Source organism: Gymnoscopelus braueri (assembly GCF_963280865.1).
Source record: "Gymnoscopelus braueri genome assembly, chromosome: 6".
Lineage (NCBI taxonomy): Eukaryota > Metazoa > Chordata > Actinopteri > Myctophiformes > Myctophidae > Gymnoscopelus > Gymnoscopelus braueri.
The window spans coordinates 50679475-50740422 of record NC_137607.1 but is presented as its reverse complement, the minus strand read 5'-3'; the positions used below and the strand labels follow the sequence as shown (position 1 = coordinate 50740422).

Sequence of the window (60948 nt, the reverse complement as noted above, 5' to 3'; positions counted from 1 at the left end):
TTTTGGTAGTCGCGGCCCGCGGGTTGCGTTTTTTTGGGCTTTTTTTTTTTAAGTGCAGTTGCTTATTTTGGTCTTGTTTCCTAATGTTGTTTAAACAGTGATTCATGTTCATGTCAAGGCCCCCCAAATTCATATGTAAATTAATTATCCAAGAACCACCCATCTGAAAATACTTGTGCCAGCTGGAACCCCCGGTCCATACAAGATTTGTGTTGTTAAAATGTTTTTAAAATATTCTACATTTTCCGCTTTTTGCCTATGATTTTTACAAGCTCACAGCGCATTGTTGTGAACTTGTAGATCTGCTATTTTCAATGTATACATTAGGTTTAAACTTTAAAGTGCTCATAATGCCCTAGTTGCTTCTTTTGGGCTTGTTTTCATAGACCTGGTTGCTTGTTTCTCTCACAAAACCTGGCAACACTGCACACAGCCAGTGGCTCCCCTGAGTAACATAATGAAGCGGAAAGGAAACCTGACTTGTGTGCGTTGTGTTGTCAGCTGAGTGCGAGATAGCAATATGTTGTTAGCTTAGCATAAAGGCTGGATAATGATAACACAATAACGTAGGCTTTCAGAAGACAGACCCCACACTTATTTGGACAAATGATAGCCAGTTTTACTCGGACACAACGTCTTGCTAAAATGACAAAGCGAACGAACACGAGGTGAGCCAGACGCCTTTATTATGTGATTTTATGGACACCAGCTGTGTTGGCTAGCCTAGCACGCTAGCCCATTGTGGCTAGTTGCTAGCTCAAAAACACACAGCTGTGACAACAACTATCTATGGCATGCATGCTATTTGCTGATGGTTATGAGAATTAACTTGGGTAGCTTGCTTTCAGTGCTATGGTAATCTCACATTATCGTATGATATTATGATTTTACGTAATTAATTTAAACCCAGAAAGCTTCGTGTTAGTTATGTGTAGTATTATTATGGTACAGTGTATGTATTTGTGCCAGTCAGACAATAGTCTGAGTTCAAGCTTAATAACAGCTGACTGGCACGTTAATGAAATGGACCCACAATGGCATGCATGTCCCTTCAGCTGGTGTCTTTGGTTTTTAACACTGTGCTACAATGATTTTCACATGTCTCTTTGAAAGTAAAAGCAGAAAATCCTCATTAACCAATTTAATTTGTTTTGATTTTTTTCTCAGAATTATCATTATCGTATATGATTTTACGTCACCACACAAATTAACTTAAACCCAGAAAGCTTCGTATTAGTTTTGTGTGTTATTATTATGTGTAGTATTATGGCACAGTGTATGTGCCAGACAATGGTCTGAGTTCAAGCTTAATATCAGCTGACTGGCACGTTAATAAAATGGACCCGTGGCATACATTACATGTCTCTTCAGCTGGTGTCTTTATTTTCTAACACTGTGCTGCAATGATTTGCACATGTGTCTCTTTGGAAGTAAAGGCAGAAAATACTCATTAACTATTAGTAATCACCAATTTAATTGTTGATTATAGCATAATAGAATAATAATAACACCTATTCAAAGTCGCTTTACATACTCTGTGTGTGTGAGAGAGGGGGGGGGCAGGGGAAACTAATAGATAAAATAGACTAGCTCCCTTTTTATATTAGAAAGTAATTAGTTAACTTTGCTGGGTTTTTCAAAGACTCCAAGGTGCTGCATTAAGTATCTTTTCCCTTTTAAAGACAGGCAAATAGCTTACATGCATAGATAATGTACATTTGCTTGTTAAGAGCCTGTCATGTCATTTTTATTGTATCATCTTGTATTGCACTAGCTGTAAATACACTTTTTTACTCAAAGGACATTGTTTAACTCTGCTATATAATTCTGATTGGTTTACATTATTGTGTGTGGCTACAAGTAAACAAAATTCAGAAAGTTGACACATTTGCTGTGTGTCAATGGCTTTATCTTGATGATGTGTTATCTGAGGGGAGACAGCTGTTTATCAGTTGGCTGTGCTCTGCTGTGCATTACTTGGACTGCCACAGACACTGACTTATTTTGAGGAAGAGAAAGTTGCCTCATCAGCAAACGGACACTTTCCATGCTAATGACAACAGTGCACCTCATCCTTTCCTTGTAAATTACCCAATTCAGTTAAAATTGTGAAATGGTTTTTATTTGACAATGAATTTAGAGCAAAAAGCTCTTCTCTAGACTTCTGGTAGCCTCAGTCTTCTCTTGAAGTCTGAGTAAGAGCCTTGCGCTCGAAATGTCACAGCAGAAAGTAAAAATCCTATAAACGTTAGCTGTTAAGGTTTGGTGTGTGGATCTTTCTGTTCAGCTATATGTTCTGTCAGAACTTTTTCTGGTCTACCTATTGTATGCTTACTTACTTGCTTATCATATATTATTACCTATGCTGCTGATTTGTCTGAAGGAAGGAAGCCAAACTAAAATAAGTTTTACTCTTAGGCACCTGTACACAAGATGTAACAACAAAGCACAACCTTGAATCTCTCTTTCTTCCTCTCAGTTGGGCCTAACCGTTCCAACCTGTGGGAGGGCAGAGCTTGTACATTCTGCTCACCCATTCATCCCTCGCCCTTGAACCTCAACACCATCAGCCTCACCCCCACGGCCACTCTCTGGACATTGTAACCATGACAACAGGAGAGTGTTGCCACCTGCCTGGCTCACTGTGTGACTGTGCTGGCAATGCAGCCCTGTCAAAGAGTGTGGAGGAAGCGGGCAGTGATGGGTGCCAGGCGCAGTATGTCACCCAGGTCACAGCCAAAGATGGACGGCTGTTGTCCTCTGTCCTCAAACCAGTTGGCACACAGAGGTAAGTCCTATTTTCTTTCGGGCATCTGGATTTCAGGATTTCTGCTTAGGCGAGGGCATTAATATTAATATATCTGTTGGCCAGAAAGGCATAGTATTGACCTTGTTGATAAAGGGCACAATATTCACTGACATCTACTGACATCTTTCATCAGAGAGGGTGTTGTCTTGTGACTGAGAATACAATCTGATCTTTGTGGTAGAGGCCCAATACATTGTCCTATGCACTCCTTAGCTGCTGGACAACGCTAAACTTGCAATAGCTTCACTGTCGACTGTGGCTGTTAAGTGCTTTGCGTATAAGGACAGTTGATGATGACAGTTAACCCACCCTACTATTATATTTGCATGTTCCTCTTTATCCTAGCAAATGTTGATGGAGGTATTTGACGTGCCTTAGTCACAACCATGTCTAATTAACAGTTATTATAAAATGGTGTGATAGTTCAGTCAGTGGGTGTAAAGTTTATATCCTTGTATTATTGTCCTTCTTCAGTTAGAGTACATTTCTAAGTTATGACCATAGAAGGGGAAGATTTACACTAAAGTATGGCTGAATGATTTGGGGAAAATATGAATGAGATTTTTCTGACAAACAGTGGCAGTGCGATTAATTAAACTAGAAAAAAGCCCCATTCTGGGGCTTGGCTCCTTACTATGTGAAAGGCCCCTGTGTAGCAGATTCATTAAGTTAAGTAAAGTAAAGTAAATTAGAAATGTATGCTGTGGGAAGTGGTTGTAAATAGGTCTAATGTAAAGTGTACATTATTTTAAGATTATATTTATATATTGCATGTCTTTCAGCAGGGCTGGACTGGGACAAAAATGCGGGCGTGGCATTTAATGGCTTGACCAGGCCACTGATGTGATAAAATAAAAGTCTGACCTAACATTATGTTCATCCCTTCAGTTCATTCATTAACAGGGTTTACAAACTCAACTGGGTCTGAAGCCCTTGGCAGTGACCAGTTTTTCATCTGTTTTGTGCTCCTGTATGTACAGCATAGCAAGAAAATGCTGTCCAATATAGTTTGTTTATGTTGTCACTGCCGGGGTATATAATGGTACACTATTACACCACATGTATTCATCCGATTCTGTGACCTGTCGTCATGGCAGTGGTGACGGGACAGAACATAATTTGATAGGTAACCAAATGCGGTGCAACACCGCGATATGCAGAGCATTGCGACAAATTACTGATACCTTTGTATGTCCCACGGCTGTGACGGGCTCGGAAACGGGAGGGTCACAAAGTCCAATAAAAATGTCCATACAGAGCGCACACACACACATCGTGGTGCATGTGTAACCCTAGTCTGGTCCGCGTCCCTGCTTCTTGAGTGGTAGTCCTGCTTGTCAAACCTCCCTCGCTCCCTCTCATTCAGTTCCCCCAGAGGTAGTTGTTGAGTGCACGCAACGTCCTGTCAGGCTATTGGGAACAACTTTGGGCACTTGGCAGCATTTTACTATCCGTGGAAATGTGTGTCAGTTAAGTAATGTAAACATGTTTATTTGATTGATGAAAGGCCCAAACTACACAGTTTACCCGCCTCCCGATGATGTCAGCGGTCGATACAAAAGTTAAATTATTAAATTACATTATTAGATTAATGAACTCTGCAGCCGCACAAATTAGATTAAATTGAGTAAATGTCTGAAAAACAGTGTTCAAAGGAGTTGAATATGTTAATTAATTCAGCAGTTTTTATTAACTCATTGACTGCCATTGACGAGTCACTCGTCATTTGGTGTTTTCAGTGGTTTACGGCACAAAGCGATCGGTGGATGGATTGTTTGAAGAATGATATTCTATGATTTTTCAAAGGTTAGTAAAAGCGTATCTATCGTTTCATGAAATTAGTGTATCGGCACACCCTAGATCAGATAGAAAAGTTAAGCGTCCAATATTTGACATTACGAATCTTACGATATAACCAGTTAGATACTGTCAACATAAAGTATCAGGGATCCAGGCTGCAACCATGATGGTAGCATATGTGCAACCATTTTTTGAGAGTGAGTTAAAATTTCACCTTATCTCATTCGTACGAGTGCATGGGATTCACATTACCCGAAGTGGAGGAGGACACAATAATTTTGCTGCCCCAAACCTTGCATAACGACCTGCAACATTCCCGACCACAAAAGGGCAGTCTTACGTGCCCTTCAAAAGTAACAGACAAGCAAAACGTGAGGCATTACTTAACTGAAACCACCAACTGAAACAGACAATGACGGCAACAGATGTTTGGTCACATTGTGCACCTTTTTTTACAGACGTGTCAATGAATTTCCTTAAGGTCGCACTGGTGTGCTTTTCAAATATGTGAAAATGTGTGTTTGGTTCAAGCGTCTCTCCCCAACCCTGTGTCTCTCCACCTCTGTCTCACAGCGTGCAGTATGCTAAAGTACAGATGACAAACCGTTTTTGAAACAAAGCACCCCTAGTCATATTCCAAGAAAAATATGCCTGTAACCCCCTGACTTTATTATTCTTTTACTTTTGTGACTTCTAGTGTTTCCGCTATGCTTGGTTCTAGTCTAAGTGATATTCTTTACATGTTATAGTATTATTCTTTTTGTCATAGACTGTCAAATCCAGTTGGATGCGACTGTGACTTTGCGAGTCACGTGCAAGCAACCTTTACCAAACAAAAACAGACCCGCTCCATCTAATTCTGTTACCCAAAATCAGGATAAGGAGGCGAGGTTCAAGAGTTGGAGCATGCTTAATGGAGAAATGTGAGCACATCAGGAATAGATTTAAACCCTACCTCCCATCTGTAGTCATGGGGAATGTTTGGTCGCTGATCAAAAGGACAGACAAACTCTTCGCGCTGGTGAAGGAGCAACATGAATGCAACAAAGGACTCCAGTTTGTTGTGCTTCACGAAAACATGGCTACAAGATAATATTCCAGGTTGAATTGTTGAATCAGACGGCTTCACAGTGGTGTGGTCCGACAGGGACAAACACAGTGGTAAGGCTAAGCGGGGCAGGATTGCTGTTTTCGTTAACTTCAGATAGTGTAAACCTGCACATGTAACTGCTAAAGAAAGGATCTGTAACTCGGGTATAGAACTGTTGTCTGTGGAATTGAGGCCATTTTACAGTATTTGCAGTGAGAATTCTCATATGCCTTCGCCCTTACTGTGTACATTCCACCTAGCACCAAAGCGGCACATGCAAGTGATGTAATCTACTCCACTGTCGCAGCATTAAAGAGAAGGAACCCCAGCGCATTCATCATGATCAACAGAGACTTGAGCTATATGTTAAGGTCTCCAAAACTCTGACAAGATTCTCCCAGTCACAGTGTGTGTGTGTCCTGTAAAACGAGAGGAAATAACACCCTGGTCCATCAGACCATAACCTAATCAGGCTTGTAACCACATCCATGCCTGTGGTTAGGAGACAACCAGTCACCACCAGGGAGGGTCAACACTGGTCAGAGGAGGTGGAGGAGGAGCAGGAGCTGAGGGAGTGTTTCTGCAAAACAGAATGGCAGACTCCATCGATTTCATCACCATGGTCTCTAATGCTCCAGTCTGTCACAGACTGCATGTTGACTGATGTTTCTCTCTCTGAACATTCCTGTGTTTACTTTGAGAGTGCTACCTCCGTGCTCACAAATGTTTAGAGGTAATCAGAAAACAGTATATCACTGAAAACACCAGTGTAATATTTATTCAGGCTTTCTCATCCATTCTTTGGGTCTCAGTCAGTGATGTAATTGCAACCACTGAGGTGACGGTGGTCTCTGGTAAGGAGTATTGTCAAAACTGACCTGAATTAATTCCTATAACATAACACAATTTTATCCCATCAACCATGAAAACAAATTGCGTGGCCTCAGACCTTATACAAATTGTCAACCCGTTTCTTTTATCAGGTTTCTTCCCACAGGCCCTGAAAATTGCCATTATCAAGCCACACTTAGAAAAAGGATGATCTAGACACCTCACTAGTAGACACCTCACTAATGAACAAATCACAGGCTCATATCAAGCCTCCCATTTTTAAACAAAAGCATTGAAAATACTGTCTTCTTGGCACAAAACAACTGCTTTAATGGCTTCCAGTCAGGAATTCGACCAGACCAGAGCACAAATACTGCTCTTAAGGTCTTGAATGACATCCACTAACTTTAACTTACACTGGCAGAGTTTAAGTTTTACTATTACTGGATCTCAGAGCTACATTATACACAGTGAGTGAACCATAGCATATTAGTAGGCGGACTGGAAAACTTGACATTGTCCCATTATTTTCACCATGTACTGTATGTCATGTTTCTTTCGTTACTCTTTCCTGGACAGGAAATGTACTTTTTCACACATTTTATGTGGCAGTGTCACATGGTGCTCGCTATGACATCGTTGTCGGGCAGCACATGTAAGGTGGTTGTTTTTTTCCCAGGAAATGAACCCGGTCACACAACGATGCTTAACTATTAAGAAGGGCATGTGCCTATGTAGGCAATTCATGTTAATTTATTTACCAGCTATGTAACAGTAAGTGTAAACACAGCTTCTGATTCTGTCTTTCTCTCAGTGATGGTCCCATCTGCAGAATTTGCCATGAAGGAGCTAATGGAGAGGGACTCCTATCCCCCTGCGACTGCACAGGTACCCTGGGAAAAGTTCACAAGAGCTGCCTGGAGAAGTGGCTCTCCTCCTCCAACACCAGCTACTGTGAGCTCTGCCACACAGAGTTCACTATTGAGCGCCGACCAAGGCCTCTCACAGAGGTAACAAAGTTCAATGCCTTTCGCCTTGTCTGTACTTTTCTCTTTCCTTTCTTTTCCTTAGCTACATCATCTTATGTTCTTTTTCTGTTGCTTGCTGATTCTCAGAAGAGTGCCTCATATGCTGTGTGGTGACATTTTACAGTGACCTTTTGCTCTTTCCGTCTCTTCCTTGTTTTCCCCGCATCTGTGTCTTGGCTTACACATTCACCTTCTGTCCCTTGCAATGTCTCTCTCATCCTTCCACAGTGGCTACGAGACCCAGGCCCTCGTAATGAGAAGAGGACACTGTTCTGCGACATGGTGTGTTTCCTGTTCATCACACCCTTAGCAGCAATCTCAGGCTGGCTGTGTCTGAGGGGCGCCCAGGACCATCTTCAGTTGAAGAGCAGGCTGGAGGCTGTGGGCCTCATTGCCCTTACCATTGCCCTTTTCACTATCTACGTCCTCTGGACCCTGGTATTTTAAAACATTTAAATTTTGTTTTTAAGTAGTTACAAGGTCAATATTGACTTTCTATCTGATGTAATATGAGGGTTACTTGATCAGTCAATCAGAGCTTTTATAATGACGGTCAGGAAAAAACACCACACACTGGGTGAAAATGATAATTTCTGTCTATTCACACATTTTTGGCAGGAAAAATACAACATTGCTGTTATACCACACTGTTCTGTATCAGAAGTGAAACTAAAAGGACTAGCCATAATAGCATGACAGCAGCCCTTGCTTCAGAAAGCCATAAGTGTCCTTTGTGCTTGTTTAGTTTTATATTGACCATGGCAGACTAGATTTCAGCACTTGGAAAAAGTTGCATTGACCCGTCTCCCTCTTTCATCTACAGGTATCGTTCCGTTACCACTGTCAGCTTTACTCTGAATGGAGAAGAACCAATCAGAAAGTACGTCTGCTCATTCCTGATGCCAAGGGGGCTCACTCTACCCAGCATTCCTTGCTAGCCACCAAACTGATGAAGAAGTCTGCAGATGAAAGTATAGTATGAGGTGAGATGAAGATGGTCACGGTGGAGAGAGTTCATAATGATGATGAACGGTATCATTAATGGACAGGGGCTTTCTTCATTCAACCTTGCCTCCCAGTTAGACTTGAAAGAAGCGCTTGTGGATGAATTTTCTCCCCTTATCCCATCAGCACTTATTTATTCACGTTTTGTTTTGACATCTTCAGCGTTGCCAGCATACTGGTGCAGAAATGATTCAATTTAGATGAAGTCTCTCTGGCCTCTGATGTTTGTCAAACGGGAAGGGAACAGCGTATGGTAATGCCAAAAGATCTGGGGAAGGTGTCTAAAGACCGTAATGATGATGAAAAGAAGACCAAACCCTGAAGTGTCAAGTGGATTATTGTCGTCTACATATTATCATCCTACTTTGGTTCAGAAAGCGGTCCTGCCATTGGTCGTTCACAATAGAATACAAAGTCTAGCAGCAGCATCAGTCTTGGAATTTTAACAGAAATCCAAGTATTACATTTTTTATTCCATGTTAGTTTTCCATCAGGCCTATATTAAAGCTGCAATCTGTACCTTTTATGTCTGCTGTCTTTCTCCCAACAGAGAGGGCTAATTGCAACAAACTATAACAAACAAATAACTTTGACATAGTCAACCAGTAGATGTCCTGCCTGACACCAGGTAGAAGAATGTCTCAATTAGCACTTAAGATTTGGTTAGAATACAATTGTAATCATTAATTTTTGTTCTGGATTGTAGCTTTAAGCCATGAAGGAAAAAATTGACATGGATCTTTGATATCTTTGGACTGGTTGATACTTGTCTGATCGTTTAAGACACAAGTCATGGCTGGGAGTGTAAAAACTCCCAGCACTATAATGTACTCCATCATATTTTCTTTTGACATTCTTTTGCATTCATTTTCCCCTCTTATCATCCAAGCAACGATGGTGGTGCGATAATGGTAACGCCTGAGATTGTGCAATAAAATACTATGGACAGTGTGCGTCACGATACATGAAAGAACTGCTAACAACATGCACAATTTTGCATGCATGCACTGTTTAAAACTACTCTGGAAAGAAAGTTTATTTTCTTGTCCCCCTTTTGTGATGTAAAGCGGTTTTATTTTTTGGTTTTCTATTTTGTTTTTTAAACCACTGAAGAATGAACAAACAATATACAACTCCCTGTGAACTAGTGTTATACAGCATCCTCATGTATATGTATTATCAGCACTTAGGTCGTGTTTCCACCGAAAATCCAGGTGAGCAGTTGAAGCGCTTTATTCCTGCCTCTGCTTCACTCCTATTGGTTGGTAGAGCTCTCAAGTGACATTGATGGGCACTGTACTTCAGACAAAGTTGATATTGTTTCAACTTAACAGGTTGCCACTAGCTACTAAAAAAGAGGAGTGCTGAAACCGTAATGTTTCCATAGGAAATGAATGACAAAACAACACCTGTGCTTTTCTTTCTTTTTTTCTTTTTCTTTTTTTTTACAGGTATTCGGTTGACACACAGCCTTAATGAGCAGATGTGTGTATGTATAGGGTCAAGTTTAAAAGAAAGTACAATTGTACATGCCTTTAAGGGAACAGTTTACACAAGCATTAGATGTAATTTGGTGGCTGATGCGAAGAAGTAAAAACATACTTTTAATCGGAAAATGAAGTGAATAACCGTAGGGTGATTTATTAAATTCTTTGTTTCCTTTTCTATAATGAGGTGACGTCTGTGTGAATGTGTGTGCATGTGGTTTGTGTGTGGTTCAGTGATGAAGGAGCATACAGGAGATTCATCAAGCCTGTCCAGATTTTGTAGTAACAGTTGCTCCTATCTTGACAATACACTCAGCTACTTTTAATGTGTGTTCTGTTTTGTTGTCGTGTTTTGACCAATCAAAGCCAGCTCTCTGTTTCAGCTATGACCATCAAGTCATAAGTATTCTAATAGAAGTCGAGGTGATTTTAGATTATTTTAGTACCAGTGTTTGGTGCCAGACTATTCTGAACTTAAGCCACTATTAATTCATTTCATGGTGGATACCTTATGGAAATGCAAAAACCTCCACCAAGGCCAAATCTTTTTTCTTTTTTAAATCACATTTATTTTGTCACATCACAGGTTTACAGGTGTAAAGAAGTGGGTGAAATACGTTTTTGTGCCGGCTCATTAATAGTTTTCAGGAAAGAAAAGGGTGCAGAGAGAGGTAGAGCAAGTAGAAAAACGTAGGAAAGAAACGGGTCAGTTTTTACAATTTCAGTTCCTTGATATGTGTTATGGCTGTTGGGTTTCAGTTCCTCTCAAAAGAGGTGCCACTCTTGTTTTCCTTCTAGATGTGTGACCCGCCCTTACACTGCAAAATATAGGTACATTTTTACACTCTAGATTTTGCAGTGTACTCACTCCTCTCTTTGTCTTCATTGTACTTTCAAATTAGATTGATCAATTTTCTGCAGGTCCATATTAATTGTGAATTGAAATATTCAGTTGGGAACCTTAACTGTGGTGTACAGAGGCCAAAGGTCTGGATTTTATGCACACTTTTCTATGATTGTATGTTTTATTTTGAATTTTCATTTTATTTTATAGAAATCATGCTTGAACAATATTTTAATTGTGGATAAATAGGCTGTGTGTGTGTGTGTGTGTGTGTGTGTGTGTAAGTAATAGTACTAACTGATAACTTATGCTTGTAGTAAAACGTTGGGAAATGTGTCAGTGATATATGTAACTGTGGCTCTGCAGAAATAACGAGTATACCAGCCAGACCAGTTCACTGAGTTGTTGACTCAATCTTCTGATTATTTTGTTGACTTGTCAACACATTATCCCCGCCTACTGCAAGTGTTGATTTTCACTCTAAATAAATCCTGTGGTCTAAAATGTTTTTTATTTTGCAAGAATAGGTCAAATTATGTACATACATACTTGGTATGGTGAAGCCAGTTATTATCATGTTCATGTCACTGCTTTGACCCAGTGTGGTGTGGTAGGAATTTGGTCAGTCATGGAAGCAGGGTTCATATTCAATTGTGTTCTTCCGGGTGGGAAATTAACAATCACCTGCGAGTCAATTATTTTTATCCCCACAAGTGACAGGGCTCTAAGGATAGCCGTTTTGGGCTGTTCACCTCTTTGGTCCCAAACAAGATATTATAAACTACTGGCTTCATTAACATGTATTTTGTTGTGCACGTTCATTTTCTCCAAAGGATGACCTTTCCTGTAGCACCACCAATAGGCCAAAATGTGCACACAAGATAATCTCAAAATTGAATCATCTAATGGGTAGATTGCCATAAAACTTGCAACCTAACGAATTTGGTGATGCCATGACCTTTGCTTTGGCGCCACCCTTGGGCAACACTTTCTACTTGTCTAGTAGGCATTGCCAAGGAAACTTGCTGAAAATATTCATGCTCCCTGGAAGATGAACCCCAACTATTTGAGTGACCCTATGACGCCACCCTCAGTCCAAAATATCAACTTCCACAATGAACCCAACTGATTTTGGTGACCCCATGCCCTTTACTCTATTGCCACCCTCCAGACAATTTACATTTGGGTGTAAGGAGCAGTATGGACTATAGGGGCTGCTAGTGTGGTTTTTAGTCTCTTAGTCTTGTTTTTATTGCTATTTAGCTGGTGAACGTAAATAGAGAAGTCTTGGATCCATCAGCCACTGTGACCAATTAGTGGAAAAGCTAGTTAGCATCTATTGCTTTAACCAATAATGTCCTGAAATCATCTGAAAAGAAAGACAAACGAAAGGATGACAATATTGAGATGCACCCAGAGGGCTTGTCTGCATTGTAAGCTTATGAGTCATCTCTGACTGACCATGTGTTTGCCATTTGTAACTGGCTCTTACCCGCAGAATTGTTGCGCGACCGCAGTGTGACAGTATAACTACAGTAGTTAGTGTGCAGTTAAATAACAAATTTTAAACCTTAAAAAAAAAAAAAATTGTAATTAAATATAGGAGATTGTATGGACCAGGAAATTGTCTCTCAACTAATACAAGCTGAGAGAGCTGTGACAGTAGTTTTTCTATTTATATTGGAAGTCTGTACAAGTTGCCTACAAAATATGCAACACTGCTCTGTGAGTGGACAACAGACCTGCTTACTCCTTTCAGTGTTATTGCAGCTATCTAAAACCGTAACAGGTCCTGTTTTCTCCAAAGAAGCATTAAGTCTTTGTTTTTAAGCATCATGTGGCACTTTGATCATAATATAATGGGATTAGTTTGTTTATATAGCTTCCTCATCATGCTAATCCAGAAAGGGATTTTAAATCTTTTTTTCTTATTTCATGAAATAAAAAGCATCATGGTGTGCAGACCTGTTTTGTTGGTAAAATGTTTTTTTAATCAGAACTTTACCACTGTTTTGATGTGTGTTTGTGTGGACATATTAATGTATATTATTTGTAATTTATGTTTTCAATTCCTTTAGTTTTTAAATATTATGATGTTTATGTTGTGCAGTGGAAAAAGAAAGATGTCTTCACCAAAATATTGGTATTTGCAAATCAGCCAAGAAATGTTTGCAAAGCAAATAAAACATGAAGCAACTGTGTGGGTAAACACATTGGCGTATTGGTTTCCTTGCTTAAATTGTTGTAACTTTGATGTATTACTATGTACACCTGAGCGATGTTAATATTTCCACTACAGCACGTTCTATTGTATAATTCAAGGATTATTCTCTTTGACAAACGAACATGAGGTGTCATCATTATTAGACTGTTTTTCACCACAGCTCTATATGCCCATTATAACACTCACATAAACAACTGATGCAATTCAGGCAAGGATAGCCCTATTTGGAAGCAAATCTGTCAACAGTTTGATACTGTGTGGGTGGGGAGAGTCAAGACAATGTCCTCACCCCACCCATTGCATTGGGCAAACATAAGAAGCTTAGTTGGAATAAACACCATCTTCCATATGTTGCATTAGCAAAGGTTGTGACACCACTGGGTTTACTCTGATAGGGGGCTTTTCTTCCCAGCATGTAGGAGACATGTTTTGGACATTTTGTCAAAGATTAGTCTTTTTTTAAAAGTCTTTTTTTTTTTTTGCCTAATGGAACAGCTAAGAGCCTTAGGGGATCGCACCACATGCCATTCATTATATTTACCAATGTTTCCATATGTATTGAATAAACGTGAGACAATAGTAAATGGTATCATTTGCTGCCTTCAACTTGTTTGTGATAATACAACCCAAGAATAATAGCACAGTTTCAGTTTAGTAAAGCGTACTGAGTACTAGTATCTATTCACTAGCAGTTTGACAAAGATTAATAAACACATATTTTTGCAAGGACTTTATTGTAAATCTTTTTACAGTGCTTATATTTAAAGTAAAACAATGACAGGTCCAGCGGCTCCAGCCAAATATACTTTTAATAAATACACAATTTGGGTATTTTTGGCATAACTTAATGCACAAAAGAAAAAAAATAACACACTTACAAATGCATACCATTGCAATAACTGCTTCATCTGATGGAGCAACTGTCAGTGGTTTATTTACACAGCACCATCTAGTGGTAACCATTGAAATGTTCCAGAACACCAAATACAGTATGTGACAGCAGTTCAAACCGTTTTCATGTTGCCTCGTTCATACATTGCAGGAATGACATTCACATTGAATCCATGACAAACCAAGTGACAAAGGCTTTTTAAAGTTTTGTTTGATGGCTGAAAAGAAGAGCACAAGTGAGTTAAAAGATAACAAAAATGTAGTACTGTACAAGAAAGAATGTAAAAAGGACTGAGACATACTAGAGGGCATTGGCTTTGAGCAGTGTTATGGGAACGAAACATGTTGGGGGGGGGGCAAAAAGGGAGGTGTGGTGTATCGGGGTGGAGCAGGCAGAGAAAGGCAAGGATTTGGTCACAGGCTTTGGCAGCACTGTAGTTTGTTGCCTTTCTGCCCATCAGTGGTGGGAGGGACACTGATGTCCACTACATTGTTGCCTGGAGATTCATCATTTGCAGATCTGTCGGCTATCTGCTTCTGTGATACGATACGGTAGATTTCTGTGGAAGAAAGTGATTCGTTTTTTTCTTGGGTTCAAATGTCATTACCTGATTAATTTATAATACAATGATCTGTACAATACTGTCCCACACCCTTCATACCTGCTAGAATGTTCTTAAATGCTTCCTCTACATTAGTAGAGTCCAAGGCTGATGTTTCAATGAATGATATAGTATTTTTTTCTGAGAAAGAAAAGTCAATTTTAGAGATGATGAGCATGCCTTACATTTTTATGTACGCCACTATGTTGTCCACGATAGTGGTCTGCGGTGGTTTTACCTGAGAAGGCTCGAGCCTCGTCGGTGGGCACTGCCCTGAGGTGGCGCAGGTCACTCTTGTTACCAACCAGCATGATCACAATGTTGTTGTCGGCATGGTCCCTCAACTCTTTCAACCAGCGTGCCACGTTCTCATACGTCAGGTGTTTGGCTATATCATAAACGATGAGAGCACCAACCGCCCCTCGGTAGTACCTGGTTACAAAGGAGTAAGAACAGACATAAGTGCAGGAAGGTACATCCTCTCATTCTAACAGAACAATATGTGCAGGCAGCACCTTACCTTAAAGACAAACACAGAAAGTAAACTTACGCTGAGGTGATGGCTCTGTAGCGCTCCTGTCCAGCTGTGTCCCAGATCTGGGCCTTTATTGTCTTGCCATCTACCTGGATGCTGCGGGTGGCAAACTCCACCCCAATGGTGCTCTTACTCTCCAGATTGAATTCATTCCTCGTGAAACGGGACAGCAAGTTACTCTTCCCCACTCCAGAGTCTCCTATCAGAACAACTAGAGCCAAAACAAGTTTGAGCTTCAATTAAGATCACAGAATTTTTACTGAAATAGTTTCACCCAAAATTTTACTTGAAATGAATATATCCAATAAAGTTTTAAGTCATCCAGTTGTGTTCACGATACACAATACACAATACATGTAAAAGCGTTGTTTTAACAGATGTGAAACTGATGAGTTGTATGGATTGCTTGCTGGTTAATGCTTGTTCATAAAAATCTTATCCAAGTTTGCCCTGCCAGGAGTCATGCAGCAGGAAGCTGCAAACTGGGAAATCTGACTCAACAGTTTCTGAAGCCTCCTTTCCTGTCCCTGAATGGCTTCTCTTCACTTAACGCACACTATCATTTTAAGCAGGTCATCTAGAGTTATCTATGGTTTTGTTTTCTTTCTTTAAAACGAAATATGAAAATATAAAATGACAGTTCAGAAAAGTATAGTCAATAAAAACAAAACAAAAAGCAATGTCATAATGCCAGGAGAAAAACGCAAGGGCAAATTAATGTCCATCCATGTTCTATATAAGTATAGAACCAACATAATAAAAATTGTTTAAAAAAATTAAATCTATTGACATTTATTTTTTAATCTTGTTTTTGAAATGTTAGCTACCAAACAACGCTTGCCTGGTTGCAGGTTAGTTGACTACAGCCATGCAGTTAATAGAAACACGAAAAGGTATATTGTAAACCAGTTGTTCAACCTGTGGGTCGAGACCCCCACAACATTTTTAATAGCTAAAAAACACGTAAGAAAGAAAAAAGACTATTACTGCATCAAAAGTAATCAATAAACTATACTACGGTATTAAAACTGGTCAAACATTGGCCAAATAAATATAAGAGGCAAACGTTGTGAAAATAGCTGATCTATAATATAATAGCTCACAGTAACAAAATGTAATGCCTCTACTCCTACATTCCAAGTGCTTAAATATGATTATTTCGGAGGGTTACGGTCTGAAAAGGTTGAGAACCACACAATAGAGACGATACGTATAGTTGTTGTAATGACCACCAGCAGCTGATAGTGATATCCTGACACTGACAGAGCACTCAATGTTAACAACGCAGGCTAGCTCGGCTAAAAAAGGCTAACTTCGCCTAGTTGAGGTTGTTTTATCAAACGTCATTCTTTTAAATGTGGGGTGATATTCCACTTTACCTTTGAACAAGAAGTCGTACTCGTCGTCTCTGTTTCCCATGGTGGCTTATAACAATGTCGTTTGTTGTCTGTGTCTGTGTGACTGCGGCTACTATGCAAAGGTCCGTTGGGCTGCCTGACACACGTACGCGTACGCACACACGCACACGCACACGCACACACTTGAAATATTTATTTATGTCCACATAAACAGAAGTACAAGAATTGTACAAAGGACATAAACACTGCCAGTGCAGTCAGATAATGGGAAAACAGCCAGTTACAAAGTGCATATAATAAGGCAGAACATTGTTACATACATACATTAATGTTGGCTATACTTGTGCCACACACGCACACGCACACGCACCCGAACCGATACCAAAGGAGGGGGGGGGGCAGTGTTGCCATACGTTGTGAGAGAAATAAGCAGCCACAGCCAGGTCTATGAAAACAAGCTAAAAAAGAAGTCACATGACATGAGGCCACATGAGCACTTTAAACCTTGGAAAATAGCCGATCTACAAGCTCACACCGCGTTGCATGTGAACCTTTAGATCTGCTATTTTTGAAAAAATGGGGGGGGGGGGGGGTGCTGGCACAAAATAGATAGGGGGTGTTTGAAAAATGTTTGAAAACCACTCGTTTAAACAACATTAGGAAGCCCAAATAAGCAACTACACTTTAGAAACAAGCCCGATATATACCAATATTTACAAGCAACCATACAGGAAAGGGAAGCCCAAGGTCGCTTATAATAAGCGGACATGGCAACACTGTAGAGGAGAGGCCGGGTGCTTCCTGGCTCCGCAGAGGGGGAGGAGTCGCAGGGCGCCGTAGCAGTGTGCCAAAAAGAACTGATCTACAGACTCAGAGGCTAACAATGTGACTGAATACGTCGCGAATCGCGATCGTGACACATTGTAAATTGTAGATCGGTTATTTTTGGAAACGCGACACCCTCGTTCTACGGATTATTAATGAATCAATAATCTTATAAAAATCCTTTACTTTCACCAAAGTATTGACTCGGTGCGGTTGAAACGTTTATGAAACGATTATAATTCGTTTCTAAACTAGTACCGTACAATCCAGTACGGACGATGAAAGTACATTATTATTTATTATTGTTGTTGTTAGTAACAACTGTAGTAGTAGTACTGCTGCTACTACTACTACAGTATAGTACTGTAGTAGCACTAGTAGGCCTACTAATAGTAGTAGCAGACAGTAGTAGTTGTAGACGTTGCAGTAGTAGTAGCCTAGTAGCAGCAGAAATGTTATAAATAAGAATTTACTTTTTTTTATCACACAATACTTTGTGGGGTTTGTGTTTCTTCTTTTCAGGAGACTCAATAGTGGAGATTGGAGAAGGCCAGCGTTGCCATATTTTGTGAGAGAAATAAGCAACCAGGTCTAGGAAAACAAGCCCAATAGAAGCAAGCAACTAGGGCATTTATGAGGCTGAGAACTTTAAAGACCACTTTAAACCTATATACATACTGTGCACATTGAAAATAGCCGATATACAAGCGTCACGATGTGAGCTTGTAGATCTGCTTTTTTTAAATCTTGAAATAAAATGTGGAATATTTGGAATATTTTTGTAAACATTCCAACAACACAAATCTGGTATAGTCTAGGACCTGGCTAAGATATGTATACACTTAATTTAGGAGAGATTATCTCAACTGTTCTTGGCTAATATGACCCCAAGGAACAATTTAGGAACTATGAGAAATTCTCTATGCGGGCCCCCTTTTAAAATGACCGCTACTTCAAACATGGCTCTCTCTTCTAAACCGTTGGAGCTACAGATTTTCTGAGGTGCTCAAAATGTTCACAATACTCATGTTTAGTGAAAAATAGAAAAGTGTAAAATGTCAAATTTTATTACAGAACAGCTAAAAAAAACGGCTAAAAATTGTCAACTTATTACAGTCCAGGGCCATAAGAATATTTTCGCGTGAATCAATCTAAAAGCACCAAATCTGTCCCAGATATAACCCAGGGCATGCTCTGATGATGTAGCAAGGGTACCCGAGCTATAGCAACCTTCGGGATCATCATAGTGGCCAAATCCAATGGCCGCCACCTGAAAAAGGTTTTGGCTATGTTTGAACCAGATGAGCTACAAATGCAAACTTGGTGTCTAAATCATGTTTTTTGACCATTAGAAGGGCGTGGTCATTTTCGGGTATTTCGCCCCGGATAGAGAATTTCTCATAGTTCCTAAGTTGTTCCCTGGGGTCATATTAGCCTAAAACAGTTGAGATATTCTCTCCTAAATTCAGTGCATACATATCTTAGCCAGGTCCTCTACTAGTAGGGGGTTCCCTCCCTGGCACAAAACATTTTTAGATGGGGGTTAGGGGAGGGGAGGGAGGAAAATATATTTGAGAACCACCGTTTCGCAAAAATTGTGAAACAAGCCAAAATAAACAACTACACACTAGAAACAAGCCCAAAAAAACGCAACCCGCAATATTTACAAGCAACTTCACAGAAAAATAAGCACAACCTCGCTTATAATAAGCGGACATGGCAACACTGAGAAGCAGAGTAGTGGAGAAGGCGTATTTCTATAGCTACAAAGGCGGTTCCCAGAATCCTCTCTGGCTGCTCTCCTCCAATCACCTTCCAAGCCGAGATAACAAACACTAGCGACATTTTTTTTCTCTCCGCCATTTCGTTAGCTTCTGGGAAACGCCGCGCTGTTCTGTCGTCCTGTGAACGGTATTAATTGTTGTATAGTATACATTATCAGTTTTAAAGTTAAGTTAGGCCCTACGCAAGTTGCTATCAACGGAAACGGGGACAGTGTGAAAGGCAATTTCAAGCTCGCGTTTTAAACAAGAAGAAGCCAACAGAAAGAAACTGCGCAGGAAGATGTCGACTGAAAAGGCCGATGGCGCTCCAGAGAAGACAGGCCCGGCCCTGGTGCAGCCAGCCAAGCAGCAAGGGTAACGACCAGGGTTGCCATGTCCGCTTATCATAAGTGACTTTGGGCTTATTTTTCTATAATTTTGCTTGGATTTTGGGGGCTGTTTCTAAAGTGTAGGTGCTTATGTGGGCTTATTCGGGCTAATTTATATTTAAACTAGTGGTTCTCAAATATTTTCTTCATTAAGTCATGGACCCCCACATTTAATCATTCGTCCCCTAACCCCCATCTGAAAATGTTTGGTGCAAGATTTGTGGTGGTGTTCCACATTTTATTTCAAAAATTATATATATATATATATATTTTATTTTTTTTACAAAATGGACAATGTGTGGCATATAATAGTCGCTTCTCTTTGGGCTTGTTTTCTTAGACCCGGTTGCTTATTTCTCTCTCAAAATCTGGCAACACTGGTAACGACGACACATCCATTCATTCAACCTTTCTTTGTTAGGCTTTTAGCTAGCTTAGCTCATCAGCTAGCTAGCTGCATTGGCTACATTTAAGAAAACAATTAATGCCTTGCACGAACCTTTCGCGCTACAGATGACCCTTTCCCAACATTTCAATTGATATTAGAAATTTTGATTTCTATTTTGAAAATGCGCCATTTTAGTTTGAAAACACGACCTATCGAGGCGTCGGTCGTACTTTGGAATTCATCACGTTAGTCATATATTGGCTACGAGGAGGATTAACTTAAGTACTGTAGCTGTCCCAACATTTAATTTATATAGCCTACATTTTATTACATCTTAATTGCTATAACGTGTTGTTGATACTAATGGGAATAAAGGTTATTTTAATTCCTAGTTCATGTTCGGGCCCGCCTATTTGTTGGACAAAGTAATCCACTCTGCATTTTAATAATACGATATAAATCTATGACTATGGCCCTGGTTTAGGTTGGTGATCCTTGCAAAATTATATTCTTTTTTGTATATTATTTTTATCAGCCTTTTTGATGTGCATTTAGGGTCAATGAACAATTTTTACTCGGTCACAAATAGGCCATGTGGTATGTTTCTGCGACTAAGGGTTAATACATTCTAAACATCTATGTGACCAATGTGAAGAACAGAAAAGATAGAATACTACATTTTTAAATATAACTTTGTCGTCGATATTGACTTAATCCCACTGATTTTTTTTCTCACAGCGAGATGAATGGAAAGCCCAAGCACGAGTCCACGGGGGGGCGGAAGGAAAGGCCCCAGAAGAGAGGGGGTGGCGGGCGCTTTGAACCCTATGGAAACGTGAACAAAAGATACAGGGTGTTTGTCAGCAACATCCCCTACGATGTGAAATGGCAAGCACTCAAAGACCTGATGAAAGAGAAAGGTAACGTCTCAACATAGGAATTTGACTTCTTGTACAGTTGTACAACTATGGTCTTGGTAAAAGATACATCTTCATTGGTCATTGTGAAGGATCACTTTGGCTTGCTTTTTGAAGGGTTTTGGGAAATTTGCTCATGGACTCTCGTTGTACAATGTGGCATGAGTTCTATGGGAATTGGCTGAAGAGAAAAAGAATGGGAGGAGTCCTCAAGTTCGAGAGGCATGTGTCTGGTCATCTTACCATAGTTTTAAGATTTGTAGTGCTGTGAACGTGGATTTTAGACTGTTATTTCCTCTCATAATTACCAAAGCCCATATGGTTCATATGACGTTGAAGTTGTACAAGATATTACACAAATGTACAAATTCAATAGCTTGTGACACTGAATGGTGAAACGAATGAAAGAATAGGCCTACATCCTCATCGATGTGATTTTGCCCTGAGAATTGTAGTCAGGTGCATTATGCCAGCATTTAGCAAAACTCTGATCCCAATCTTGGAGATGTGCCAATTGGAGACTGTTTTGAGACCTTCATGTAACACAATTGAATTTCAGTATGGAGTAGCGTATGTGTCCATCAACTTGGATAAAATGTAGAATTTATGATTATGTGTTGTTTAATCCGACTTCTTTGTTAGAAGTTGCACAGCTAAATGGCTTGGGCAAGCTTCAGATGTATCAAAAGCAATGCATCAAATTGGCATCTGCTTTAATGTGATGAAGCATGTGTTAAGAGGTTACCAATCCATTTTCAGTACTTCGTACTGAATTTATAATAATTCACTGTGGAGTTAAATTGCATTTTCTTTTTTAGGTTTGAACCTTGACGTGGCAAATGTTTTCTCAGCAGATCTCCATGTTGTGCCAAACTGATGTGTGTTCGGGAATTCTTGGGGTACAGGTCTACAAAATGAAGCAGCTTCTTGCGTCCTGTCCTTGTAGCTAGAGGTTTGGCCAGTGATGTCCATTTTCATTGAACAGACACATCATCTAGAGCTAAGGCGTGGCTATGGTCGACTTGGGATAAAAAAATCAGATTCACTATTTCAGAGATGAACAGCTTTTTGTAGATATCATAGTCTGCCCTTTGCTAGTGTAGATGAACTCCTAGATACAGACAATGGGCAAATGTATTGGTGCATTAGCCTGTGGTTTCCAATGGCAATATTTGACAAAAAGAGGGTTGCTATGAGTTGAAGCATTGAATGAGCTTTGCTATCTTGAAATTGCCAACAGGTTAATTATACTTGCATAGGAGATGGTTTTTGATGGCAATATCCAAATAGGAGGGCTGATGGCTACTTAAGAGTTGTTGTCCTCAATCTATTGCCAGAAGATGGATGGTTTTTGATGGCAATATCCAAATGGGAGGGCTAATGGCTACTTAAGAGTTGTTGTCCTCAAACTATTGCTTATGGTGTTTCTGGATTCCAACAGGGACAGGCTAAGAAGTCTTCATTTTGTTCTATAAGATGCAAGCTTGCATTTTGTAGACCTGTATCAGATTGTGCTGCCGCTGAGGTGCTGGGGGAAGGCTCAGGACTGTCAGTCCGAGCTCACTGTCACCGGCCAGCCCCACTTGTGTTTCTGCTCTAAATCCCCATTGTTCTCTCGGCTTCTCTCCCTTGGTGTGTGTCGTCTCTGGGATCTGATTTGTAGTGGGTGAGGTAACGTACGTGGAACACTTAATGGACGCAGAAGGCAAATCAAGGGTAAGTGCAAAAAATGCATAATAAAAACACTATGAATTAAGCTAGACAAACCTTTGTCTGCTTGGGTTTCTTTATTTACTTTCATTGTTGGGGGGAGTGTGTCAGATGGTGACACTGAGGAGTGTTCGGTGTCGTCCTTGGCACTGACTGATGGGTCGGTGCTTAATTATACAGGTTTTCAGGTTTCCTAGTAGCCAGTCCTGTGGGATTGCTGTAGCTGATAATGTCCCTGTGGTTGCTGGATTTGTTCATTAGGAACGTATAGTATAAATGTGGTCCAGTCCGCAAGCGGTTGAAACATGGCTGTTAGATTGTTGTTAAATGTAATGCCTTCCTTTTAGAATTGGTTTAATGGGCTAGATCTTTCCAATATCTTTGTTGTAGGGAATCCCCTTTTTGTTTGTGGATTTTCTGACTTTTGAGGTTGGAAAATACTTTTAGTGGTTCAAGAATCACCACGCTCTCTGGAATTTGTAAGTGTCTGGTGATGAGGATTGTGAGATCTGAAAATGTGTATATTATTGAAGGCTAAAATTCAAGGCCTTACAAATGAGTGTTTGATTGTGCATGATGCTCAATTATTCAAAAATACTCAACTGCCAATTGTAGTGTTCCATCTCTCAATGTCTAGCTTTTACTAATTTTCTTTTCTCTTCACATCTTCTTTGGGCTATTACCTTGTCTTCAATCAAAAAAGGGATGCGCGTAAGTACCTTTTCATCACTATCTGAAACCCTGTACATTAGACAAGTCTGGACATAGTCTGTACAAACTAGGAATGCATGTTTGTTTACAGTCACATTTTAATATTACATTAGAGTACTGTAGTAGTTTCTGGAATCTGTACAGAGTCATGTAGTAGGTTTCAACCAGAAGGTGTATTTATTCACCATAGAAAATGCAAACGGTACAAGAACACCACCTGTAGCTCTTCACCCTCAACAGACCTCAGTCAATTGGCAAGTGACAGCCTTTTATGCTAATGAGCCAGCTTGGACTACCATTCAAATGTGACGATTGGAATCTTAATGGTTACTGTTCAAGTTGAGCTATTCTGTCCAGTATAATTGGTCTGGACCAAGTCAGAATGGCAGAGGGGCGGGGCTGGGGGTTGTGATGTGTTATAGAGTTGCTTATGGTGGTTGTTGTAGTAGTGAGGAAAGTATTTTGTAGAACAGCGATACTTTTAATATACTTGTGGGGTTAAGGGTATTTAAGTATTTATGGTGTTTATTTATTGTACGATCTGTTTATGTTATGCTAGATTTAGAATGCACCCCTTTGAATGGTATAGTCCAGGCTGGCCCATTAGCTCAGCTGAGCATAAAGTCTGCCTCTTGCCAGTTGAGTTGTCTGTTGAGAGTGAAGAGCTACAGGTGGTCTTGTCCTGTTTGTATTTCTATGGTGAATAAATACACCTTCTGATTGCAACTTACTACATGGCTCTGTACTGATTCCAGCTGCTTATACGGTCCTCCTCACAGTACACAAAAACATTGAACAGAGAATCTGAAACTCTGGTAGTTCATTACAACATACCTGTTAACTCTGGACTTTTCTATCCTTTACAGTGTTGTTGAGTTTAGGACTGAGGAGCTGATGAAGAAAGCTGTGGAGAAGGTCAACAAACACAACTGCAATGGACGTCCTTTGAAAGTTAAAGAGGTAGACTAAGCCATGGGTCATAATGAGCTGTGAAACTACCGTGGAATGTGAATTTGGACTACTGTTAAAAACTGTGTGTGAGAGTGAGAGTGAGAATTCCACTAAATTCCTTTCCCATGTGCCACAGGACCCTGATGGTATCATTGCTCAGAGGGAAGTGCACAAGGCCCAGGGAGGAGGAGGTGGCGGACCCGCTGGAGGCCATGGCGGCATGGGGGGCATGGGTGGAGGCATGGGTGGCGGCATGGGGGGTGGCATGGGAGGTATGGAACGTATGGGGGGCATGAACATGGATCGGATGGGTGGTGGCATGAACATGGACCGCATGGGCGGTGGCGGCGGCATGAACATGGACCGCATGGGCCCGGGCCCTGGCCCTGGTGGCCCAACGGTCAATATCCCTCCCAGCCTGATGAACAACCCCAACATTCCCAACGAGATCATCCATGGCCTGCAGGCTGGCAAGATCGGCAGCACAGTCTTCGTGGCTAATGTGAGAGGCCCTATATTTTAAAATGTGGAATATTATTTAATATAAAATATATTATTTTATATATCTACGATATATGTTCCAGCTTTAAGCCTGGCTTGTAATGTGGTGAACATCTAACTAACCAGACCTATCTGGCCTATTGTTTATAGCTGGACTACAAAGTGGGCTGGAAGAAACTGAAGGAGGTGTTCAGCATGGCAGGCATGGTGGTGAGGACAGACATCCTGGAGGACAAGGATGGGAAGAGCAGAGGCATGGGTACAGTCACCTTCGACATGCCCATCGAAGCGGTCCAGGCTGTCTGTATCCTTTTTTGAAAATGTAATATAGTGGTGGTCATGTTACGTGACTCAGACAGATTCAAGCTAGGTCACCTCATTGGTCAGTTGCAGAATTTGTTGATTTTAACTTGACCCATTAAAACCGGGAACGCATCTGTTTAACCACTTTAACCATTATTTTATACTTTGTCTATTCAAAAATAGCCAAAGTATAAGATAATGGTTAAAGTGGTTAAAAACTTAAATGAGAGATGCTTTCCCCTGTCTTAATGGGTTAAGCATTGTGCTTAGTCAAATACTATTCAGCAGCAGTTCTATATGACAATTCAGTGATTCGTTTTTGTGTACAATAACAGTAGGCGCTACACACCGATGCACAACAGCCCTTCCTGATTTGCTCGGTAGTGGTCCACTGCTCTTTTACTCCAAGTTCACTAGAAAATTGTTCGCATCACAGATTTGCTTGAGTCTGACAAGAGCCTTCGCGGTTTTGATTGAAGAAGAAAACATTCTTTTGACATTGATAGCATGCAGGCACTTCTATTTATCCACAGAATGTTCTCACCCTTTTTACCTTGTTTGCATCACTGTGGTTTATAGTGGGACCTTTTTGAAATGTCTCTTGTGCGTTTCCTTAACTTCTTGTTCTTAGCCATGTTCAATGGTCAGTTGCTGTTCAACAGGGTCATGCATGTTAAACTGGTAAGTTGCTTAAGCCTATACTATACGTACCTTTTTTAAGTTTATTTTCTCTTTTATGTTTAAAACAAATGACTACTTTGTTTTGTCATTTTCAGGATGAGAAGTCCATGCCCAAGGCAGACTTTGGACCACCTGAGAGACCAGCTGCTCTTCCCCGTAAGTAAAAAAAAGAAAAAAGAAAAAAAAAACTACTTCATCAGGATCAAAATCCTAGAGATTCATTGCCATGACTGACGAAGCTGAAATGTGTTATTCTACTCCCTAATGTTCTCTCTTCCAGGTGGCCTGAGTGGTATTGGTCTGGGCCTGGGGCCTGGAGGCCAGCCCATTGACGCTACACAACTCAACAGAGGAGCAGGGGGTGGTGGTGGTGGAGGCGCAGCAGGCATGGGCAACATGGGCCCTGGAGGTAATAGCATGGCATGTTTTTAAATGATAAAACCTTGTTATGCTATGGCAATGGCTAATCAGCTGGCTGTTTTGACTTGTAGGAATGGATGGAGGCTTTGGAAACATGGGAGGTCGCATGGGAGGTGTGTGGTTTTATGTATTATCCATAGGTCTCATTAAACATTGTAAACATCTTTAAGCACCAGTTAAAAGCCTCCACTTGTCTTTAAAGGCAAATGGATAGCTTTTAATGAGCATTTTATCTATGATACTTTCTGTTTTATTTCATGAACAATTTCGTTTTTAACTCCGCCGATCATTTTGTTTGTGCATTTTCTTTCTTTTTTGCTGTATTTTATAGCACTTTGAGTTGCATTCTTATGCATGAAGTGTTGCATAAATAATAAAGCTTAATAGTGGTAGTAGTTTCTGTTTGCTTTTGTTAATACTTAGTCCGTACACTCTTCAGGCATGGACAATTTTGGCGGGATGAACAACATGGACAACCGTTTCGGACCCTCTGGAATGGGCCGAGCAAATGGTAAGAAGAAGGCACATAACGTATTCTACAGCGAGCGTGGAACATTTTCACGTTTTGCTGATCTCTTCTAATGGTTTAATCTCTTGCATTGTCAGAGATGGACCGTGGAATTGGTGGTGCTTTTGACAGGGAGTTTGGTCGAAATGAAATGGGCATGTCTCGCAATAATTTTGGAGAGTCCTTTGAAAGAGGAATGGGTTAGTACTTCCAGGATTTTGATAATTAAAACAAATTCCCCTGCCGTGTCTCATAAGGTCTGGTGTTTATTGTGACTTGGTCCCATTATGTGACATATTTGCTTGTCTCGCTAAAATCTTGTAGGAAACTCCATGGGTGTGGACCGCATGAATTCTGGAATGGACCGCCTGGGAGCTGGCATGGACCGCATAGCAGGCATGGATAGGATGGACCGCGTGTCCGAGCTGGACAGGCTGGGTTCTGGCTTTGACCGAATGGGCTCGGGGATGGACCGGCTGGGGCCCAGTATGGACAGGCTTGGTTCTGGCCTGGACCGTATGGGCTCCAGCATGGACCGCCTCGGCCCAACTGGGTTTGACCGCCTAGGCCCGTCCAGTTTGGAGCGCATGAGTGGCGGCCTCGACTTCAGCTCCCCCGCGGCCATGGACCGCATGGGCAACAGTGGCCTCGACAGGATGGGCAACAACTTCGACCGCATGGGCTCTGCTGGCGGCCTCGACCGATTCCCAACTGGAGGACTCGACCGGATGGGTTCTAACATGGACCGGATGGGAGGCGGCGGCGGTGTTGGTGGTCAGTTCGATCGTCCCGCTGATTTAGACCGTGGAGGCTTTGGGGGCAATTCCTTCGGAGGAGCTGCAGCTGGAGGCCCTGGAGCTGGCAACCCTAGGAAGGGCTGCCAGATCTTTGTCAGAAATGTGAGTGTCTCATACGAGATATCGATCATTTCAATTTTTTTATTGGGTTTTACAATAACTTAACAGATGGGATTCAAATTGACCTGAATGTTCGTTGTTTTTCAGCTGCCCTTTGACTTCACCTGGAAGATGCTGAAGGATACCTTCAACACATGTGGTAAGACTTTTTTTTTATTGTTAATTTAACAATAGAATAACATTTATTTGTATGTATTTTCTATCAAACTAAAATACCTTTCACCACACATTATCTCATATCTACCTACTACAGGAATGGTCCAGTATGCCGACATCAAGATGGAGAACGGGAAGTCCAAGGGCTGTGGTGTGGTCCGCTTTGATTGCCCTGAGACCGCTGAGCGTGCCTGCCGGAGTATGAACGGCTATAGGCTGAATGGGAGAGAGATTGACGTTAGGATTGATAGGAATGCATAAGCTATCTTGTCTGTACAACAGTTGACGTGTCGTCATGGCTTTGATATCCTAGCGCCCTGTCTGTTGAATGACCTTTATAATTATTTTGTTACTTTATTAGGCATTTGTAACAGTGCAGTTGTGTTATTTTAGATATTGTTCAATGTTTAATTTTTTTAGTCAAAGTTTTAGTTGACTTTATTTCTTTTACATCATGCTTCACCTGTCATTGGGTTTGACCTGTAAGGTGTTTTTGATAAATAAATTTTGAAAATCTAGAAATTCTTGGTTTCTGTTGTCATTTCAAGAATGAAGAGGGGTTTATTTGTCATACAGGTACAAGCAGCAAAATGTTCAATCTATAATAATTTATCTTGGAACTGGCTGACCGATATAAACTTCAAACTTGGTGTGTGTATCACTATCCCACTCCAGAGGACCTGAGGGTGTGTTGCCCTTACCGATTGAGAAGTTGGATCAGTAGTTGTCCAAAACTAAAAATCTACAGATCAGTGTCCCATTTATACCCATATGAAGATCCCTGATGCCCCCAAGAACTATGATACCGAGTACTGCACTAATTGATCTGGCAGTGGCAGGCTGTGGCGCAATCTGGGAACCCTTACGGTGATAAAAAAAGAGAGAATTTTCTGTGTTTATTCCTACTAACAACACTACATGTTCAAGGCACTGGTGCTCAGGTGCTGACAGATTCTGATGTTGGCAGAATCTGTCTTGAGCGATTAGCTGTGCCATAACTGGATAGGGGCATGCATCTTAACCTGACGCTTCCAGATCCAAAGAAGCTTTCGTCACATTTGTTTCTCTTGAGAAACTAGTTACTCAATACCGCCCCCATCTGGCAGTCAGGTTACATGCATCTGCCTAGTGTGAATAAATTGTTTCTCGTGCAGAAGGTTTTACCTGATGTGGTGCCTTATATTTTACCACTTAATAAAATATTGGACAGTCATTTTTATCTTTATTTGTATTTCTGTACATTAATTACGGCTGGACTTGGAAGCTAGGGAATATGAATGGCCGATTGGGGGCGCCCTTTTTACGCAACGTTAGAATTTTCATACTAAGCTCGGAGTTGCCATGTCCGTGTATTATAAGCAACTTTGGGCTTGTTTTTCTGTATAGTTGCTTGTGAATATTGGTAATTGCGGGTTGCAGTTTTTTGGGCTTGTTTCTTAAGTATAGTTGCTTATTACGGGTTCCTTCATAAATGTTTAAGCCAGTGTTTCTCAAACATTTTCATGTCTTCCCCAAATTAATATGTATTCTAATTCTGCGGACCCCATCTGAAAATGTTGTGTGCCAGGGATCATGGTGGTGTTAAAAATGTTTAACATTTGTCACTTGTCAAGATAGTTTTGAAAATAGCAGACCTACAAGCTCACAACGCGTCCCATCGTGACGCGTTGTGAGCTTGTAGATTGGCTATTTTCAAATAGTCGACGCTCATGTGCTCATGTGGCCTGTGGTCGCTTCTTTTGGGCTTGTTTTCATAGAATTGGTTGCTTATTTACTCTCGCAAAACCTGGCAACACTGACCAAGCCCCTCCCACTCATACGTCAGAAGGTCATCACCGGAAAAGGTCACACATTTCATCGAGCAAGATGGCGACCTCCTTGTGCCAGTGTTACCAGGTGAGTTTACAGTAACCACTGTCAAATAATGACTCCAAACACCGTTTACTGCAATTGCACGTTTGGCATTGACTGTGGAGAAACGTGCGTACGTCAAACGTTTTGTTCACCAATGTTGATATGAGCCTTTTCTGAGCTAAATGCTAAGCTAGCCTTGCTAACGTCTGAATGGAATGAGCTCCAAGCCGACCTGATGCATGGAAATCACAACCAGCTAAATGAAATGTCAACTTATGCTCAGTGGTGGAAAAAGTACTCACATTTTTTACTCAAGTAAAAGTATCAATACTGCAATGTAGAAATACTCTTACAAATAAAATTCCGGAATTCAAAATTTACCCTGAGTAAAAGTCCAAAAGTATTGGTATCAAAATGTACCAAAAGTAATTAAGCAGGATGTCCCGTTTCACAAGTTCAAAACATATAAAAAATCTTTTGAAAGTAGCCGATCTACAAGCTCACAATGCTTTGCATCGCGGTGTATTGTGAGCTTGTAGATCGGCTATTTTCAAATGGCCGAAATATATATAGGGCTGAAGTGGTTAATGTATGTTTTGTAATAATAATCAAAATCTGCAAAGTAACTAGTAACTAAAGCTGTCAAATAATTGTAGTGGAGTAAAAGTACAATATTTGCCTCTGTGGAGTAGAAGTAAAAGTATTGGAAATTGGAAATACTGAAGAAAGTAAAAATATCTCAAAATAGTACTGAAGTACAGTACTTGAGTAAATGTACTTAGTTACTGTACACCAGTGCTTATGCGTGTTCATGTTGGAGTCTACTAATCCTGGATTCCTGGTCTTATACTTGCACTTGTTGCGTACAGTACAACGCAGACTGAATAACCAATTGGACCAGATTATGTTGATTGATTGAATTCTTTATTAGACGAAAATGTGACCAGCATGGAAGTGCAGTAACACACTTGGGCTAAAAGCATATCACAAAAAAAGTCTTGGGGACTTGTTTCCATATCCGAACACAAATGACAAACCCTGTTTTTTGCTTTTCTAAATGTATAAATCTAGTATGTAGTTGAATTGAATGCATATACATATTTTTCCTCATAATAAACAACTGGAAAGTGTTAAGTCATCTGAAGTTGGCTGGTCTACAGTATTTGAGTGAGGTTTAATCTATTTTCTTCACTAGATATGTATCAGAAGAGGTTTGCTGGTATCCAGTCCCTACTTGCTCCTTCACAACAGACCTCATGTCTACAGGATATGTGGGTCCCTCACAAATTCTTCACAGGTAGTCACTGATTACATTGTCTCCTTTTTCTTAGAGTAGTTCACTCCTAAAATGACCTTTCACCTATCAGTTACTCACCCTGTGATGGCTTGAGTACAAGGATAATCTTCATTTGTATAACATTAATTTATGTGGAATGAATAGCCCCTTTTGGAACCCTGTCGGGATGACGGTATCCAGGATACCGTCATCCCAATTCCCAAATACAAAAAAGGTATACAGGGTTCCAAAGCGGGCTAGGTGAATGAAGTGATCCAAAATTATGCACACCGTGGTTTGTTAACGCATTCCTCGCTCGTGCATATCACGGGTTTGCACTGGAAGTGAATTAAAATATATTTTATAAAGCATAAAGCAAAGCTTTGGAAGCACAGAGCATACAACTGGACACATAACACTTACATTGGGATTACACTCTGAGTGTTGTTTTGGAGTTTATAAATGGACTTTTGCTGTTGTTAATCCTGGACCCCCATACATTTTTTAACAATTCTCTCCAACTCTATTCACTGTTTTTGGATTCTTTATTCACTGTAACTGTAAAGGAAAATTATCCTTGTGTTCAAGCCATCATGGGGTGAGTAATTGATTAAGTCATTTGGGGAGTGAAATACTTCTTGAACACATGAATGAATTAATATAATTACGTTTCATGAAACCATGATTTGCATAGCTTTCAGAGACCCGCTGCCAGATAAATACAAGCTGAGAGTTATATCTGCTTCAACACACTAAAAAGGTGTCCTTAACTCGTATTCATGTACACGTAGGTACGGTATGCGTCAGGAGGTGGAGGCAGGAAAGGTTTCCTGGGAGAGTTTCTGGATAACCTGAAGGAGGGGCTTAACAAGAACAAGGAGATGAAGGAGAACATCAAGAAGTTCCGGGAAGAGGCCAAAAAACTAGATGAATCGGATGCACTGACACAAGCTCGGAAAAAATATGTTAGTGTTTGGCTACATTCCAGAACCTCTGTAGCAGTCAGTTGTGCTGTGATTTAAATATGAGTTGCATTCTTTGTGCCGTGTTGTGTTCATCTTTCTTTCTTATCTTCCATCACCTTTTTTAATGTCAGAAATCTATTGAGTCAGAAACTGTGAAGACCTCTGAGGTCCTGAAGAAAACATTGGGGACCTTCTCAGACACTGTCAAAGAGGTACGTGGAAACGTTTAACTTCAAATCATCATCTTATGTATCCATTTATACATTTGTTTACATGCTTCCTCCCATTATCTGAGTTCAGTGGTTTGTGTGTATGTATGTGTTTGCAGAGTCTTGAGGAGGCTAGTCGTTCAGACTTTGGAAAGAAGATAAAGGAAGGGGCCAAGAGCACAGCAGGGTCTATGTCCAAGAGTGGAGAGATGTTTGGAAAGACTGGGGCATTTAAAGCAATATCACAAGTAGGTCACTGTTTTAAGGTTGTAATATAGTTGCCCTGCTTACAAAACAAAAATGAAACTATGAAGCTTTAGACAACATGAAATTGTAACACATTAAAATACGGACATTTATACCATGCATAGATATTAAAGTGTAGAGGGGTTATGAGCGCCCTCCTTTAGCAATCACAGCCTCTTACTTTGCTAGGGGACCAAAGACACACGCCATGGAGGTCCACATGGATCAATTACTCCCTCATGTGTTTATTGACAGCCTGTCGAGTGACAACTGCTGTCTCGCGTTGACAGGCAGCCCATACAGCCCGGTCTGTACTTGGATACCTCAAAAAATTATACAATGCATATCGAAAAACAAGAGATCAGAGAACAATGTGTATTACGTCTCCTTTTATTTTCCTGAGCCGATTATTTGACAAAGTTATATCATTCAAATATAGTGTTTACTCATACCGCCGGGCTCTCATTGAATTCAATGCATTCTGTCAGGGCTCCAATTTGCCTCGCAGTGCGTAACGTCACCTCTCCTTCTTTACAATCTTCTACCGATATATAAAACCAGTGACTCCTGTTACTCAATATGGTGGAATAGTAACATTTATGTATAAATATCTAAAACGTCCTGTTATTAATTTTAGAACAATACTATTTATTGTCCGTAGGAGGACGAGTGACTGACGGGGTTGATAACAAGCGCTCCTCTTCACTCGTCCAGTGTTTGAAAAAAATATCACTGTGGCCGGACTTTTCCAAAATATCTGTTTTTTGTGTGTGGACAAATCCCCCCCAAAAAGTTATGTTTAAAAATAATGCTTGTGTACGTGTGGACAGGGCCTCACACTGCTGAACACTGCAACTTCTTTGTCTTTAAAGTACTGTAGATAATATGTTTGTTTTTGTTTTTTCCCACAGGGCATGGAGAGTGTGCAGAAAGAGATAGATGACCTTGGTCATACTGGTCCCTACCGGCCCCCTTCCAGACTCAGAAAGAGGAGTGAGTTCTCCTCCAAGGGTGCAGACGACAGCAGTAGAGTCTTTGAAGCCAACGAGTATGTGAACACCCTCCATTCTTAATGCGCTTTTCCGCCACTAAACCTTTATGTAAAAGTATGATCACAGGGCCTAGAAAAGATGTTAGAGTTGTTTTTGTAATGTTAGTGTTGTGTTATTACCATTATAACCTGGGCGGACTGCAATATGAACTGATTTTAACACTGCACTGACTACATGATTTTTAGCTGAGGATGAGGTCGTTGCTACAGTGTATAAACTGTGTGTTAATAATGACACTGTGTGTGTGTGTGTGTGTGTGTGTGTGTGTGTGTGTGTGTGTGTGTGTGTGTGTGTGTGTGTGTGTGTACTTGTACTCCAGGGAAGCCATGGGTGTTGTGCTCCACAAAGACTCTAAATGGTATCAGCAGTGGAAGGACTTCAAAGACAACAATGCTGTCTTCAACAGTAAGCAACTGTGACTATTCTGTCTTGTGTGTTTACATTGTCTACTTATGGTAGTATTTATCAAGTATTAATGTGCCATAAAGGTAGATTTTATGTTTTGTATTGTATATTTTTCATGCTGCAGTTATAGATTTGACCAATAGATGGTGCTGTGGAATATAGTGTGTATGTGTGGTCTATATCACAGACTTGTCATCAGTCAGTGTTGTAGGGAAATAAGCAGGTGTATGCAACGTGGGAATCCCTCAGCATATAGATGGCTGAATTTGGAGATGTTGAAAATCATCGCTGTCGGGCAGAAACCGGCTATCTCCATAAATCAGTGCTATTGAACACCCTTTACGTCTGTGTGTGGGTTTTACTAATATTAATCCAATGAAAAGTATTAAAACGTGCTTCAACTTAACTGCATTGGATCCTCAAACTGTCGGTCAAACCACCTAACTCCAACTTTGGAGATAGTTGTTTTTTCCATCATTGATTGATCCACATGAGCTGTATTTGGGTTAAGTGATGATAATATAAGGACACATTCATGTATAAAGTCAACATACCAACTTTGATGAGGCAGTATTGTGTTGTTCTAAAAACACAGGTTTTTGTTTCTTCATTTCCTGAAAAGTTTAAAATATTTTGGACATGGCTGGTTTCTGCCCGACAGCAGAGATACATTTCAGGTTAATGGGTAAAAAACGGGCTGATTTGGGTTATCAAATATTATGTAAGGCTCTAGCATAAGTTTAGCGTAAATAATTTTTACATGGTTTTTTAAACCATGCATGTTCATATATACAGTATTTATGAACAGTAGAATCATCTGTGTGAATATATCCATTTGTAATGCTGTGAGTGTACAAATGGACCCATTATAATTGTACACTCGGAGTTAAATGAACACAGATTTTACAGTGTACCGAGGCAATGCCTGTATAAAGACTGTTTTAATAAGGACTTTGTAACCTTGGAGTTTGAGAGACTTGACTAATGAGTAGCAGCTAACAAGAGTCAGGCCACGGGGTTCCTCCTGGGACTGGAGGCGAGGAACAGGGAGGCCGTTTTGAAACCGATCCCTCAGAATGATGATGTGTTTTATCCCACTCTGGCAAGTGTTGTGCAGTGGGGCAAGCCAAGCAATTATGCATTACTTAAAAATACTGTTGAAGATGAATCATTTTTGGACATGGGAATGACATTGCGCAAAGTCAACACAATTGCCACAATATTGAGTTCCACTGCTGTCATGGCAGCATCAGCACTTAACTCTAGTCTTGAATACATTGTGGATTCTAGTTCTGTGGAAAGCGTGTGAGTAGGTGGGTGTGCTTCTTATGTTGGTGTTTATTTGTCAGGGCAAATGTCAGAAACGTACTGTTCGTCATCCATCACTCCAGAGAGAAGCAATGATGTTGTTCGGAGCCTCAGTGTTTAGTCCATTCATTCAGTTGGCCATCGGGGCCTGTGGGAATAAGCGTGTTGGACAGGAAAGAAATGTGTAACATCAGTGTTTTTAAGCACTTCCTATGAATCAGGGTAGTGGCCATGGATAGGGTCTGCTGTTTTGTTTTATGTTTGGGTTCACAAGAAAAGGGGTCTGTTGCAGTTTGACCATATTACAGAAAGCTACCATATTATGTCTTAAGCTGGGCTCAGGCTACAAGATAATCGTTGTGGTTTTGGGTCAGGAACGCCCCTCCCAACTATTTGGAGGGGCGTTCCGTTCCCCGTTCTAGCTTGATCGGGAGCGATCGGGCAAGATTATCCTGTAGTGTAAGTGGTCCAAAGATCCAACCTAAAACTCATTTTCACAGAGGATCAGGGCCATCTGATAATTTTCAAACATGATATTTTTCTGAATGAGAAACGATTACAAGGAGACAGATGTTAAGTGAAAGAGAGGACGTTTGACACAGCAACTGCCGGTCACAACAACCTGTGATGGGTTGGACAGCAGAGGCTGCTTGTCAATAAGTGGCAAGAACACGACTGTCTATAACGTGACATATCAAAACCATTTGTCCATTGCCACCGCAAGTTTAACAGGCTCCGTTGTTTACATCTGATTCTGCATGTGATGACAGCAGGTCGAGGTGCTACGCTCCAGCAAGCCCGAAAAGTCATGTAGTGTGAGCCCAGCATTACTGTAGTTACTCTCGGTCTGTTTATTTTTCCTCTCTCTCCTGTTCTCTCTCAATCACTCTTTGTGTCTTTATTTCTGTCTGCCCCATTCAGGGTTCTTTGAGATGAAGATGAAATATGATGAGAGTGACAACGCCCTCGTCAGAGCATCACGTGCTGTCACTGATAAGATGACTGACATCATAGGTAACAACACAATTCTGCTGTCCCACTCATTTCCAATCACACTTGAGAGCACTGAACTTACTTCAGTTCAGTAAAGGTCTTGCACAAAACACAAGGAGTGAGGAACAGGGAGCAAGGAGAGCTCCATCAGCTAGAGAGAACGGGGGAAAGTGAGAGGGGAAGAGAGCCTAATTCACCCACACAATATACAGGCAATGCTGGTCATGCGCAACGACTTGTCAGCGCAATAACCCCGGCAACACTGGGAAAGGCAACAGTCGGCCCGTGGGCTACAACTGGTCCACCTGCAGTAATATCTGGACTGGCAAATTATTTGATAAATAATTAGCAATATCTGACTGACAGTTATTATACAGTAGGCTGTAAAGTCAAATAGAGAATCTTCCCCCTCCTAAAAGAATGTCTATTATAATTTTATACATGTTGAGAGTGAATGACACTATTTTCATATCGCATTTATTTGCAGAAAATGACAACTAGTCAAAATTACAGTGCTTTAAGACCTCGAATTGTGCATATTCATTTTTAAACGACTTGTTTTAATGTAGGAATACTTCAGAAGTCAATATTGTGTGGAATAACCCCAATATCCCAAAACCAAATTGGATGGATGCTGTAACAACAGACACTGGAAGGGAATTGCTACCATACATAGAGAAGTTACATTTGGAGAGGTCTCTTAATTTTCTCCAGAGATAAACTCTAGAAATGTTTGGAAACGTAACTTCGGTCGATTATTTCTCCCCTTCAATAATACCAATTGGTATTGTATTTTATATTGTTGTTATAGTTGATTAGTCACCTTTACAACAAGGTATATTTGAAGAGTATACGGCGGCCATAGCTGAGTGGATAGAGATGCTGTCTGGGAATCAGAAGGTCACCGTTTTGCTCCCCTGGTACATCCTGTCTATTAGTTTTTTTGTTATCAATTGTTTTTATTATATCAGCAATACAATTATGTTTGAATGGATACATTTTCAACAAAAACAAGATACAAACACATACACAACTTAAAAACAACACAGAAGGTTAATTAAAATAATAATACAAATAATAATAAATCCTGTCTATTTGTTGAATTGTCCCTGATCAAGACACTTAATCCCTAACTGCTCCCCGTGTGGCGTATTAATAAATACTATAAAAATAACTCCTAACAAACTCTCAAAAACAAACATGGATTTGGCTGAACTGAAATGTTATTGGACTCCTTCACCATTTTTCAAGCTGACGTCATATAATTGGTACTCACTATTATGCTCATTATAAGATGGCACCATTTCTGCCTACTCACTCTTTGTCTCAGAGGAGTGCTGTCGACAGTCAAGAAACCTGCCTATGCCAGTGACGAGTGCTCCTTTAATGCACTGTGAAAAAAAATACTTGGCTCAACCAGTGAGAGTGTCAGTCAAGTAACTGCAACGTTGCCCGTTCCATTCCAGTTTGGGACCTGTGTAGCATGTCATTCTCTATACTTGTTTTAATGTAATTCTTCACAGTCCTGCTTAAATGAAACCTAAAAATATCTTATCTTCATCTGACACTGTGGATGTGTGATTAGGTGGACTGTTCTCCAAGACGGAGATGTCTGAGGTTCTGACTGAGATTCTGAAAATAGACCCGTCCTTTGATAAAGATTCCTTCCTCAAACAGTGTGAACACGACATAATCCCTAATGTACTGGAGGTATGTGCCGCTTTGCTGCTAACATTACAATACATAACATAAATGTATGTGCTGTAGGATCAGGTATCATTTGTCAGTTCCTTTTAGAAGTCAGGAGCAAGTGGTCAAGATAAAGTCATAGACTGACTTTCATGTGATTTGCGTTCAAATCACTGCATTGCAGATAATGTTGCCTGTCTGTAACATGATACGCAATTGATTTAGTTTAGCATTTAGTTTGTACCACTCCAAGCCTATGAAAATCTGGACTCAAAACTAATCAATATTAAATAAATAAATGAAGGCATTTCCATTTAAATGTCACGATCCCATTACCAAAGAGCACCTTCCCAGCACTACTAAGATATTTGATGTGCTTTCCATTAGCCCTTTTTCTAACTTTTTTAAGTCTCTTCTCTAACTTTTACTATGACTCTGTGCTTTGCTCTGTCTGCAGGCCATGATCAGAGGGGAGCTGGAGGTACTGAAGGACTGGAGCTATGAGGCGGTACGACCTCTTTAATCCACTGTCTATCTCTGATCATAACGGAGAAGAAACAGACAGATTTTCATACAGACTGCAAAAATGAAGTAACTGGAATCTCAGGATAATGCTATTGTTCCCTGGAGTACTGTTGCAAATACAGCATTTCCATCCATGGGTGTTTTTTCTTGTCATTAGTAATGTTTCCCTCTCTCATTTCTCTTTCCCTCCCTGCCTGTCCTTGGTGGGCCTGTAGACTTACAGCCAGTTAGCCCACCCAATCCAGCAAGCTAAGGCCATGGGGCTACAGTTCCACTCCAAGATTCTGGACATTGACAATATTGATGTGAGTTAACCAAGCCTATTCTCAAGGTCTTAACACATATCCCTTGGTGTGTAAAGATGTGTACTTGCGGAAGGAGACTGCCGTTTCTCAGCTCTGTGATTTTGCAGTCCATAGCACTGTCTTTTGCTAAAGAATGGTAGTTGAACTTTAAACTAAAGCTGTCTGCAGTAATAGACAGCTGTGCCAAGGGGGCGATGTTTTACATGTCCTTTAGCCATGTTAAACTAGTGCAACATTTGAACTGAATGCAATTATAAGCTGCTTTAGTTGAATTTAATGAAACGGTGGTTCTCAACATGCAGTCCAGTGGACCTTGAGGGGGTGCCAAGGGGTCTTCAGCTATATTTTGTTTTAGAGTTTACAATCAAATGGACCCTTATGGGTCTGTAACTCTGAGAGAGTACAAATGGAACACTGAGGATTTTACTGTGTAGATTAGGGTTCCAGAGATATTCTTTTTTGTATCAAATGGGGTTTTGTGGGGTAATGCATATGAAACTGGGTGTCCTTGAAATGAAAATGTTTTGAAAATCACTGTCTCTTTCCAGTTGGCCATGGGGAAGATGATGGAGCAGGGTCCAGTATTGATCATCACGTTCCAAGCCCAGCTTGTCATGGTGATCCGCAACCCTAAAGGAGAGTTGGTGGAGGGAGACCCGGTATGTTACAACTGCACTGTAAAATCCTGAGTCTTAATTTGACTCTTGAGCGTGTAAAAAGATGTACAATTTGGGTCATTTCCCTTCCTGTGTGTGTGTTGCATGTATGGTACCTTGTTTCATTCGTTGTCTCTGCCGCTCCCTCCCTTTCTCTCCGTTCTCTCCCTCCTTGTATTTATTTCTTGCTTCTTTAGAGTGGGTTGAGGAACAGACCGACCTACGCATCACTACTGTATACACTTATGTACACAATTGTTTTTAAAGATGACCTCTGGCTATCTCTGCTAATGGCTAGAAGTACAAATTAGACTGGCATGGTCCTTTTAAGACCTGTAAAATCAGACAGTGTTCATTGGGGGCACCTGAGGCGGTTTTGAGGTATGTGTTCAGCACCATGCAGTTGTCCCCGGCTCAGTAGTAAGATGAAAAGGCTGTGTGGATTAATGGTGTATGTACCCTGCCTCGGTGCTTTATGAGCTGGATCCGAATGTCCAGACTGAAACTACGGACTCTGCCTTTAACCCATTGATACCTGGAACGCATCTGTGTCACTTTAGATTTCTTTAGGCTATTCAAAAATAGCAGATATACAAGCTCATAGCGCGGCACCGAGTGCCGCGCTATGAACTTGTAGATCTGCTATTTTTGAAAAATCGAGGAAAAAAATATTTGGGTTTTTTTTTCCAATTTTTTTTTAGGATTTAGAAGACATTTCTAGAATCTTCTCAGGTCTTAAAGGGTTAAGGACAGAGTTGTTTCTCCTATGCACAATGCCACTCCTCCCCTCTCTGTCCTTCTCCTCGCCTCACCACTAACACATAAATCAGTTTCCTCTCAAACTCTTCTGATTATGGATGCTCATGGGCCATCTGGGTACTTGTACGGTCCAGGTAATTCAGTATTAGTTTATACCTGTCGGTATAAACTAATACCGACAGGGTATTAGTTTATACCTGTCGGTATTACAGAGATATCCTTGCTATTCTTAAGGCTGTTGACAGCAAAGACAGCCAACCATGTTAAAGTTGATGATGCTGGGGGGGGAAGACACTGTTGGGGAACAATTTCACTGTACACTGTCAGTCCAAAACCACACAGTTGGGTTGAATTTACAAGGCTTGTGTTAGCTGTCTTGTAAAGCCTGCTGTCAGTCAGGACGGCAAAGTCACTCTCCACCGTAGTCTGAAAATGCATGTCCAACTCCACCTCATCTCCTAGCATATACAGTACTTAATAATAATAACTTTAACTTGTATAGTGCCTTTCAAGAGATCCAAGGACGCTTTACATCAACAAATTTGTTTTTGATGCTACTTGTTATCTCTGCATCTGCAGTTGTTGACTTTACTGTATGGTATTGTTACACAGTAGATGCTGTATGTTGTATACTACTACCAAGGTTGAAGTCTACTTGTCTAGGTTGAGCCGAGTTACTTTGTAGCATTTTTCTACTTGTCAGCATTGTTGATTTCTTAGCAGCTTAATTCCATGTCCAATTAAACCTGTTGTTGGTTGATTCAGTTCATTGCACTTTGCTCTGGATAAGAGTGTCTACTGAATGCCTAAATTGTGTTGCTTTCTTCACCAGTATATGATTTATAGTGATTAAGTAGAATTGACGAGCGACATCTGTTTCTTCTCAGGACAAGGTGCTGAGGATGATGTATGTGTGGGCTCTGTGTCGAGACCAGGAGGAACTCAACCCCAACGCTGCATGGAGACTACTAGATATCTCTGCATCCAGCACTGAGCAGATCCTCTAAAGCTCAATTTATACTTCATCGTACGACAGTGACGCTTGCCGAAAATAACGGATCTATAAGCTAACAACGTGTCGTTAGCTTGTTGATCGGTTCTTTTGGCAAGCAACACCATTGTGCGATGGAGTTTAAATTAGGCATAAGACTCTTTAAAAAAAAAGAGAGACAATAAAACACAGACACACCTTGGGACACCAAACATGCAGACCCCAGCGATTATCTGGAAACGGATCTGTCCAAGGCTTGGAATGAGGAAGTCAGTGGATGGATGGAGCATGAAGGACCAGTGGGTCCTGGGCTCAATTGCTACAGAAGCATCAAAATGTAGTGTTGCTGCTAATTATCAGCTGCCCAACTTATTACTCCTCTTCTGGACAGCCGGACAGGCTGATATGGGAAGATTGCAAGCTGCTGTTCCCCAGTATAGATACCCCAGTCATTCCACTGTTTGACACAAGGGGGTGATAGATTACTCGTCTCCATCTTCAGTTCCTCCCTTACTGTCTCTTTACCCGTTTACTTATTCTGGTGCAGAACAGTCCAAAGTGTTTGTTTCAGTCATGAGGTTGAAGATTCCTTTGTACCCCCCCACCCCCATTTCTATTCTTAATTTACTTCCTTGGATAATATCAGGGATTTCTGTCTTTCTTGCACATTTCTGATGGCTTTCAAAAGATGCAAAGTGCAAGATTAGTACATAACTAAGCCCCTGACGTGGTTGAAGCAGGCTGTAATGGTGTTAGTTTCACAATGAAGTGATGAACTTTAAATTAACTCCCTCTCTGTCAAACCCTTATCTTTCTCTCTGTTGGGAAATTATCTTGGATAATAGTGGCCTTGTGACCCATGTTTGTATGATAATAGTCCAGTGTAATTGTTAAAACTTAACAAAGTTTATATTTATTATGAAATAAAATTGATCCCTTTTTTCAGCTTTTAAGACATTGTTGGGACATTTGAATAAAACCATGCCCCTTCAAGTATTTAAGCTCATCTTAAAAGGAACCTGGGAATATAACATGAAGGGCACGCTCAAATTGTTTCATTAAATGCTCAATTAAGTGGGGGTTCAATGTGACCTACATCCTTTCCTATGGGAAAATGCTAATCTGCAGATGATTTGCTTTTCTTCTTTTTTTCATAGCAGAAATAGAACACTTAATTTTAGTAATGAATATTGAATAACATTCAGGTAACATTCAATTTGCTTTGAGTGAAATACAATGGCCTCTGTGAATGTAATAGTGGCACAGAATGGATGAAATTGTGATTTGGACTTTTTTCTTTTGGATTTTCTTTTATCACTTTCTTTAGAGGTTGGCATGAACAACCAACAATAAGAGGATCACTGCTCTGGGTCACCTTGGGTTTCAAATAAGCCTGTGTCAACTAATCTTTAGTTGCAAGTTGAACTCTATTCACCTGAACTCAATTCACCTGTAGTGTGACTAGTCTTGTCAATGTGAAGACAGTGCGCCCTGATTTGGTGCAACTCATCAAATTCTCATAACACTGACATTCCTACTTGTGCAACGCCTGCGCAGATATCGTACACTGTAAAATACAGAGTAAAGATGTACATTTAACAATGAAATGGGTCCTTTTAACTCTAAATGGACTCTTCCATTTTTTACCCCAGTCATTTTAACACTGGATTTTGCATTCACAAAATGTTATGTTTAACGTGGGGGGTAATGATTACGCTAGATTTGACTGTGTAGTGACTTATTAATGGTCCCTGTTTCTACTGTAACTGAAGAAGTAATTTGATCATGTTATGTACCAATATCTCCATCGTTTCATCTTTGTCAACTATGTGGTCCAGTGCAGTGGTTCTCAAACTTTTTTGATTTTAAGGACCCCCAAATTGAAATTATTTTGTCCAGGGACCCCCATACAAGATTTGTCAACATGTTTCAAAAATAGATCTACAAGCTCATAGATCAGCTATTTTCAAATAGCCAAATAATGAAATGTGGTCAAGTATTGTTGTTCCTCATTTAGCTGGGGACCACCTGGAACCCTCTCAAGGACACCTGGGGGTCATCGGACCCCACTTATAGAACCAGTGGTCCACTGTGATGGGGACACATGCCCTGCATGTGTCTGCAGGTTCTTAAATAAACACGGGGTGTGTGCTTAAATAGCCTGCCACTACACCTCTGAAAGGACTGTCTGATGTGGGCTTTCTAACAAATATACTGTAAATTATGAATGAGGTAAGAGTCACAACATGGAGATACTCAGACCGCACTATAGACCGATTATTTGTTTACTAACATTGAGACTAGACGCACAGGTGATTGTTTCATGCAATCAATTCCCAACCTGTTGTTTTGGGGTGCGCTGGTTTCAGCACACCCCAACCCCCTCTTATTGTGTGTTGGCTAGTGAGGCGCGTCCTAGCGAGTAAGCGAGACCTGACAGAATGGGTTTTATTGCACGCATACTGGTTGCGCGCATACTGGTTCTTATCAGTGTGACGTCTGTTAAGGGGTCTATTACAACTCACTGATCGTACACAAGCCCTATTTCTGTCAAGTCAACATCGGGGAACAGTGAATAATTATCTTGCAAATCCTGTATTTGTTCCTCTACAATCTACATCATCCATATCAAAGGTGTGGAGAGTCAACACTTCTGATTAAAATGCAAGAATTTCAACCAGAATGGCAATTCTGTTATTTATACACTACTGAATATTTAAGATACATGATCTAATTCTCGAAGTACCAAGTAAGAAACCAAAAGTAATGTTATGCTTGAAATTTTGAGTACCCCCTCCCCCTAATTAAGGAAGAGGTACACTTGAAAATCCACCATTTGGAAAATGTGCTGCCTGCCACTGTGACTAATTTCTGGCATGAAAGTAAAACTCATTACTGAATGGTACTGCAAGTATTATTATTATAATTTTTTTACTTTCAGCATTTAAATGACATATGTAACATTTTCTCCCTAAACTAAACCCTTCACTTGTTACCTGAAAGTGTTCATAACAGGAAATTGAGTCTGTCAGATGTGCATTTCTGTCTTCCCCGAGCCACAATTCAATTAAATCACTCCTTGCACTCACAATGGGTCTAGTATGACTCTCCTAAGCTGCTACCGAGGTTACAGAGGTACAGGAGGTAAAATTCACAAACATTGCTCTGTGAATTCAGATGGGCCTTCTCTTGCATGGCAGGATTGATTATGCTGGCCTTGTAACAGTAAGGGGCATGTGGAGTGCCTGATGAGCAAGCCTGTACATTGGAGGTGTGTATGTGTCGTGTGTACTATATGCGTATGCATGCCTGTTCGTGTAGAATACGATTCCACTCCAGGGTTGTCAAGGATGATGGATCCCCTCGGCTGGTATTGGTAAGCTACGCTGAGGCAGCAGCTCCTCAGGGTGGCTCCCCACTGCTCAGGATGCACCCCCTCAACACACACACACTCAATGGCAGGCATAATATGCATATTATGTTGAGCTTATATACAACACTGTTTCCCAAACACTGGGTTGGGACTTGGGACCCCATGGGTCGCAAGTAAATATCACCCTTTTTTTATGTTTCCTATGTATTCGTTTTTAGATTATCTCAAATGATAAAAAAAAATATATATATAATCAGAAATTAAGAATTTTGTATATTTTTTCAAAAGAATTTCATATATTTTCATAAAATATATGAAATACCATTAATGTAAAAAAGAAGAGTAGTGAAAATAGCATTGTTCATGATGTATCACAAGATCAGAAATGTATTTAACCCTAAACCATTGAATGTTTTATAAACCATAGTATTTTTAAATCCTTTTTTTTGACAATCAGGGAGCCAGTAAGTGTAAAGATAAGACAACTGGTGTGATATCCACTTGATCCACCTTCTTGGTATAAGGAAAGAGGCAGCATTCTGAATCATAAGCCATTTAATCCTAGATATATTCTCAAGGTGATAGTAAATGCGGCTGTTGAAATTCAGGTCTGAGTCCATGACTGCACCAGGATTTGTAGCTTGGTTTGTGGTTTTTAACATTGCTGATTGATACAGAGCATTGACTTTGGCTCCAAAAACAATTAATTCAGTTTTGTCTTTGTTTAAGTGAAGAAAACTGGTACATTCAATTGTTGATTTTTTCAAATGCAAGGTATTAAACTATGATCAATTGTATTTTAAGGTAAGCCATTCTTTAAGGTTAGTTTTGAGTTTGGTTAAGGAGTTTAGTTTGAGTTTGGGTAGGGATTCCCCTTTTTAGGCTAGTGGTTACTACCCAAACTACCCCAAATCTGAATTATTGGGCCCTGTGATATGATTTTGTATTTGTGTCATCTGAAAAAATATAATATTTTGTTTTTCCATAATCTGAGCCAGTGGGTGCATGTCGATGTTGAACAGATGACGACCCAGAATTGGGGAACTCTCCATGCCATTTTTGTCTGCTCAGATCATAGGCTCAGGTGTGCAATTGCCAAGGCACAAGGTAGGCCCTGACCTTTTTTTTTTAACTTAAAAACGGGAGGTTTGATATGAGCCTATAATTAATACTAAAATTGGCTCAGAGAGTCGCCCTGATACACACATACTAATGAATACATACTACAGGATATAGAAATATTCACATATACTCAGTCTGTCCTCCTTTATGTTTGTCTACTTACACCAATAAGACAATATAATTTAGAATTTACCCTGACACATTCAAACATACTGTACTGTACATAGTACACTGTTGATTTCTTGACAGAAAAAGCCACATTCCCATGAACACACACACACGCACAGGTCAGGTCAGGTCCTACAGAAGTAGGGCAGAAGCGTCACATATATGCTCTTGCTTGAAGGGTGAGTGCTGATGCAGTATGCGGCACTATGTGACGAAGACAACACGACACAACAATACACCCTGGAATAGCCTATGCTAAATAAAGAATCACTTTCTACTTTTATCTTGGGTTTATTGATTTCTCACACAATCTTTTCGACTCATGACACACACACACGCACGCACGCACACACACACACACACACACACACACACACACACACACACACACACACACACAGTCTCACACACACACACACACACACACACACACGTTTTATGCCTCAGATGTTCATTACAGTTTTTTTCAATCTCTATTACCACTAGTTTCAGAACGTTGATGTGCACATTTTTCAAAACCCTGGACAAAGAAATCGCAACCAATGTTCGAAATGCATTTTTTTCTAAACTCTTGGCTCTTTTGTCTTTTTCCAATTACTTGGACATAATACACGTATAAACCAAAGGTCATTAGTTGATCAAAATGACACAACTTAAAGGAACACTTCACCCATTTTCAACCGTATATCTTCATGGTCCTTACTAATGCTCATTATAAGATGGAACCGTTTCCGTCAACTCACTCTGCATCTCATTGGTGGGCTATGGACAGTTCATAAACCTGCCTACCAGTGACATATCAGTGGGGGTTCCAAGCGAACAGAAACGGCAGCCTTTGTCGTCCTGGAAAGTTAGCGTGCTAGAAGCCATATGTTCTTGGCTTTGCATTAATAAAAAATTAAAAAGTCTTCAGCATGCACTACACTACAGTAATCATTACAGTACTGTAGGCTACTCTCAGTTGTCACGCTGCATCCCAAAGTGTAGCACAGAGTATGTAATGTTATAATGGAAATGTTCCTACAGATTGATAACTTGTGACTGACGAACAAGCAGTAGAGGTGAATCGTTTTGTTATCTTGTAAATAGAAATGTCACTGTGCGTAGCATAAATGGAACATTTTCTTTCATTTATTTTGTTCTCAGTATATTGAATTGTGCTCACTCAGGGGTGGCCAGCTGGTATCAGTGGGCTAAAAGGGCTTGATAGAGCATTCTGTTCTATCATGTAGCTTATCATTCCATCGTTCTTGCATATTTAGTTATAGTAAAAGAATGGCACGTGCTAATGTCTACAGAGAAACACATTATTCTGTGGTGTGACAAACTGGTATGGGGGCTTTCAGGTAGGAATTGCTTGGTTTGGGGTGGCGGTTCAGCTAGGAATTGCTTGGTATGGAAGATATAGATAATAAGATATAATAGTAGATATTCTAACAAATCGTTTCTGTAGAGTATGACAGAAAATGGTGTCAAATCGCAATTTGCTTTAAGAGAGATGACCTTAAAAGTAACTGACTGTGGAGCTCAATTCCCCGCCACTTGTCACTGGAGCGATATTATTTCAAACAGGTTGCATTTTGTGTTTTACAAATGGAATTTTTCGACACATGTCAAGCCTCTGATGCCTGTCATCCTTCCTTTTCAGTTAATATGCTGCATCTCTCTTCTCTCCCTGCTCTCCTCTGTATGATGCCCCATTAAGTATGCTGTCCTTGAGCTCCCCCGGCACCCATCTCCCTGCACAGTAAAATCCTTGTGTTCATTTAAATCGGAGTGTACACATTTTTCCCCCTCACTTTTATTCAGGGAAGGTCGATTGAGAGCAAGCGCTCTTTTTCAATGACGCCCTGATGACAGGAACAACAATCATAGCAACAAATGTAATACATACACAAATTACAAAAGACATCAGAAAACTCATAGGACACAAGTACAGACAGATGTCAAAGTGTTATTCACAAGCTATTGATTCACAATCAAGGGAAATGAAATGATCCAGTTTTAAAACAGTTTTGTAGACAATGTGTGGGGCATAATACTGATGTAGTTAGTTGTCCTCAGATCAGTTCTTTCCCCCCCCCCCCTTTTTCTCCCCAATTTAGTCGTTATGCCTAATTAATTGAATTATTAATAAATAATTCCTCCCCACACAAATTTTTGCGTTGCCACTGCTGTTGTATCCTTACTGACTCACCTGCCAGTGAGGAGCCCCACTGGGAGGAGGACGTAGAGCCTCCGTCCTACTTCTCCCACCCAACACTCCCTGCTGACAGGTGCTGCCCCAGCCCGTAGGATAACATGCAGTGACAAATATCACGACTTCCCTCCCCCGAACGCGGGCCAATTGTGTTCGTATAGACGGTGGATTAGAACCCCCAGACTCTGTGGTGGTGGGCAGGCACTTTACCACTGTGCCACCCGAGTGCGCCACATCAGTCTTGTCCACGGTGGTCCCCCCCCAGGATTTTTTTTACAGAGCAGATGTAATTTCCAGATTTGGGGAGTTTGACGCTTTTATCAGGCTTTACTTACATAGGATCCATTAAAAAGTTAAAAGTAGCAATAAAAGAGCCATATTTAATAATAGCATTTTGCTGGGGACCCCTTGGAACCCCCCCAAGGACCCCTGGGGGTCCTCGGTGAGAACCAATGCTTAACACTTTTTGAAAGTCCTGAAAAAACAAAACAAGACTCACGCAACAAAAATCGGCAAGACACACCATCTCCGGTTTACTTCCCGTAACTTTGATTGATTGATTGATTGAATACTGTATTTAGAAAGACATGGTAAAAGTACATGGAAGTACAATTCACAATACAAGGTCCTCTAAACTGGATCGCTCATAATCTGCATAGTCTCGCGTAGCTATCTGCGTGAAGTGGGTGGACGCCTTTTTAGGAGACCGGAAGCAGGTTGGCGTCCGCCCACTTCACGCAGATAGCTACGCGAGACTATGCAGATACGGGAAGTAAACCGGAGATGGTGTGTCTTGCCAAATTATGTTGCGCGAGTCTTGTTTTTTTTTGTCGATCTGCTGTTTTTGCTATTTTAGAATGTTTATGCTGAAAAGTAACAGTTTTGGCCATAATGAGGTTTCCGCCCGACAGACAATATATTTATATTTATATTCTACAAGCAAAATTGCTGCTATACGAAAACGTATTGTTACTGCACTGTTTCTTATTTTATTTTTCATTTGTAATAAAATGTCACTGACATCACAAGGTATTCTTCATTTTATGTATGGTCCAGTATATTATTAATTCATATCAGTCACTATATTCCAGTGGGGCAAGGCAGCCTACTGTAAGTCTTAAACAAAATATATAAACCATAACCCTAACCCTCAACAGTGGGATAAAATCAATATGGTAACGTCTTATGCAAATGAGCCATTCGGTCGAATGTAAACACATCGCTATAGTGCAGTCTGGATCTGTCCTGACCGTCATGGATGAACTTCAACCTGCACTACTTTCCCCTGAAACCCCTTTACTCACTGTTACAGAGTAGAACTGCCTTAGAATCTCTGCTGATGATGTCACAGGTAGTTAATAGCAATCATATCTTAGATTTATTGAATTTAGAGGGGGTGGGGGGATTCTACCATTTCGTAATTCATTGTCAGTAATCCATCCTATCAGCGTTTTGCGGCGACGTTGAATCGACGTCGTAAAAGACGTGTCTTTTCAACAGATATCTCTTTACGACGTCGACACACGTCTGACTTGGACGTCGTATGGACGGCGTATGCACGGCGTTTGGGCGTTGTTGTATGTGTGCCCAGTGGTCTGTTGAAAAGACACGTCTTTGTGTAACTTGAACTATGGAATTTTTTATTGCATTTAAAGTTTTAGATGGCTTTTCCCAACCCCGTAGCAAAGTGAACGGTGAACACCAGTGATATTGTAAGTTTATTAAAGTTAAATATTTAAAAAACTACACATTATTTCAAAGTAAAAATCTCAAGCATACATGTCCACAGTAAGGTGGAATTTCTCAATTGTGAATCAAGTTTATAGGTTAAAGTATGAAGGAATAGCGAGGTGCCAAAGTTTTCAGATGTACATTTTAAAAGTTAAATATCTCAAAAACTACTAAAGTAGTATTTGTGTCCACAGTAAGATGAATTATACAAAAGTGTGAATGGAATTTCTAGGTGAAAGTGTTTTTTTGAGGTGCCAAATACTTGAACTTTTTACTTTTAAATGTTTAGTAGTTTTTGAGATATTTAACGTATCTTTCAACGTAAAACTTTCAAAGGTATTGAGGAATTTCAAGTTCTTCAATCTGTAGATCAGCTATTTGTAGGGTTTGAACCCAGGACCTTTGTGTAAAGACACTCTACTCTCTACGTGATACAGTTATCTACTGAACTTGTTATGTTTTGAAAGCAAAATAGATTTATCACAAAAAAGCCAGAGGCTTGTTTCCAATGTGCTCCAAACAATCCAGACAAGCAACAGCACAACAAACAACGATATATATATATAGCCTACAGTATAAAAACAAAAATAAATTCAACTGCATAATTATATTTTGTTTGTATTGTTGTTTGGTGTTAGATAAACCAAGACGAAAACAGATTTGGAGCAGGCAGCAATGCATGGTCACTGTGTTAAGACACTATCTACATGATCCAAAGCCGGCCACAAGTTCAAGTCCAGCCTAGGGAAGCACCGAAGCCAATACTCATCGTTGTACTGATGTAAACAGACAGTGGAGCTTTTATGTAACACACACACACACCGCACATGCCTACGCCTTTGAACGGCGTGGTTGTGACATTGATTGATTGATTGAATATTTTATTAGGCAAAAAAAAGTAAACATCACAATTGCATTTATAATGCTTTGTCCAAAAGGTCCGTCAAAAAAAAATCCTTGCGGTCTTGTTTCCATTGAGGTCCTTGGCATTCAGTTCATAGACATATTCACACGGCGGCCATGTTGCTATTAAGTCAATGAAAGTGCCACCCCGGTTGTCACGGCAACGGGGTGGCACTTTCAATGTAAAATTCCAAAATGGCCGCTGTGTGAATATGGTCTATAGGTATATAGTAGCCACCAAATAGTTCAAAATCAACACAAAATACAGATCACATGTGTATAGTTCATTACATTGATTGAAATCAGCAGACTGGGATGAATTATGCAGGTTGATTGGATGGAATGGAACAGTGTCATCTATTAGAGAGTTACGCCAACTCCGTTCACTTCTTCGGGCCAGGTCTTCTACATACACATACATTGGCGAATAGTGACAAATCCCTAAACCGGAAGTTCATGGAATGCATTGAAGTCGACGGCTCCTTGTCACTATTTCCAGCTACATGAACCACGTGACCGACGCTGTTTCTGACCCCTCATTGGCGCAACTCTCTAATAGAAGGCTCTGGAATGGAAACTGTGTGTGTGTGTGTGTGTGTGTGTGTGTGTGTGTGTGTGTGTGTGCGTGCGTGTGTGTGTCTGAAGCCAGGAGATTCAAATGGCGCAGATCAGGGTGGGAGTGTCTGGGACATACCACTAGCTGTAAATAGGCTATGGGACATTTGGACTGCTCCACTCCCTGTAGTCTCACCAGGATCATGTATTAAAGGGACATTTCGCCGATTTAGCATCAAACCCCTATTTTTATCAACTTGAGGACACAAGAAACATGATCCTGGTGTCTTTATTGTGTCAGATGTGTGTTTTAGGATCTTGAACCGCGCACATGACGTCAAGTGTGCGGTCCACTTTATTTCCGCACTACAGCCTTTAATCCCAGGTAGACTAACCCCCCACAGACAGCCCACGGTGTGTCTCCCCAAGACCTCGTTCAGCCCCTTACAGTTTCGTTCTGTCCCCTTCCCTTGCTCAGTTGTACAATGGTCTGTAAACACTCTACACCAGCCTCAAGAGCACTCGGAGGAGGAACACTCGGATAATTTGAGTGAAGTACCAAAGTAATTAGTGACTTAAAAGTATCAAATTTGAGTAAAATGACGTAAGTTACTTTTAGAGTAAAAGTACCTGAAAAGTGATTATAGTGATTTAAAAGTACCTTATTTGAGTAAAGTACTTAAAAGTAACCATCGTGAGTAAAAAGCAGCAAAAACGTATCAGACACCAAACTTGGTGAGCACACAGGCACACTTAAAATGTATATTAAAATGTATACTTAACATTTCTGGGCTGTTGGAGCACAGGGATTTGGGATCCTGTTTGCCAATCATTCTGCCTTTAAATGATATACACAGAGTAATATTACAAATGGTGGATATTCTGCAGCACTCTATAGGCAGCCCATTGATCCAAACCAAAGGCTTGCTGTTGCAATCAGCTTCTGTTTATTTTCATCTCCCAATAATGTCGAGGTACAGGAACATTTAACCAAGTAACTTTTAATCTGAAAAAAAATAATAACATTTGGGGGATACACACACAGCTAGAAAATGATTAGGCTTTGCTCAAGTCCTGTATGTCCCACTCAGGCTCATTTGGGCCTAGAAGTTGCCTTAGTGGTTCCCAAACTGGTTCGGGACCCCAAATTATTTGGGGGGGGGGGTATAACTCTGCTGTCCAGCGCGAACCTGCTAACTCCAAAACTCTCATTGTTAAGGAAACGAAAAAACAAAATATAAGTTTTTCAGGAAATGAAGAAAACCTTATATTTTTAAAACAAAGCAATACTGCCTCATCAAAGTTGGTATAGTGACTTTATATATTGTCAGATACTTGCATGTGTCATTATATTATCAACACTTTACCCAAATCGCGGGTAAATCAACACTTTACCCAGCGCAAGTGGAGTTAGTAGTTTCAGACGAGCAGAAATCAAGCTGAAATGGAGTTAGGTGTCCAAACAACAATAGCTCCACTCGCTGCTGAGGGAGAGGTTTCAAAAGGGTACAAATTCCCAAAAGCTAACAATGGATCTCCAAGCTCACAATGCATCACAACAACGTGTGAATCAATGCCCTGATGCTTCATGACACTTATTATATAGGCATACAATAATAAACACGACTTTAAACATTACAATAACTTCTGCAAAGAGGTAGTAGAACTAGCGTGGCAGAAATGCTACGAACGCCTTTCTTCTTGTCACGTTGCTCTCCTCATTAAACACTTCATAGATTTTAGAAATATAATTACTTGTTTTCATAACATTAGCGTCAGTGCTAAGTTTGATAAACAGGTACACTGCATAGTTTTAACAGACGGGGAGCTTGTTTACATAGTCCTCCTCCTCGTTCACTGCGCAGCGCGCTCTACTCATGCTGTGAAAAGGCAGCACTGGAGAGGAGAGGGGGGAGTTGTTTGTTTTTGACGGACAGTTTGAGGATCCAATGGAGTTGGGAGTTTTCGTCAGAGGCGCTTTTTAATACTTTTCATTGGTTCAAATGTTTTGATTTTTTACACAGACGTAAAGGGTGTTCAATAGCGTTGATTTATGAAAAAAAAAAAAAAAGATGAAAATGGAGTTAGCTGGTTTGTCCTGGACACCAACGATAAGTGTATACAGGGTATCTGCACATTTCTTAAGTGACAATTTGAGGACTTGTAATACCCTTTTAATACCAAATTCGCCAAATATTCCATAAGAAAGAGGCAAACGTGAAAATAACCTTGAGCTTGTAGTTTGGCTATTTTCACAATATTTATCTGTGCAACCGAGTCCAACTAAATGTAATGCCTACAATTCAAAGTGCTTGTCAGGGTGGTTCATCATAGCGATTAATCCAGTTTCAGCTAATGTGTCCAGCATATTCAAAATACTTTTCTTTTTCTCCCGGTAATCCTTAACCTCCATCTCTGGGGTATCCCGGCCTATCCTGATATACCTAGTTAAATGAGTACTTAGGATCATGAAGTACATATTTTCCAAAGCAGTTGTAACTTCTTCAGCTGGTTTAAAACCAAACCGGCGTTCACATGGGCCCTGGAATGGATGAAAACAAAAGGGGAAAGCCTTCTTGATTCATGCAGCAATGTCTACAGGCTGGTTTAAAAGGTGGAACATGGTAAATGGTCTGCATCTACGTATATAGCACATTTCTAGTCAACTACTGTAGACCTAGTCTGCCCCAACGCTCCTGATTTCGTGTATAGAGGGGCGGGTGTATAGAGCCGGCAAGAGACTGCGCCTGATCCCATTGGTTCGCCGATCTGTCCGTCAACCCCCGCCCCGTTAACACAACATTACGAGCGACGCCCACTGCACTCTGGTTGGTTGGGAAATGAAACACTTCCTCATACCCAGTACAGGCTATGGTTGGGCCAGGCTTTTATTTTTTAGCTAAACTAAACAATAAAAGCCTGGAGATCGAGGCTACTGTAGACCGGACCCAAAGTGCTTTACATTGTATCAGAACTATGAAGATGGGGAACAGTGCTTACCCTGATGGTCATGTAGCCGACGTAGGAATACTCTGAGCCCTCCGTTAAGGCCAACGCAAGGTATCTGGTGTTCTCGATCACCACCATGTCAGCGACATTACCAGGAGCTATGAGGCAAAACATCAGCATCAACACAAACACAAGCTGGTAGGATATCCTCTTACAGAGACAGTGGTTGTCCATGTACTTTGCTGTAGATGTTTACCTGCTCCAATCATGTTGATGGTAGAGTTTATTAAGAGCCACTCATCTGTATAGATGCCAGAGTGGGCAAAGATCACTCTATCAGAGTGAGTCTCTTGTACCATGTTCAGAGCATTCTCAATGGTGTCGTAGTACTGCAAGACAAATGCAAACACAATGTCAGGGCATTAACAGACTACGGGGAGTTTGTTTAAGTGGTCCTCCTCCTCGCTCACTGCGCAGCGCGCTCTGCTCATGCTGTGAAAAGGCAGCACTGGAGAGGAGAGGGGGGGAGTTGTTTGTTTTTGACGGACAGTTTGAGGATCCAATGGAGTTGGGAGTTTTCGTCAGAGGCGCTTTTTAATACTTTTCATATGTTTTTTACACAGACGTAAAGGGTGTTCAAAAAGAAAAAAAGCTGAACAATGGAGTTAGCTGGTTCGTCCTGGACACCGACGATATAATGATGGACTGAACAAGTGTTGTAAATGGCATCCACAAGGGATCGAAACGTTGTCTCCCTAATAAAGTTGCATTTTTGTTCTACCTTTAATTTAGAACATGTCACACAACAACACAAGGAAAGCCAACTTCTTACAACACCTCATTCAATGAGCGATGATGTGTATGTCTTTCACTATCAGTGCTTTTTACAGTGTTACTCCATATGGCAATAAGAATTATTTTTCCCATATCATGCAGCCCTAATGGAAACACAGCTGGCAAACGCAAGCAAATGTTTGTGTTGACTGCAATAAAAAATAAAGAAATCATGCAGAGATTAATTTTGAGGTACTGCCTGGTATGAATTTATATTTACCAGAATATTATCTCTGCCTTTGTACCTGCCAGGGTTGTTGTAGTAATGCACTGCAAAGCCTGGTTTCACATGAACACTGTTGCACTACAACACAAAACAAACGCAATTTATAAGTATAATTAACATTAGGATTAACATTAAACCATATGAGGGGCCACTGACCAGCTGCTGGAAGCTCTCCTTCCAAGGATTTGGGTGTTCGTGCTCCTCAGGGCTGACCTGATAGAACCTACCCGGCTCGGGGTGCATCATGGGACGTGTGTACTCAAATACCTCCATGTATAGACGCTTCCTATTATAGAAAATAAAAACATAATATAAAACACACAAGCATTACATGCACCTTTTGTTTCATGGCTGAAAGCAAAAGGCCGGAGGCTTTCAGGCGTTTTCGAACCTCTTGCTGGATACTGACCAGAGGATGGGGTCATTAGCTAGCTGGCTAAATCTCTTGCACACACAGGCTGCCTGACAGAGGTCCTGCTCCAGCAGGTAGGAGAAGATCTTCCACACCACCTCGTCTGGAAGTTTCTGCTGTAGGTACTGCTCTGCTGGGGCTGCTGCACACACACCAAAGACACGCAAGAGTTAGCCTCTGTGCCAGATCCCCATGCTTCCAAGTAGATCAGGCAATGATTTAAGAGCCTTCGAGTAACTGAGTGTAACAGGACTGCTAGCATAGTGCGAACAAAGCATGGACTAAAACAACATTACGTTGACGCGTTGCACAGTGAACTTCAAATATATCAGGCTATAATTCAAGTTTAATCATTAAACTGATCCTGGTAATAGCCTGTTCACAATCGACATTTTTTGCGATATTGCTTCTAGCAGTGCATGGGTCATTCCAGAATTGGAGGACATTTTACGTCCCACCCAAGAAATGTCAAATAATCCATTTACAAAATACTAAATAATGCAGTTGTCGTGTAACTTTGACTTGTCCTGAGACCAAATCTAAATCAACTTGGAGAAAAAAATGTTTGAACATATTTTAAAAAAATACCAAATAAGTCTGTAGTACCCCTAAAATGCTAGTTTTCTCTTGTCCCACCCCCTTGGTGACCAAATTGAATCTCAGATAAAACTGTTAAAATGACACCTAAATCTACTTTCTTTTGCATTATTTTGTTCATAGATGTCTCTTGTAGATGTGGAAACATATTTTTTAATTAACATAATATTTCAAATAAGCATTATTATGCAAGGAACCTGTGTCCCACAACTTGCATGCAACCCTGTTACCTTAAACTTTTTAGCATGGTAAAAGAAGAAGAAAAGTGTGAGTCACATGACACACTAGAAGTGACATCATCAAACACTTTCCTAACAGCATGGGTAGAGCAAAGGTATCTCCTCTCTTCTATTATTCATATTTTTATAACATTGTCAGCCTTGCTTGAATGTCTCAACCTACCTCACGCAACCCTGTTATGCATATTTCCAGAATAAGATAAATACTTGACAAAAACATCTTTACTTATTTACTTATGTGAGGTTGTCCTCTTGGTTAATGCTAACAGCTATCTAAACAGCTAGCTTCTATTCCTGAGAAAAAGCTAACATTAGCATAGATTTGCAATCCTGTTACTTACAGCCCTGTTACTGTGATTAGAGTAACAGGGTTGTACAACATTAACAGGGTTGAATTAATAGAATTAAAACACTATTATTTATGGTTAAATTAAAAACATTACATAATCTAAACTATAATTTAGGTTAATCTACGTATTTTAAACATTATTGAATTTTACAGACTATATTGCTTCATTTTATTTTAACCATGTAGTCAAAGTGAGTTATAGTTGTTTGGTGGCAGTGGTGGGATGGTTTCCCTTTATGAATTTGACAACTGTGAAGTAGACCATGATGCCAGGTGGTCGTGGAAGAGGCTGAGTTACCAGGCTGAACCCAGTTGAACAGGGGAGTCAAGAAAGTGTTTGGCGTGAGGGGAGCATGGAGTTGGGGCCTCCAGTTAAAGGGGTTGTCATCTCTGTTCCCGATCCATCTGACTGTTCTCTGGTAGCCGCCAAACCAAGTGATTAAGGACCAGTGGTGTGACCAAAAGAGGCTACAGTGAGTACTCCAATGGCACCACCTGTTGATACTAGCTTCATGGAAGAGATGAGGAACTTTATGTGTCGTTCTAAACGGACTGAATAAATCTTGTTCTGGCCGTAACCAAGTCCAAACAGCTTCTGGTGCAATGGACACAGAGACATCACGACAGCCCATGCCACTGGATCAGAGACCTGATAATCCACCTAACCGAACTCCAGCCTCTCATGTTTCAGAACCGAGAATCCCAGACATCAGAGAAGGTGAGGATGCTGAGAGCTTCTCTGTGCGGTTTGAGTGCATGGGGGTGGAGGCAGGGAAAATTGGTCACTTTATTGACCAGACGGGCCCTTGAAGCATATGCTGGCATGGATGAACAACAGTCAGAGTCATACGAAGCTATCAAAACAGCAGTACCAAACAAATACAATGCTACTGAAGAGACTTATCGACAGAGGTTCTGCAGCACCATTGTTCCAGCAGAGGAGACTGTCAGAGAGATCTGACTGAAGGGGCTGTACAAGTGATTGATGCGTCCAGGCAGTCGTACCAAGGACGAGATTGGAGAGGTCATCATTCTACTACTACTACTATGCTACTACTTGCTGGGGAGGGAGTTCAAGCTACTGACTGACCACTGAGCCCTAAGGTGGATGCACTAGCTCGATGCAACATCAGAATGCCTGCATCCTCCAGTGGTGTCTATAGCCCTCCAATCATACCAGTTCACTATTAAGCATTTTTGTGGTAAGAAAAACCTTATTTTTCAAGGTTATGTGGGAGCCAAAGGGAGGAGGGGTGAAAAATATCATGGAGGCTCATTTCTCCAGTCCCAAAATTCCAAACATGTAATCACATTCATATTCAGGTATGAGGTCATTGATTGTGTAATGTTTGCAAGGGGAAGGTTCAGATTCCTCTTGCTCATGTTTTCACTATTCACTTTCACTATTCTTTGTCTACAGACTTAAATTCCTGGACATTATATACCATTTAAGAAGGAGTGTTCATCCCCCTTAAGTTGTCATGTGATTTCCTGGTTATATTGATTTTCTGGTTGTATTATTCATTTCACAGAAGGAAATACTTGTTAATTTATTAACATTAACACAGTATGTGTTATTGTCTGCATTGTACACATGGTTATGGTAAATGGTTATGTCCTCTAACTTAATAGGCTTGACAGGTTAGGTCTAATTGAGGCGTGATCAATGCCACCTGTGTCTAAGTGGAACTACTTAGTAGAGTCTTCCCTGATTGGTCAAGTTAGCTGGTGATCAGGTATAAAAGGTGTTTGAAAACAGGTAATCAGATAGGGTTGATGTTGGTGAGACGTGTCTTGTGTGAGCTCCTGTTTGCAAAATAAAACCCTGATTTTCTGGAACAGCTCTGCTGCCTCCTGGTCCATTTTCCATTTCCACACTACCTACCAACCATCCTCATGTGAAACATTTTAAAAGTTATTCAAATAATATTTCATTTTCTGTTATTAAAAGACTAATTATGTGGGTCTTGAGCATTTATTTGTCACATTGAAAATAATCTATAATCAGAAGTAATGTAGCTATTCAACCCTGTTACTGTAATTTCAACCCTGTTGCCATTATCATTTTAATCAAATATTAACATAAATGTATTTCTCAACGCACAAGGGTTTGACCTATTGTCCTTTAAAGAGTTTAAGTAATTATATGCATAATGGGTTAGAGGAAATATTTGAAAATTAATACTTAAATTAGTAAAGTGAAACATGCCACAATTGAAAAGTTGTGCAAGATAGATTTCAAAAGTTGCTTAAACTAATTGAAATAAATTCATATCTGAAATCAAATGTTTATTCAGAGAGAATGTTACTTCTTTAACCTAATGGTAAAGGAATTATATTTAAAAAATACATTAAAGGTAGGGTAAGTGATTTGCTTTGGTTAAAATAAGTGTTAAATAGCTCTATATTCTGATAGTACTCATTGCTATAGAGTGATTGTTCAGTAACAGGAGTCTCCTTGTCTCTCCACCTCTTTATTAAACAGAAAATGCATTTTCGTTTCAGTTTCAGTTTCATTTCCAATTTTATCCAACCAGGACAGAGAACTCAATCAGGATACATATTAAACAAGTGAAATTGGAAGTGATGACACTAAGAAATGAGCAGACAAAATTGGAACTGGAACACTATACAAATTAAGCTTAAAAATGGGTACTTTCTCCTGATTGGCTGAGATTTTGACACCTACCGGAAAATGTATTTTCTGTTTATTAAAGAGCTGGAGAGACTCCTGTTACTGAAAATATATATATATATATTGCTCTACAGCAATGATTACAGAATATAGTGTTTTAACCTTTTAACAAAATATTTTTTGTTTTAATCAAAAAATATCACTTACCCTACCTTTAATGCACTTTTTTCAGGTTCCTGAGTGTTGGTAACAGGGTTGCGCCAGGTATAGCAAACAACAAATAAAACATGTAATAAAAAAAATATCTTTGATGCCTGAGCTGAGCCAATCAAGCTTTTGATAGTTTATTACCTATTATTGATGAATATATAACAGAAAATTGTCAAATAGAAGGTTAATTTTTCAAAAATTTGAAAGCCCAAATGTCCTCCAATTCTGGAATGACCCGCATACAGTCAAATCTACACCAAAGAGTCTGACTCAATTAATTTAACATTAACCCATTAAGACCGGGAAAGCATCTGTCATTTTAGATTTGAACCACTTTAACCATTATCTTATACTTGGGATATTCAAAAACAGCAGATCTACAAGCTCGTAGCGCGGAGCCGCACCACGAGCTTGCTTTTATTTTCTTCTTTTTTAAATTTGTGCAAATCTTTGAATGTGTATGTTTTTTAAAGCGAACATTTTTAACTCAAATCTTTGCTTCTGGGGCTTCAACAAATGTCTTCTAAATCCTAACAGTTAAAAAAAATAAAAAATAAAAATTATGTTGCTATATATACCTTTTCATGTCAAGGACCCCCAAAATTATATAAAAAGAGAAAAAAAAAGAAGGGCTGCAGGGATCATTTAGTGGCTCTGATAGATAGGTGCTTTTTGGTGACACAGGTAGGAACATATGAACAAAAAAAGGGTTTCAAAAGAAGTACTGCTTGCCAAAAAAGGTGTGAAAAGCAGACTGACAGAGAAAAGAATTCCAAGGCACTCCGTCTTAAGTGAAAAAATATATAATTTATTTAGAGCTAGGCAACAAAATATGACCAACACGTATCGACCTAGATTCCTAGAAGGTCTCCATCGGAGTCTGTCCCCAAAATTATATGTGTTTGGCCGCTGACCCCCATCTAAAGATATATTGTTCCAGGGACCGCAAAACAACTGAGGCAAAGTCTTTCCAGCCAGGTAGGCTTAGGCTACATTGGTAACACTCACCTGGCAGCTCATAGTGACTCTCACCAGACAACCTGGCTCCACCGGACTCCTCCAAAGCCATCATATTGCTGCTGCAGCCTCCTCCTCATCTGGGAGAGGAAAGGGAAAAGGCCAACGGACAGTCTAGTGCAGTGGTTCTCAAAGTGGGGTCCGGGGACCGCCAGGGCCCAGGGGTCCTTAGGGGGGTTCCAGGGGGTCCCCGGCAAAATGTGTTAATATGGCATCACAATAATTGTAACCACTTTAACCTTTCATACTTTGGGCACTCAGTGCCGCACTATGAGCTTGTATATCTGCTATTTTTGAAAAACAAAGTGAACATGTGTGCAAATCTTTGAATATATATTTTTTGAGTGAAAATTTGCAACTCAAACCTTTGCTTCTGGGGGTCCCTGGAACAAAGTATTTTGAGATGGGGGTCCGCGGCCAAATACATATCATTTTGGGGGTCCTTGACATGAAAAGGTTTGAGAACCACTGGTCTAGTGCAGTGGTTCTCACACTTCTTATTTCCAAGGACCCCCTTAACTCTGATGGTGTACAATGGACCCCCGTAAGGT

General features: G+C 40.4%; 4 protein-coding genes across 6 annotated transcripts; 3 read left to right on the top strand and 1 right to left on the bottom strand.

Annotated features, from left to right (window-relative positions):
* The first annotated feature begins 496 nt into the window (after positions 1-496).
* marchf2 (membrane-associated ring finger (C3HC4) 2) lies at positions 497-13510 on the top strand. The gene is made up of 5 exons (XM_080431516.1): positions 497-668; positions 2480-2788; positions 7345-7540; positions 7787-7996; positions 8382-13510. The coding sequence occupies exons 2-5, from the start codon at positions 2607-2609 to the stop codon at positions 8538-8540; spliced, it is 747 nt and encodes a 248-aa protein (XP_080287642.1). The 5' UTR covers positions 497-668; positions 2480-2606; the 3' UTR covers positions 8541-13510.
* A 399-nt stretch (positions 13511-13909) lies between these two features.
* On the bottom strand, positions 13910-16680 carry LOC308087718 (ras-related protein Rab-11B-like). The gene is made up of 5 exons (XM_080431809.1): positions 16526-16680; positions 15162-15357; positions 14850-15043; positions 14672-14752; positions 13910-14569 (listed from the first exon to the last, which is right to left on the bottom strand). Exons 1-5 carry the CDS (start codon positions 16563-16565, stop codon positions 14424-14426), a joined length of 657 nt encoding a protein of 218 aa, XP_080287935.1. The 5' UTR covers positions 16566-16680; the 3' UTR covers positions 13910-14423.
* A 2492-nt stretch (positions 16681-19172) lies between these two features.
* On the top strand, positions 19173-28166 carry hnrnpm (heterogeneous nuclear ribonucleoprotein M). 3 transcript variants are annotated; one of them, XM_080431037.1, is made up of 16 exons: positions 19173-19467; positions 20608-20789; positions 22450-22502; positions 23200-23207; positions 24074-24167; positions 24295-24660; positions 24810-24963; positions 25594-25643; positions 25739-25799; positions 25924-26052; positions 26135-26176; positions 26503-26574; positions 26670-26771; positions 26896-27470; positions 27576-27627; positions 27742-28166. In XM_080431037.1, exons 1-16 carry the CDS (start codon positions 19394-19396, stop codon positions 27903-27905), a joined length of 2178 nt encoding a protein of 725 aa, XP_080287163.1. In that variant the 5' UTR covers positions 19173-19393; the 3' UTR covers positions 27906-28166. The 3 variants fall into 3 exon arrangements, with proteins under 3 accessions (XP_080287163.1, XP_080287161.1, XP_080287162.1); XM_080431035.1 differs by lacking the exons at positions 19173-19467; positions 20608-20789 and having other exon boundaries at positions 20805-23207; positions 25924-26067; positions 26147-26176; XM_080431036.1 differs by lacking the exons at positions 19173-19467; positions 20608-20789; positions 26135-26176 and having other exon boundaries at positions 20806-23207.
* Positions 28167-29487: 1321 nt separating this feature from the next.
* Positions 29488-43166, top strand: timm44 (translocase of inner mitochondrial membrane 44 homolog (yeast)). Its single transcript, XM_080430284.1, has 13 exons — positions 29488-29540; positions 30694-30795; positions 31566-31739; positions 31871-31951; positions 32068-32196; positions 33106-33242; positions 33566-33651; positions 35881-35973; positions 37538-37662; positions 38099-38149; positions 38382-38471; positions 39020-39130; positions 40774-43166. The coding sequence occupies exons 1-13, from the start codon at positions 29511-29513 to the stop codon at positions 40891-40893; spliced, it is 1329 nt and encodes a 442-aa protein (XP_080286410.1). The 5' UTR covers positions 29488-29510; the 3' UTR covers positions 40894-43166.
* The last annotated feature ends 17782 nt before the right edge of the window (positions 43167-60948 follow it).

Coding starts and splice junctions, on each gene's coding strand:
- marchf2 (XM_080431516.1), top strand. CDS start 2,607: ATGACAACAGGAGAGTGTTGCCACCTGCCTGGCTCACTGTGTGACTGT. Junction 2,789..7,344: donor AAACCAGTTGGCACACAGAG/GTAAGTCCTATT, acceptor TCTTTCTCTCAG/TGATGGTCCCATCTGCAGAA. Junction 7,541..7,786: donor GACCAAGGCCTCTCACAGAG/GTAACAAAGTTC, acceptor ATCCTTCCACAG/TGGCTACGAGACCCAGGCCC.
- LOC308087718 (XM_080431809.1), bottom strand. CDS start 16,565: ATGGGAAACAGAGACGACGAGTACGACTTCTTGTTCAAAG. Junction 15,358..16,525: donor GTACGACTTCTTGTTCAAAG/GTAAAGTGGAAT, acceptor TTTTGGCTCTAG/TTGTTCTGATAGGAGACTCT. Junction 14,753..14,849: donor CGAGGCTCGAGCCTTCTCAG/GTAAAACCACCG, acceptor TTTCTTTCTCAG/AAAAAAATACTATATCATTC.
- hnrnpm (XM_080431037.1), top strand. CDS start 19,394: ATGTCGACTGAAAAGGCCGATGGCGCTCCAGAGAAGACAGGCCCGGCC. Junction 25,644..25,738: donor GGGTCATGCATGTTAAACTG/GTAAGTTGCTTA, acceptor TGTCATTTTCAG/GATGAGAAGTCCATGCCCAA. Junction 27,628..27,741: donor GGATACCTTCAACACATGTG/GTAAGACTTTTT, acceptor TACCTACTACAG/GAATGGTCCAGTATGCCGAC.
- timm44 (XM_080430284.1), top strand. CDS start 29,511: ATGGCGACCTCCTTGTGCCAGTGTTACCAG. Junction 29,541..30,693: donor CCTTGTGCCAGTGTTACCAG/GTGAGTTTACAG, acceptor TTTCTTCACTAG/ATATGTATCAGAAGAGGTTT. Junction 32,197..33,105: donor CATTTAAAGCAATATCACAA/GTAGGTCACTGT, acceptor TTTTTCCCACAG/GGCATGGAGAGTGTGCAGAA.